The following is a 72,089-nucleotide window of genomic DNA, read 5'->3' as shown; positions in this document are numbered from 1 at the left end:
CTACCTGACTGCAATTATCCAAAGTACCAGGTGGATTCTTGGGGAAAAGGGATCCCCAATATATCTGGGAACGTATCTGGAGATCGGAGAACACATGGAATAAAAACCAGGAATAGCAGAGGACTGGAACCACTGCAACAAAAATGATGAGGCCTCTGTACAGTAGCTTAGCACAGTGGTTCTCTGTCTTCAAGATACCCTAACAATCCAGGTTTTAAGGATATCCATGATTAATCACATATGATTTAATTGGTACCTTAGTCAATTATACCATCTGTGCACAAATAAGGATATCTTTAAAACCTGCTCTATCAGTGAATGTTGAGAACTAAGGGCCCGATTCCCACCTGTTTGCTAGGACGCGTGCGCATGTAGACTGCCAATGTTTGCATTGTGCGCATGCATACGCAACGCAGTGCGAGTGCGCAAACTAGTTTGAGCGATTGGGAAGTGTATGCTCACTGCACATAGACTGCCCGGCAGAATGAGGGACAAGAGAAGCCATTTGTAGGTGGTGACAGGGGCTGGCCGCTAGATATGGGGGAGTGGAGGTGTGAATGTAGGCGCGCCTGAGCATCTTAATGCAGTATCAGAGGTGTACATAATAACAGGCAGCGTCATAGGACACGTCCCTTGGTTCAAATTTACACTGAAGTGCTCGCAGTGCTTGTGGTAGGGTCAGGGTTGCCAACCTTTAATATTCTCTTCCCGGGAGAAGCCCGGGTAAGAGAAGCAGCAGGCGGCTGACGGGGTCGGGGCTTGACGATTTGCGTCATTAAGCCCCACCCCCTCACGGTAAAATTGCAGTGATTGGGCACAATTTACATAGGGGGCGGGGCCAAATGCTGTGATTCATGCAGAATCACAGCTTAAGCCCCGCCCCCTTCACGGAGACCCGCGATCGCCGCGGGTATTCTCCTAATTCTACCCACTTCACTAGGAAGTGGGCAGAATGCGGGAGAAATGCCTACTCTTCCGGGGGTGCGGGGGGTTACTCGAAAAATCGGGAGCCTCCCGCGAAAACCGGGAGGGTAGGCATGTATGGGTAGGGTATGGTCAACCGCAAGCGCTGCAAATCCATCCGATGTACCGATGGTTGCATGCACATCCAGGAGGTGACGTGCGCAAGTTGGCGTCTTAAGACAGGCTGGTGAGTATCTACATACACAAAGTGATCGCATGCCATGACATTGTGGGCATATAAATGCCTTTCTGGGGTGTGTACTCAATTTGCATATGCTAGGTGCGTGCAAACGCATCTAGCGAGCGAGTCTGAATCAAGCCCTGAATTTGGGAATGACTGGCTTAGAGGATGAACCTCTGTCACACAAACCTACCATAGGCAACTGTATCTGAGTAACTGCTCTGTCAATATATATATATTATAAAGAAATAGAAAAGGAAGCACCTACCAGTGTCAGAAAATTAGATCAACACACAAGTGAAGCAAACTGGTGATTAATTCACTACTTATCTGGTAAGAAGTTCTTCGGTCTTATGACCAATGAGAAGAATATATAGAAAAAAAACAAAAGAAAAACCAACATAGTGTGTACCATACCACACTGTATATTATTCTCTATAACCCAAAGAAAACTCTAATGGACCCTTTTAGGGAACATTCCCAGATGGTGACACAGTCAGGGGTCACAGTAAGTTTTACACTAATATATATATAATATATATATATAATATATATATATATATATGGGCAGCACAGATGGTGTAGTGGTTAGCGTTACTGCCTCATATCACTGAGGTCGTGGGTTCAAATCCTACCATGGCCCTAACTGTGCGGAGTTTAAATATTCTCCCTGTGCTTGCGTGGGTTTCTTCCGGGTACTCCAGTTTCCTCCCACACTCCAAAAATATACTGGTAGGTTAATTGGCTCCCAACAAATATTAACCCTAGTGTGTGAGCGTGTGTTAGGGAATATAGATTGTAAGCTCCACTGGGGCAGGGACTGATGTGAATGGCCAAATATTCTCTATAAAGCGCTGCTGAATATGTGTGCACTATATAAATAACTGATAATAAATAAATTATATTTATTATTTATCAGTTATTTATATACAGTATATGTTGTGATAGAAGCACTGGTAAAGTGGTCAATGGCAGGTACATTTGTCCTAGGTTTTTGGCCTATGTGTTCTAAAAAACCCCAGGAGAAAAGCCTGTTTTGTTAGCAGACCAGAGTATTGGCTTTTGGAAAATCCGGTTTGGGTCCTGGGGGTGCGGATGTGAGGAGAGGGAGGGCTCCATCCACAGGCCACTCCAGGTTTTGGGGCTTTCAGGCTGGCAACAGGCTCATTAGGGCTGGGTTTGTTTGTGGCTGAGTGTCTCACACCTGGGAGAGCAGGCAGACTAGCCTGTTCAGAGATACTTGGTGATAATCCTTGTAAGTACTGTGCATGTGTTTTGTTGATGGTGAGGGCAATAGGCCCTACCATTATTATAGAGGGAATCTGCTGTGTAGCTAGTGCCCAGCTGGGCTAGGACTTATGTTTATGTTTTGTTTATGTTTATATTCATTTGGCACAATAAAGGCTGGTGCCAACCAGTTTGTACGAGAACCTCAGACTTGTGACCTGTGTCTACGGCTGCAGTGTGTGTAAAGAGGGAGTCCATCTACCCCAGGAGTGGGACCCCTAACCCAACTGTGTCACTATACACACACACACACACACACACACACACACACACACACACACACACATATATATATATATATATATATATATATATATATATATATATATAAAATGTGATCTGTGGTCTGGCACTCACACCTGTATGCTATTACAGTGAATGCTGGGGTGTTATACTTAGAGTTCCCAATATCATGTGGGTAACCCAATAATAACCAAAAGGTAACTCTATGGGTTGTGGAGATTAAGGCACTCTCCAGACTTGTTTATTCACAATAATACATAAGCTATATTAGCATGCATAGAAATAGTTGCCAATGTTTTGGTCCACATTAGAAGCTTTATTAAGGCATAGTATAATAAGAGATACATATAGCTGTAATATAAAAAGAAACAAGCAAAAATCAGAAAAAAATAGGGTTACAGGAAATACAGATATGTCTCCCAGGCCATTAATCTGGTTTGTAATACTAAAAATCCTCCCTACATGTTACAATATTAAATGTATATGCAGGAGTGGACATATAGACTCATTAATATCAAGAAACAGGATATGGACAGAATGATGTTATCAATAAAATTGCTAATCAACATAAAAGTAAAAAGGCTCATTATAGGTAGGAGGCTATATGTGCAAACCCTCCAACATAACCTGTTCCATAAGGTGCACTATGCTCTGCTCATGGACTTCCTTCCATAGTTGCTAAGTCCACTTATAACGAGCGGAATTGGGCCTGTTTTTTTGTGTGCATTGCAGAGGCACCCCTGGAGGTAAGTAAATGTGTGTGTGCATTGCAGAGGCACCCTGGAGGTAAGTAAGTGTGTGTGTGTTGCAGAGGCACCTCTGGAGGTAAGTAAATGTGTGTGTGCTTTGCCGAGGCACCTCTGGAGGTAAGTAAATGTGTGTGTGCATTGCTGAGGCACCCATGGAGGTAAGTAAGTGTGTGTGTGCATTGCAGAGGTACCCCTGGAGGTAACTAAGTGTGTGTGCATTGCTGAGGCAGCCATGGAGGTAAGTAAATGAGTGTGTGCATTGCAGAGGCGCCCCTGGAGGTAAGTAAGTGTGTGTGTGCATTGCCGAGGCACCTCTGGAGGTAAGTAAATGTGTGTGCATTGCAGAGGCGCCCCTGGAGGTAAGTAAATGTGTGTGTGCATTGCTGAGGCACCCATGGAGGTAAGTAAGTGAGTGTGTGCATTGCCGAGGCACCTCTGGAGGAAAGTAAATGTGTGTGTGCATTGCAGAGGCACCCCTGGAGGTAAGTAAGTGTGTGTGTGCATTGCCGAGGCACCTCTGGAGGTATGTAAATGTGTGTGTGCATTGCAGAGGTACGCTTGGAGGTAAGTAAGTGTGTGTGCATTGCTGAGGCACCCATGGAGGTAACTAAATGTGTGTGTGCATTGCAGAGGCGCCCCTGGAGGTAAGTAAATGTGTGTGCATTGCTGAGGCACCCATGGAGGTAAGTAAATGTGTGTGTGCATTGCAGAGGCACCCCTGGAGGTAAGTAAGTGTGTGGGTGCATTGCCGAGGCACCTCTGGAGGTAAGTAAATGTGTGTGCATTGCAGAGGTACCCTGGAGGTAAGTAAGTGTGTGTGCATTGCTGAGGCGCCCCTGGAGGTAAGTAAGTGTGTGTGTGCATTGCCGAGGCACCTCTGGAGGTAAGTAAGTGTGTGTGCATTGCTGAGGCACCCATGGAGGTAAGTAAGTGTGTGTGCATTGCTGAGGCGCCCATGGAGCTAAGTAAATGTGTGTGCATTGCAGAGGCACCCCTGGAGGTAAGTAAGTGTGTGTGTGCATTGCCGAGGCACCTCTGGAGGTAAGTAAGTGTGTGTGCATTGCAGAGGTACCCCTGGAGGTAAGTAAGTGTATGTGTGCATTGCAGAGGTACCCCTGGAGGTAAGTAAGTGTATGTTTGCATTGCAGAGGTACCCCTGTAGGTAAGTAAGTGTGTGTGCATTGCAGAGGTACCCCTGGAGGTAAGTAAATGTGTGTGTGCATTGCTGAGGCACCTCTGGAGGTAAGTAAATGTGTGTGTGCATTGCTGAGGCACCCATGGAGGTAAGTAAATGTGTGTGTGCATTGCCGAGGCACCCCTGGAGGTAAGTAAATGTGAGTGTGCATTGCCGAGGCACCTCTGGAGGTAAGTAAATGTGTGTGTGCATTTTTGCGGCACCCGTGGAGGTAAGTAAATGTGAGTGTGCATTGCTGAGGCGCCCCTGGAGGTAAGTAAGAGTGTGAGTGCATTGCCGAGGCACCCCTGGAGGTAAGTAAGTGTGTGTGTGTGCATTGCGGAGGCACCCCTGGAGGTAGGTAAGTGTGTGTGCATTGCAGAGGCACCCCTGGAGGTAAGTAAGTGTGTGTGCATTGCAAAGGCACCCCTTGAGGCAAGTAAGTGTGTGTGTGCATTGCAGAGGCATCCCTGGAGGTAGGTAAATGTGCGTGTGCATTGCAGAGGCACCCCTGGAGGTAGGTAAGTGTGTGTGTGCATTGCAGAGGCACCCCTGGAGGTAAGTAAGTGTATGTGTGCATTGCAGAGGCACCCCTGGAGGTAAGTAAATGTGTGTGTGCATTGCAGAGGCACCCCTGGAGGAAAGTAAATGTGTGTGTGCATTGAAGATGCACCCCTGGAAGTAGGTAAATGTGTGTGTGCATTGCAGAGGCACCCCTGGAGGTAAGTAAGTGTGTGTGCATTGCAGAGGCACCCCTGGAGGTAAGTAAGTGTGTGTGTGCATTGCAGAGGCACCCCTGGAGGTAGGTAAGTGTGTGTGCATTGCAGAGGCACCCCTGGAGGTAAGTGTGTGTGTGCATTGCAGAGGCACCCCTGGTGGTAAGTAAGTGTGTGTGCATTGCTGAGGCACCCCTGGAGGTAAGTGAATGTGTGTGTGCATTGCTGAGGCACCCCTGGAGGTAAGTAAATGTGTGTGTGCATTGCTGAGGCACCCCTGGAGGTAAGTAAATGTGTATGTGCATTGCAGAGGCACCCCTGGAGGTAAGTAAATGTGTGTGCATTGCAGAGGCACCCTGGAGGTAAGTAAATGTGTGTGTGCATTGCCGAGGCACCTCTGGAGGTAAGTAAGTGTGTGTGCATTGTAGAGGCACCCCTGGAGGTAAGTAAGTGTGTATGTGCATTGCAGAGGCACGCCTGGAGGTAAGTAAGTGTGTGTGCATTGCAGAGGCACCCCTGGAGGTAAGTAAATGTGTGTGTGCATTGCAGAGGCACCCCTGGAGGTAAGTAAATGTGTGTGCATTGCAGAGGCACCCCTGGAGGTAAGTAAATGTGTGTGTGCATTGCCGAGGCACCTCTGAAGGTAAGTGTGTGTGTGCATTGCAGAGGCACCCCTGGAGGTAAGTAACTGTGTGTGTTCATTGCAGAGGCACCCCTGGAGGTAAGTAAAAGTGTGTGTTCATTACAGAGGCACCCCTGGAGGTAAGTAAATGTGTGTGCATTGCAGAGGCACCCCTGGAGGTAAGTAACTGTGTGTGTTCATTGCAGAGGCATCCTTGGAGGTAAGTAACTATGTGTGTGCATTGCAGAGGCACCCCTGGAGGTAGGAAAGTGTGTGTGTGCATTGCAGAGGCACCCCTGGAGGTAAGTAAGTGTGTGTGTGCATTGCAGAGGCACCCCTGGAGGTAAGTAAGTGTGTGTGTGCATTGCAGAGGCACCCCTGGAGGTAAGTAAGTGTGTGTGCATTGCAGAGGCACCCCTGGAGGGAAGAAAGTGTGTGTGCATTGCAGAGGCACCCCTGGAGGAAGGTAAGTGTGTGTGCATTGCAGAGGCACCCCTGGAGGTAGGTAAATGTGTGTGTGCATTGCAGAGGCACCCCTGGAGGTAAGTAAGTGTGTGTGCATTGCTGAGGTACCCCTGGAGGTAAGTAAGTGTGTGTGTGCATTGCAGAGGCACCCCTGGAGGTAGGTAAGTGTGTGTGCATTGCAGAGGCATCCCTGGAGGTAAGTGTGTGTGTGCATTGCAGAGGCACCCCTGGAGGTAAGAAAGTGTGTGTGCATTGCAGAGGCACCCCTGGAGGTAAGTAAGTGTGTGTGTGCATTGCAGAGGCACCCCTGGAGGTAAGTGTGTGTGGGCATTGCAGAGGCACCCCTGGAGGTAAGTGTGTGTGTGCATTGCAGAGGCACCCCTGGAGGTAAGTAAATCTGTGTGCATTGCAGAGGCACCCCTTTAGGTAAGTAACTGTGTGTGTTCATTGCAGAGGCACCCTGGGAGGTAGGTAAGTGTGTGTGCATTGCAGAGGCACCCCTGGAGGTAGGTAAATGTGTGTGTGCATTGCAGAGGCACCCCTGGAGGTAAGTAAGTGTGTGTGCATTGCAGAGGCACCCCTGGAGGTAAGTAAGTGTGTGTGTGCATTGCAGAGGCACCCCTGGAGGTAGGTAAGTGTGTGTGCATTGCAGAGGCACCCCTGGAGGTAAGTGTGTGTGTGCATTGCAGAGGCATCCCTGGAGGTAAGAAAGTGTGTGTGCATTGCAGAGGCACCCCTGGAGGTAAGTAAGTGTGTGTCTGCATTGCAGAGGCACCCCTGGAGGTAAGTAAGTGTGTGTGTGCATTGCAGAGGCACCCCTGGAGGTAATTAAATGTGTGTGTGCATTGCCGAGGCACCTCTGGAGGTAAGTAAATGTGTGTGTGCATTGCAGAGGCACCCTGGAGGTAAGTAAGTGTGTGTGTGTTGCCGAGGCACCTCTGGAGGTAAGTAAATGTGTGTGTGCTTTGCCGAGGCACCTCTGGAGGTAAGTAAATGTGTGTGTGCATTGCTGAGGCACCCATGGAGGTAAGTAAGTGTGTGTGTGCATTGCAGAGGTACCCCAGGAGGTAGGAAAGTGTGTGTGTGCATTGCAGAGGCACCCCTGGAGGTAAGTAAGTGTGTGTGTGCATTGCAGAGGCACCCCTGGAGGTAAGTAAGTGTGTGTGCATTGCAGAGGCACCCCTGGAGGGAAGTAAGTGTGTGTGCATTGCAGAGGCACCCCTGGAGGAAGGTAAGTGTGTGTGCATTGCAGAGGCACCCCTGGAGGTAGGTAAATGTGTGTGTGCATTGCAGAGGCACCCCTGGAGGTAAGTAAGTGTGTGTGCATTGCAGAGGTACCCCTGGAGGTAAGTAAGTGTGTGTGCATTGCAGAGGCACCCCTGGAGGTAAGTGTGTGTGTGCATTGCAGAGGCACCCCTGGAGGTAAGAAAGTGTGTGTGCATTGCAGAGGCACCCATGGAGGTAAGTAAGTGTGTGTGTGCATTGCAGAGGCACCCCTGGAGGTAAGTGTGTGTGTGCATTGCAGAGGCACCCCTGGAGGTAAGTGTGTGTGTGCATTGCAGAGGCACCCCTGGAGGTAAGTAAATCTGTGTGCATTGCAGAGGCACCCCTTTAGGTAAGTAACTGTGTGTGTTCATTGCAGAAGCACCCCGGGAGGTAGGTAAGTGTGTGTGCATTGCAGAGGCACCCCTGGAGGTAAGTAAATGTGTGTGTGCATTGCAGAGGCACCCCTGGAGGTAAGTAGGTGTGTGTGCATTGCAGAGGCACCCCTGGAGGTAAGTAAGTGTGTGTGTGCATTGCAGAGGCACCCCTGGAGGTAGGTAAGTGTGGGTGCATTGCAGAGGCACCCCTGGAGGTAAGTGTGTGTGTGCATTGCAGAGGCACCCCTGGAGGTAAGAAAGTGTGTGTGCATTGCAGAGGCACCCCTGGAGGTAAGTAAGTGTGTGTGTGCATTGCAGAGGCACCCCTGGAGGTAAGTAAGTGTGTGTGTGCATTGCAGAGGCACCCCTGGAGGTAAGTGTGTGTGTGCATTGCAGAGGCACCCCTGGAGGTAAGTAAATGTGTGTGCATTGCAGAGGCACCCCTTTAGGTAAGTAACTGTGTGTGTTCATTGCAGAGGCACCCCGGGAGGTAGGTAAGTGTGTGTGCATTGCAGAGGCACCTCTGGAGGTAGGTAAATGTGTGTGTGCATTGCAGAGGCAATCCTGGAGGTAAGTAACTGTGTGTGTGCATTGCAGAGGCACCCCTGGAGGTAAGTAAGTGTGTGTGCATTGCAGAGGCACCCCTGGATGTAAGTAATTGTGTGTGCATTGCAGAGGCACCCCTGGAGGTAAGTAAGTGTGTGTGTGCATTGCAGAGGCACCCCTGGAGGTAAGTAAGTGTGTGTGTGCATTGCTGAGGCACCCCTGGAGGTAAGTAAGTGTGTGTGCATTGCAGAGGCACCCCTGGAGGTAAGTAAGTGTGTGTGTGCATTGCAGAGGCACCTCTGGAGGTAAGAAAGTGTGTGTGTGCATTGCAGAGGCACCCGTGGAGGAAAGTAAATGTGTGTGCATTGCAGAGGCACCCCTTTAGGTAAGTAACTGTGTGTGTTCATTGCAGAGGCACCTCTGGAGGTAAGTAAGTGTGTGTGCATTGCAGAGGTACCCCTGGAGGTAAGTAAGTGTGTGTGTGCATTGCAGAGGCACCCCTGGAGGTAGGTAAGTGTGTGTGCATTGCAGACGCACCCCTGGAGGTAAGTGTGTGTGTGCATTGCAGAGGCACCCCTGGAGGTAAGAAACTGAGTGTGCATTGCAGAGGCACCCCTGGAGGTAAGTAAGTGTGTGTGTGCATTGCAGAGGCACCCCTGGAGGTAAGTGTGTGTGTGCATTGCAGAGGCACCCCTGGAGGTAAGTGTGTGTGTGCATTGCAGAGGCACCCCTGGAGGTAAGTAAATCTGTGTGCATTGCAGAGGCACCCCTTTAGGTAAGTAACTGTGTGTGTTCATTGCAGAGGCACCCCGGGAGGTAGGTAAGTGTGTGTGCATTGCAGAGGCACCCCTGGAGGTAGGTAAATGTGTGTGTGCATTGCAGAGGCACCCCTGGAGGTAAGTAAGTGTGTGTGCATTGCAGAGGCACCCCTGGAGGTAAGTAAGTGTGTGTGTGCATTGCAGAGGCACCCCTGGAGGTAGGTAAGTGTGTGTGCATTGCAGAGGCACCCCTGGAGGTAAGTGTGTGTGTGCATTGCAGAGGCACCCTGGAGGTAAGTAAGTGTGTGTGTGTTGCCGAGGCACCTCTGTAGGTAAGTAAATGTGTGTGTGCTTTGCCGAGGCACCTCTGGAGGTAAGTAAATGTGTGTGTGCATTGCTGAGGCACCCATGGAGGTAAGTAAGTGTGTGTGTGCATTGCAGAGGTACCCCTGGAGGTAACTAAGTGTGTGTGCATTGCTGAGGCAGCCATGGAGGTAAGTAAATGAGTGTGTGCATTGCAGAGGCGCCCCTGGAGGTAAGTAAGTGTGTGTGTGCATTGCCAAGGCACCTCTGGAGGTAAGTAAATGTGTGTGCATTGCAGAGGCGCCCCTGGAGGTAAGTAAATGTGTGTGTGCATTGCTGAGGCACCCATGGAGGTAAGTAAGTGAGTGTGTGCATTGCCGAGGCACCTCTGGAGGTAAGTAAATGTGTGTGTGCATTGCAGAGGCACCCCTGGAGGTAAGTGAGTGTGTGTGTGCATTGCTGAGGCACCTCTGGAGGTATGTAAATGTGTGTGTGCATTGCAGAGGTACCCTTGGAGGTAAGTAAGTGTGTGTGCATTGCTGAGGCACCCATGGAGGTAACTAAATGTGTGTGTGCATTGCAGAGGCGCCCCTGGAGGTAAGTAAATGTGTGTGTGCATTGCTGAGGCACCCATGGAGTTAAGTAAATGTGTGTGTGCATTGCAGAGGCACCCCTTGTGGTAAGTAAGTGTGTGGGTGCATTGCCGAGGCACCTCTGGAGGTAAGTAAATGTGTGTGCATTGCAGAGGTACCCCTGGAGGTAAGTAAGTGTGTGTGCATTGCTGAGGCGCCCCTGGAGGTAAGTAAGTGTGTGTGTGCATTGCCGAGGCACCTCTGGAGGTAAGTAAGTGTGTGTGCATTGCTGAGGCACCCATGGAGGTAAGTAAGTGTGTGTGCATTGCTGAGGCGCCCATGGAGCTAAGTAAATGTGTGTGCCTTGCAGAGGCACCCCTGGAGGTAAGTAAGTGTGTGTGTGCATTGCCGAGGCACCTCTGGAGGTAAGTAAGTGTGTGTGCATTGCAGAGGTACCCCTGGAGGTAAGTAAGTGTATGTGTGCATTGCAGAGGTACCCCTGGAGGTAAGTATGTGTATGTTTGCATTGCAGAGGTACCCCTGTAGGTAAGTAAGTGTGTGTGCATTGCAGAGGTACCCCTGGAGGTAAGTAAATGTGTGTGTGCATTGCTGAGGCACCTCTGGAGGTAAGTAAATGTGTGTGTGCATTGCTGAGGCACCCATGGAGGTAAGTAAATGTGTGTGTGCATTGCCGAGGCGCCCCTGGAGGTAAGTAAATGTGAGTGTGCATTGCCGAGGCACCTCTGGAGGTAAGTAAATGTGTGTGTGCATTTTTGAGGCACCCGTGGAGGTAAGTAAATGTGTGTGTGCATTGGTGAGGCGCCCCTGGAGGTAAGTAAGAGTGTGAGTGCATTGCCGAGGCACCCCTGGAGGTAAGTAAGTGTGTGTGTGTGCATTGCGGAGGCACCCCTGGAGGTAGGTAAGTGTGTGTGTGCATTGCAGAGGCATCCCTGGAGGTAAGTAAGTTTGTGTGCATTGCAGAGGCACCCCTGGAGGCAAGTAAGTGTGTGTGTGCATTGCAGAGGCATCCCTGGAGGTAGGTAAATGTGCGTATGCATTGCAGAGGCACCACTGGAGGTAGGTAAGTGTGTGTGTGCATTGCAGAGGCACCCCTGGAGGTAAGTAAGTGTATGTGTGCATTGCAGAGGCACCCCTGGAGGTAAGAAAATGTGTGTGTGCATTGCAGAGGCACCCCTGGAGGAAAGCAAATGTGTGTGTGCATTGCTGAGGCACCTCTGGATGTAAGTAAATGTGTGTGTGCATTGCAGATGCACCCCTGGAAGTAGGTAAGTGTGTGTGTGCATTGCAGAGGCACCCCTGGTGGTAAGTAAGTGTGTGTGCATTGCAGAGGCACCCCTGGAGGTAAGTAAATGTGTGTGTGCATTGCTGAGGCACCCCTGGAGGTAAGTAAATGTGTATGTGCATTGCAGAGGCACCCCTGGAGGTAAGTAAATGTGTGTGCATTGCAGAGGCACCCCTGGAGGTAAGTAAATGTGTGTGTGCATTGCTGAGGCACCCCTGGAGGTAAGTAAATGTGTATGTGCATTGCAGCGGCACCCCTGGAGGTAAGTAAATGTGTGTGCATTGCAGAGGCACCCCTGGAGGTAAGTAAGTGTGTGTGCATTGCAGAGGCACGCCTGGAGGTAAGTAAGTGTGTATGTGCATTGCAGAGGCACCCCTGGAGGTAAGTAAATGTGTGTGCATTGCAGAGGCACCCCTGGAGGTAAGTAAGTGTGTGTGCATTGCAGAGGCACCCCTGGAGGTAAGTGTGTGTGCATTGCTGAGGCACCCATGGAGGTAACTAAATGTGTGTGTGCATTGCAGAGGCGCCCCTGGAGGTAAGTAAATGTGTGTGTGCATTGCTGAGGCACCCATGGAGGTAAGTAAGTGTGTGGGTGCATTGCCGAGGCACCTCTGGAGGTAAGTAAATGTGTGTGCATTGCAGAGGTACCCCTGGAGGTAAGTAAGTGTGTGTGCATTGCTGAGGCGCCCCTGGAGGTAAGTAAGTGTGTGTGTGCATTGCCGAGGCACCTCTGGAGGTAAGTAAGTGTGTGTGCATTGCTGAGGCACCCATGGAGGTAAGTAAGTGTGTGTGCATTGCTGAGGCGCCCATGGAGCTAAGTAAATGTGTGTGCATTGCAGAGGCACCCCTGGAGGTAAGTAAGTGTGTGTGTGCATTGCCGAGGCACCTCTGGAGGTAAGTAAGTGTGTGTGCATTGCAGAGGTACCCCTGGAGGTAAGTAAGTGTATGTGTGCATTGCAGAGGTACCCCTGGAGGTAAGTATGTGTATGTTTGCATTGCAGAGGTACCCCTGTAGGTAAGTAAGTGTGTGTGCATTGCAGAGGTACCCCTGGAGGTAAGTAAATGTGTGTGTGCATTGCAGACGCACCCCTGGAGGTAAGTAAGTGTGTGTGCATTGCAGAGGCACCCCTGGAGGTAAGTAAATGTGTATGTGCATTGCAGAGGCACCCCTGGAGGTAAGTAAATGTGTGTGCATTGCAGAGGCACCCCTGGAGGTAAGTAAGTGTGTGTGCATTGCAGAGGCACCCCTGGAGGTAAGTAAGTGTGTATGTGCATTGCAGAGGCACCCCTGGAGGTAAGTAAGTGTGTATGTGCATTGCAGATGCACCCCTGGAGGTAAGTAAGTGTGTGTGCATTGCAGAGGCACCGCTGGAGGTAAGTAAATGTGTGTATGCATTGCAGAGGCACCTCTGAAGGTAAGTGTGTGTGTGCATTGCAGAGGCACCCCTGGAGGTAAGTAACTGTGTGTGTTCATTGCAGAGGCACCCCTGGAGGTAAGTAAAAGTGTGTGTTCATTGCAGAGGCACCCCTGGAGGTAAGTAAATGTGTGTGCATTGCAGAGGCACCCCTGGAGGTAAGTAACTGTGTGTGTTCATTGCAGAGGCATCCTTGGAGGTAAGTAACTATGTGTGTGCATTGCAGAGGCACCCCTGGAGGTAAGTAAGTGTGTGCATTGCAGAGGCACCCCAGGAGGTAGGAAAGTGTGTGTGTGCATTGCAGAGGCACCCCTGCAGGTAAGTAAGTGTGTGTGTGCATTGCAGAGGCACCCCTGGTGGTAAGTAAGTGTGTGTGCATTGCAGAGGCACCCCTGGAGGGAAGTAAGTGTGTGTGCATTGCAGAGGCACCCCTGGAGGAAGGTAAGTGTGTGTGCATTGCAGAGGCACCCCTGGAGGTAGGTAAATGTGTGTGTGCATTGCAGATGCACCCCTGGAGGTAAGTAAGTGTGTGTGCATTGCAGAGGTACCCCTGGAGGTAAGTAAGTGTGTGTGTGCATTGCAGAGGCAACCCTGGAGGTAGGTAAGTGTGTGTGCATTGCAGAGGCACCCCTGGAGGTAAGTGTGTGTGTGCATTGCAGAGGCACCCCTGGAGGTAAGAAAGTGTGTGTGCATTGCAGAGGCACCCATGGAAGTAAGTAAGTGTGTGTGTGCATTGCAGAGGCACCCCTGGAGGTAAGTGTGTGTGTGCATTGCAGAGGCACCCCTGGAGGTAAGTGTGTGTGTGCATTGCAGAGGCACCCCTGGAGGTAAGTAAATCTGTGTGCATTGCAGAGGCACCCCTTTAGGTAAGTAACTGTGTGTGTTCATTGCAGAGGCACCCCGGGAGGTAGGTAAGTGTGTGTGCATTGCAGAGGCACCCCTGGAGGTAGGTTAAATGTGTGTGTGCATTGCAGAGGCACCCCTGGAGTTAAGTAGGTGTGTGTGCATTGCAGAGGCACCCCTGGAGGTAAGTAAGTGTGTGTGTGCATTGCAGAGGCACCCCTGGAGGTAGGAAAGTGTGGGTGCATTGCAGAGGCAATTCTGGAGGTAAGTGTGTGTGTGCATTGCAGAGGCACCCCTGGAGGTAAGAAAGTGTGTGTGCATTGCAGAGGCACCCCTGGAGGTAACTAAGTGTGTGTGTGCATTGCAGAGGCACCCCTGGAGGTAAGTAAGTGTGTGTGTGCATTGCAGAGGCACCCCTGGAGGTAAGTGTGTGTGTGCATTGCAGAGGCACCCCTGGAGGTAAGTAAATGTGTGTGCATTGCAGAGGCACCCCTTTAGGTAAGTAACTGTGTGTGTTCATTGCAGAGGCACCCCGGGAGGTAGGTAAGTGTGTGTGCATTGCAGAGGCACCTCTGGAGGTAGGTAAATGTGTGTGTGCATTGCAGAGGCAATCCTGGAGGTAAGTAACTGTGTGTGTTCATTGCAGAGGCACCCCTGGAGGTAAGTAAGTGTGTGTGTGCATTGCAGAGGCACCCCTGGACGTAAGTAAGTGTGTGTGCATTGCAGAGGCACCCCTGGATGTAATTAGTGTGTGTGCATTGCAGAGGCACCCCTGGAGGTAAGTAAGTGTGTGTGCATTGCAGAGGCACCCCTGGAGGTAAGTAAGTGTGTGCATTGCAGAGGCACCCCTGGAGGTAAGTAAGTGTGTGTGTGCATTGCAGAGGCACCCCTGGAGGTAGGTAAGTGTGTGTGCATTGCAGAGGCACCCCTGGAGGTAAGTAAGTGTGTGTGTGCATTGCAGAGGCACCCCTGGAGGTAAGTAAGTGTGTGTGCATTGCAGAGGCACCCCTGGAGGTAAGTAAGTGTGTGTGCATTGCAGAGGCACCCCTGGATGTAAGTAATTGTGTGTGCATTGCAGAGGCACCCCTGGAGGTAAGTAAGTGTGTGTGTGCATTGCTGAGGCACCCCTGGAGGTAAGTAAGTGTGTGTGCATTGCAGAGGCACCCCTGGAGGTAAGTAAGTGTGTGTGTGCATTGCAGAGGCACCCCTGGAGGTAAGAAAGTGTGTGTGTGCATTGCAGAGGCACCCGTGGAGGAAAGTAAATGTGTGTGCATTGCAGAGGCACCCCTTTAGGTAAGTAACTGTGTGTGTTCATTGCAGAGGCACCTCTGGAGGTAAGTAAGTGTGTGTGTGCATTGCAGAGGCACCCCTGGAGGTAAGTAACTGTGTGTGTGCATTACAGAGGCACCCCTGGAGGTAAGTAAGTGTGTGTGTGCATTGCAGAGGCACCCCTGGAGGTAAGTAAGTGTGTGTGCATTGCAGAGGCACCCCTGGAGGTAAGTAAATGTGTGTGTGCATTGCAGAGGCTCCCCTGGAGGTAAGTAAATGTGTGTGTGCATTGCAGAGGCACCCCTGGAGGTAAGTAACTGTGTGTGTTCATTGCAGAGGCACCCCTGGAGGTAAGTAACTATGTGTGTGCATTGCAGAGGCACCCCTGGAGGTAAGTAAGTGTGTGTGTGCATTGCAGAGGCACCCCTGGAGGTAAGTAACTGTGTATGTTCATTGCAGAGGCACCCCTGGAGGTAAGTAACTATGTGTGTGCATTGCAGAGGCACCCCTGGAGGTAAGTAAGTGTGTGCATTGCAGAGGCACCCCTGGAGGTAGGTAAGTGTGTGTGTGCATTGCAGAGGCACCCCTGGAGGTAAGTAAGTGTGTGTGTGCATTGCAGAGGCACCCCTGGAGGTAAGTAAGTGTGGGTGTTTTGCAGAGGCACCCCTGGAGGTAAGTAAGTGTGTGTGCAGTGCAGAGGCACCACTGGAGGTAAGTGTGTGTGCATTGCAGAGGCACCCCTGGAGGTAAGTAAGTGTATGTGTGCATTGCAGAGGCACCCCTGGAGGTAAGTAAGTGTGTGTGTGCATTGCATAGGCACCCCTGGAGGTAAGTAAGTGTGTGAGAATTGCAGAGGCACCCCTGGAGGTAAGTGTGTGTGCATTGCAGAGGCACCCCTGGAGGTAAGTGTGTGTGTGCATTGCAGAGGCACCCCTGGAGGCAAGTAAGTGTGTGTGCATTGCAGAGGCACCCCTGGAGGTAAGTGTGGGTTTTTTGCACTGGTAGTGACTGAGGTACATGAGGGGGGAGGTTGTGCCTGGGGAATAGAGAGCAGTAGTCACAGGACAGGGTGAAGTTGGAGGGGGCAGGTAAGAAGGAGAGGTAACTAGATGATAGAAATGAGGCAGGTACATGGGGGCGAGTTAAAATGACAGAGGCTGTTATAGTGAGGGGATAATGGAATTAGGGGCCTATTCATCAACACTAAATTAACGTTTTTAAGGACATTTTTCTTAAATACCGTTATTTTAGTATTCATAAAGCAACTTAGCACAGGAAATATCACTGATATCTCCTTGCTAAGTCCCCCTGTGTTAATTTCCAGACTCCTCATACATTAGTATGGGTACATTAGTACATTAGTATGGGGACATTAGTACATTAGTATGGGGATATTAGTACATTAGTACAGGGACATTAGTACATTAGTATGGGGATATTAGTACATTAGTATGGGGACATTAGTACATTAGTATGGGGACATTAGTACATTAGTATGGGTACATTAGTACATTAGTATGTGGACATTAGTACATTAGTATGGGGATATTAGTACATTAGTACATTAGTACATTAGTATGGGGATATTAGTACATTAGTACATTAGTATGGGGACATTAGTACATTAGCATGGGGATATTAGTACATTAGTATGGGGATATTAGTACATTAGTATGGGGACATTAGTACATTAGTATGGGGATAGTAGTACATTAGTATGGGGATATTAGTACATTAGTACATTAATACATTAGTATGGGGACATTAATACATTAGTATGGGGATATTAGTACATTAGTATGGGGATATTAGTACATTAGTATGGGGATAGTAGTACATTAGTATGGGGATAGTAGTACATTTGTATGGGGATATTAGTACATTAGTACATTAATACATTAGTATGGGGACATTAGTACATTAGTTTGGGGATATGGAAATTATGGTATTCATCAAATTCTGAAATTCAGAATTTGATGGAGGTACTATCCACCACTGTGAGGTGGTGAATAGCAGAACAGACTTACCTGCTTCCAGCTGTGCAAGTTCCCCGGCATCTTCCTTCGGCGGTCTGGTGCGTCCTCTGGCTCCGGAGGCTGGTCGCAAACTGTATTCTCCCAGAACACAATAAAGATTAGAGGAAAAAAAACACTTTATTTTCTCTGATCTGTACTGTGGTGTGCTGGGAGACCATGTGACAGACCAGCAGGATGGAGCCGGAGGATGCTGCGCGGTCAGGTAAGTGCGGGATGGGGGGAGGTGAGCGGGGGGGGCAGGTGAGCGGAGGGGGGACACAAACTTACCACATGTGTAGGCAGTGCTGCGCATGCGCTGGCTTTATGAATGTAACAATGCATGCGCAGCACGGTTTCCAGATGCGGTAAGTTAGTATAGAGAGGGATAACTATTTCCTGAGAAGCTGCCATCACAAAAATGACAGAAACCGGAATAGATATAGGGAGGAGGAATGATGAATCCTCTGGTAATTAGGTAGAACTCCATGTGAGCTCTAAACCTAATTACCTCCTGGGAAAGTTTAGTAATGATGAATAGGCCCCTGAGAGAGGTGACAGGAATAAAGGAGAGGGGTGAGTGCAGAGAAGAGTCCGGTAAAGGAGAGGGGGGTACACACTAGTCGGTTATGTCGCCTTATCCTGCTGACTGAGCTGACATATCGTCCACATCGGCCAGTGTGTAACCACTCCCGTGGGTCATCCATCGGGGACATTCCTTTGGCCTGCATGTAGGGCCGATGGAATGACCCAGATGCCAACGCCGGTATAGTGGATGGAGCCGGTGCCCGAAATATCGGACATTTGGTCAACACAACGTGCAGTATGAATCGACAGCCTGATATATATTGCGTGATCGGGCGTCGCATCGCTGGGTACACACATTGGCAAGTGTGTTCCCAGCTGAAGACTGCCAAGGGAATGAGGTATGAAAAGAGGGAGGAGGTATAAATATGGAGGCTGGTGTAGAGGGAGAAAGGAAATATAGGCAGATAAGGCTGTGCATACACGAACAAATATATGTTATAGAAGAGGGGAAATAAAGGATGCTAGGCAGGTAGAGAGTGAGGGCAAAGAAACCCCCACAAATTGGGCTTTTAGGCTTGTTTTATATTTCAGAGTTGGCAAAACTGCTTCCTTCTTAATGTATGACAGCAGACACCTGAGGGGAAACACCTGTCTCATCTATTACCTAGCTCAGCACAGGTGACTGTAATCATATATGAGGTGGGAAGTGCAGGAGCAGAGCATTGTGTACCTAATGTATGACTGCAGACACCTGAGGGGAAACACCTGTCTCATCTATTACCTAGCTCAGCACAGGTGACTGTAATCATACATGAGGTGGGAAGTACAGGAGCAGAGCATTGTGTACCTAATGTATGAATGCAGACACCTGAGGGGAAACACCTGTCTCATCTATTACCTAGCTCAGCACAGGTGACTGCAATCATATATGAGGTGGGAAGTGCAGGAGCAGAGCATTGTGTACCTAATGTATGAATGCAGACACCTGAGGGGAAACACCTGTCTCATCTATTACCTAGCTCAGCACAGGTGACTGCAATCATATATGAGGTGGGAAGTGCAGGAGCAGAGCATTGTGTACCTAATGTATGACTGCAGCCACCTGAGGGGAAACACCTGTCTCATCTATTACCTAGCTCAGCACAGGTGACTGTAATCATACATGAGGTGGGAAGTGCAGGAGCAGAGCATTGTGTACCTAATGTATGAATGCAGACACCTGAGGGGAAGCACCTGTCTCATCTATTACCTAGCTCAGCACAGGTGACTGCAATCATACATGAGGTGGGAAGTACAGGAGCAGAGCATTGTGTACCTAATGTATGAATGCAGACACCTGAGGGGAAACACCTGTCTCATCTATTACCTAGCTCAGCACAGGTGACTGCAATCATATATGAGGTGGGAAGTGCAGGAGCAGAGCATTGTGTACCTAATGTATGACTGCAGCCACCTGAGGGGAAGCACCTGTCTCATCTATTACCTAGCTCATCACAGGTGACTGCAATCATACATGAGGTGGGAAGTGCAGGAGCAGAGCATTGTGTACCTAATGTATGAATGCAGACACCTGAGGGGAAACACCTGTCTCATCTATTACCTAGCTCAGCACAGGTGACTGCAATCATACATGAGGTGGGAAGTGCAGGAGCAGAGCAATGTGTACCTAATGTATGACTGCAGACACCTGAGGGGAAACACCTGTCTCATCTATTACCTAGCTCAGCACAGGTGACTGTAATCATACATGAGGTGGGAAGTGCAGGAGCAGAGCATTGTGTACCTAATGTATGAATGCAGACACCTGAGGGGAAACACCTGTCTCATCTATTACCTAGCTCAGCACAGGTGACTGCAATCATACATGAGGTGGGAAGTGCAGGAGCAGAGCATTGTGTACCTAATGTATGACTGCAGACACCTGAGGGGAAACACCTGTCTCATCTATTACCTAGCTCAGCACAGGTGACTGTAATCATACATGAGGTGGGAAGTGCAGGAGCAGAGCATTGTGTACCTAATGTATGACTGCAGACACCTGAGGGGAAACACCTGTCTCATCTATTACCTAGCTCTGCACAGGTGACTGTAATCATACATGAGGTGGGAAGTGCAGGAGCAGAGCATTGTGTACCTAATGTATGACAGCAGACACCTGAGGGGAAACACCTGTCTCATCTATTACCTAGCTCAGCACAGGTGTCTGTAATCATACATGGGGATGGAAGTGCAGGAGCAGAGCATTGTGTACCTAATGTATGACAGCAGATACCTGAGGGGAAACACCTGTCTCATCTATTACCTAGCTCAGCACAGGTGTCTGTAATCATACATGGGGATGGAAGTGCAGGAGCAGAGCATTGTGTACCTGATGTATGACTGCAGACACCTGAGGGGAAACACCTGTCTCATCTATTACCTAGCTCAGCACAGGTGACTGCAATCATACATGAGGTGGGAAGTGCAGGAGCAGAGCATTGTGTACCTAATGTATGACTGCAGACACCTGAGGGGAAACACCTGTCTCATCTATTACCTAGCTCAGCACAGGTGACTGTAATCATACATGAGGTGGGAAGTCCAGGAGTAGAGCATTGTGTACCTAATGTATGATGGCAGCCACCTGAGGGGAAACACCTGTCTCATCTATTACCTAGCTCAGCACAGGTGACTGTAATCATACATGAGGTGGGAAGTGCAGGAGCAGAGCATTGTGTACCTAATGTATGACTGCAGCCACCTGAGGGGAAACACCTGTCTCATCTATTACCTAGCTCATCACAGGTGACAGTAATCATACATGAGGTGGGAAGTGCAGGAGCAGAGCATTGTGTACCTAATGTATGACAGCAGACACCTGAGGGGAAACACCTGTCTCATCTATTACCTAGCTCAGCACAGGTGACTGTAATCATATATGAGGTGGGAAGTGCAGGAGCAGAGCATTGTGTACCTAATGTATGACTGCAGACACCTGAGGGGAAACACCTGTCTCATCTATTACCTAGCTCAGCACAGGTGTCTGCAGTCATACATGAGGTGGGAAGTGCAGGAGCAGAGCATTGTGTACCTAATGTATGACAGCAGACACCTGAGGGGAAACACCTGTCTCATCTATTACAAAGCTCAGCACAGGTGACTGCAATCATACATGAGGTGGGAAGTCCAGGAGCAGAGCATTGTGTACCTAATGTATGACTGCAGCCACCTGAGGGGAAACACCTGTCTCATCTATTACAAAGCTCAGTACAGGTGACTGCAATCATACATGAGGTGGGAAGTACAGGAGCAGAGCATTGTGTACCTGATGTATGACTGCAGACACCTGAGGGGAAACACCTGTCTCATCTATTACCTAGCTCAGCACAGGTGACTGCAATCATACATGAGGTGGGAAGTGCAGGAGCAGAGCATTGTGTACCTAATGTATGACTGCAGCCACCTGAGGGGAAACACCTGTCTCATCTCTTACCTAGCTCATCACAGGTGACTGTAATCATACATGAGGTGGGAAGTGCAGGAGCAGAGCATTGTGTACCTAATGTATGACTGCAGACACCTGAGGGGAAACACCTGTCTCATCTATTACCTAGCTCAGCACAGGTGACTGTAATCATACATGAGGTGGGAAGTCCAGGAGTAGAGCATTGTGTACCTAATGTATGATGGCAGCCACCTGAGGGGAAACACCTGTCTCATCTATTACCTAGCTCAGCACAGGTGACTGTAATCATACATGAGGTGGGAAGTGCAGGAGCAGAGCATTGTGTACCTAATGTATGACTGCAGCCACCTGAGGGGAAACACCTGTCTCATCTATTACCTAGCTCATCACAGGTGACAGTAATCATACATGAGGTGGGAAGTGCAGGAGCAGAGCATTGTGTACCTAATTTATGACTGCAGCCACCTGAGGGGAAACACCTGTCTCATCTATTACCTAGCTCAGCACAGGTGACTGTAATCATACATGAGGTGGGAAGTGCAGGAGCAGAGCATTGTGTACCTAATGTATGACTGCTGCCACCTGAGGGGAAACACCTGTCTCATCTATTACCTAGCTCATCACAGGTGACTGCAATCATACATGAGGATGGAAGTCCAGGAGCAGAGCATTGTGTACCTAATGTATGACTGCAGCCACCTGAGGGGAAACACCTGTCTCATCTATTACCTAGCTCAGCACAGGTGACTGTAATCATACATGAGGTGGGAAGTCCAGGAGTAGAGCATTGTGTACCTAATGTATGATGGCAGCCACCTGAGGGGAAACACCTGTCTCATCTATTACCTAGCTCAGCACAGGTGTCTGTAATCATACATGGGGAGGGAAGTAAAGGAGAAGAGCATTGTGTACCTAATGTATGACTGCTGCCACCTGAGGGGAAACACCTGTCTCATCTATTACCTAGCTCATCACAGGTGACTGCAATCATACATGAGGAGGGAAGTCCAGGAGCAGAGCAATGTGTACCTAATGTGTGACTGCAGCCACCTGAGGGGAAACACCTGTCTCATCTATTACCTAGCTCAGCACAGGTGACTGCAGTCATACATGGGGAGGGAAGTACAGGAGCAGAGCATTGTGTACCTAATGTATGACTGCAGCCACCTGAGGGAAAACACCTGTCTCATCTATTACCTAGCTCATCACAGGTGACTGCAATCATACATGAGGTGGGAAGTGCAGGAGCAGAGCATTGTGTACATAATGTATGTCTGCTGCCACCTGAGGGGAAACACCTGTCTCATCTATTACCTAACTCATCACAGGTGACTGCAATCATACTTGAGGTGGGAAGTGCAGGAGCAGAGCATTGTGTACCTAATGTATGACTGCTGCCACCTGAGGGGAAACACCTGTCTCATCTATTACCTAGCTCATCACAGGTGTCTGTAATCATACATGAGGTGGGAAGTACAGGAGCAGAGCATTGTGTACCTAATGTATGACTGCAGCCACCTGAGGGGAAACACCTGTCTCATCTATTACCTAGCTCATCACAGGTGTCTGTAATCATACATGAGGTGGGAAGTGCAGGAGCAGAGAATTGTGTACCTAATGTATGACTGCAGACACCTGAGGGGAAACACCTGTCTCATCTATTACCTAGCTCAGCACAGGTGACTGCAATCATACATGAGGTGGGAAGTCCAGGAGTAGAGCATTGTGTACCTAATGTATGACTGCAGCCACCTGAGGGGAAACACCTGTCTCATCTATTACCTAGCTCAGCACAGGTGTCTGTAATCATACATGGGGAGGGAAGTACAGGAGCAGAGCATTGTGTACCTAATGTATGACTGCTGCCACCTGAGGGGAAACACCTGTCTCATCTATTACCTAGCTCATCACAGGTGACTGCAATCATACATGAGGAGGGAAGTCCAGGAGCAGAGCATTGTGTACCTAATGTATGACTGCTGCCACCTGAGGGGAAACACCTGTCTCATCTATTACCTAGCTCAGCACAGGTGTCTGTAATCATACATGGGGAGGGAAGTACAGGAGAAGAGCATTGTGTACCTAATGTATGACTGCAGCCACCTGAGGAGAAACACCTGTCTCATCTATTACCTAGCTCATCACAGGTGACTGCAATCATACATGAGGAGGGAAGTCCAGGAGCAGAGCATTGTGTACCTAATGTATGACTGCAGCCACCTGAGGGGAAACACCTGTCTCATCTATTACCTAGCTCAGCACAGGTGTCTGCAGTCATACATGAGTTGGGAAGTGCAGGAGCAGAGCATTGTGTACCTAATGTATGACTGCAGCCACCTGAGGGGAAACACCTGTCTCATCTATTACCTAGCTCATCACAGGTGACTGCAATCATACATGAGGAGGGAAGTCCAGGAGCAGAGCATTGTGTACCTAATGTATGACTGCAGACACCTGAGGGGAAACACCTGTCTCATCTATTACCTAGCTCAGCACAGGTGTCTGTAATCATACATGAGGTGGGAAGTGCAGGAGCAGAGCATTGTGTACCTAATGAATGACTGCTGCCACCTGAGGGGAAACACCTGTCTCATCTATTAACTAGCTCAGCACAGGTGTCTGTAATCATACATGGGGAGGGAAGTACAGGAGCAGAGCATTGTGTACCTAATGTATGACTGCAGACACCTGAGGGGAAACACCTGTCTCATCTATTACCTAGCTCAGCACAGGTGACTGCAATCATACATGAGGTGGGAAGTGCAGGAGCAGAGCATTGTGTACCTAATGTATGACTGCTGCCACCTGAGGGGAAACACCTGTCTCATCTATTACCTAGCTCAGCACAGGTGACTGTAATCATACATGAGGAGGGAAGTCCAGGAGCAGAGCATTGTGTACCTAATGTATGACTGCAGACACCTGAGGGGAAACACCTGTCTCATCTATTACCTAGCTCAGCACAGGTGTCTGTAATCATACATGGGGAGGGAAGTACAGGAGCAGAGCATTGTGTACCTAATGTATGACTGCTGCCACCTGAGGGGAAACACCTGTCTCATCTATTACCTAGCTCATCACAGGTGACTGCAATCATACATGAGGTGGGAAGTGCAGGAGCAGAGAATTGTGTACCTAATGTATGACTGCAGCCACCTGAGGGGAAACACCTGTCTCTTCTATTACCTAGCTCAGCACAGGTGACTGTAATCATACATGAGGTGGGAAGTCCAGGAGCAGAGCATTGTGTACCTAATGTATGACTGCAGCCACCTGAGGGGAAACACCTGTCTCATCTATTACCTAGCTCAGCACAGGTGACTGTAATCATACATGAGGTGGGAAGTCCAGGAGCAGAGCATTGTGTACCTAATGTATGACTACAGACACCTGAGGGGAAACACCTGTCTCATCTATTACCTAGCTCAGCACAGGTGACTGTAATCATACATGAGGTGGGAAGTCCAGGAGCAGAGCATTGTGTACCTAATGTATGACTGCAGACACCTGAGGGGAAACACCTGTCTCATCTATTACCTAGCTCAGCACTGGTGACTGCAATCATACATGAGGTGGGAAGTGCAGGAGCAGAGCATTGTGTACCTAATGTATGACTGCAGACACCTGAGGGGAAACACCTGTCTCATCTATTACCTAGCTCAGCACAGGTGTCTGTAATCATACATGGGGAGGGAAGTACAGGAGCAGAGCATTGTGTACCTAATGTATGACTGCTGCCACCTGAGGGGAAACACCTGTCTCATCTATTACCTAGCTCATCACAGGTGACAGTAATCATACATGAGGTGGGAAGTGCAGGAGCAGAGCATTGTGTACCTAATGTATGACTGCTGCCACCTGAGGGGAAACACCTGTCTCATGTATTACCTAGCTCAGCACAGGTGACTGCAATCATACATGAGGTGGGAAGTGCAGGAGCAGAGCATTGTGTACCTAATGTATGACTGCAGCCACCTGAGGGGAAACACCTGTCTCATCTATTACCTAGCTCAGCACAGGTGACTGCAATCATACATGAGGTGGGAAGTGCAGGAGCAGAGCATTGTGTACCTAATGTATGACTGCAGCCACCTGAGGGGAAACACCTGTCTCATCTATTACCTAGCTCAGCACAGGTGACTGTAATCATACATGGGGAGGGAAGTGCAGGAGCAGAGCAATGTGTACCTAATGTATGACTGCAGACACCTGAGGGGAAACACCTGTCTCTTCTATTACCTAGCTCAGCACAGGTGACTGTAATCATACATGAGGTGGGAAGTGCAGGAGCAGAGCATTGTGTACCTAATGTATGACTGCTGCCACCTGAGGGGAAACACCTGTCTCATCTATTACCTAGCTCAGCACAGGTGACTGTAATCATACATGAGGTGGGAAGTGCAGGAGCAGAGCATTGTGTACCTGATGTATGACTGCAGCCACCTGAGGGGAAACACCTGTCTCATCTATTACCTAGCTCAGCACAGGTGACTGCAATCATACATGGGGAGGGAAGTACAGGAGCAGAGCAATGTGTACCTAATGTATGACTGCAGCCACCTGAGGGGAAACACCTGTCTCATCTATTACCTAGCTCAGCACAGGTGACTGTAATCATACATGAGGTGGGAAGTCCAGGAGCAGAGCATTGTGTACCTAATGTATGACTGCAGACACCTGAGGGGAAACACCTGTCTCATCTATTACCTAGCTCAGCACAGGTGACTGCAATCATACATGAGGTGGGAAGTGCAGGAGCAGAGCAATGTGTACCTAATGTATGACTGCAGACACCTGAGGGGAAACACCTGTCTCATCTATTACCTAGCTCAGCACAGGTGACTGTAATCATACATGAGGTGGGAAGTCCAGGAGCAGAGCATTGTGTACCTAATGTATGACTGCAGACACCTGAGGGGAAACACCTGTCTCATCTATTACCTAGCTCAGCACAGGTGACTGCAATCATACCTGAGGTGGGAAGTGCAGGAGCAGAGCAATGTGTACCTAATGTATGACTGCAGACACCTGAGGGGAAACACCTGTCTCATCTATTACCTAGCTCAGCACAGGTGACTGTAATCATACATGAGGTGGGAAGTGCAGGAGCAGAGCATTGTGTACCTAATGTATGATGGCAGCCACCTGAGGGGAAACACCTGTCTCATCTATTACCTAGCTCAGCACAGGTGACTGCAATCATACATGAGGTGGGAAGTGTAGAAGCAGAGCATTGTGTACCTAATGTATGACTGCAGACACCTGAGGGGAAACACCTGTCTCATCTATTACCTAGCTCAGCACAGGTGTCTGTAATCATACATGGGGAGGGAAGTACAGGAGCAGAGCATTGTGTACCTAATGTATGACTGCTGCCACCTGAGGGGAAACACCTGTCTCATCTATTACCTAGCTCATCACAGGTGACTGCAATCATACATGAGGAGGGAAGTCCAGGAGCAGAGCATTGTGTACCTAATGTATGACTGCAGACACCTGAGGGGAAACACCTGTCTCATCTACTACCTAGCTCAGCACAGGTGACTGTAATCATACATGAGGTGGGAAGTGCAGGAGCAGAGCATTGTGTACCTAATGTATGACTGCAGACACCTGATGGGAAACACCTGTCTCATCTATTACCTAGCTCAGCACAGGTGTCTGTAATCATACATGGGGAGGGAAGTACAGGAGCAGAGCATTGTGTACCTAATGTATGACTGCTGCCACCTGAGGGGAAACACCTGTCTCATCTATTACCTAGCTCATCACAAGTGACTGCAATCATACTTGAATTGGGAAGTGCAGGAGCAGAGCATTGTGTACCTAATGTATGACTGCAGCCACCTGAGGGGAAACACCTGTCTCATCTATTACCTAGCTCATCACAGGTGACTGCAATCATACATGAGGAGGGAAGTCCAGGAGCAGAGCATTGTGTACCTAATGTATGACTGCAGCCACCTGAGGGGAAACACCTGTCTCATCTATTACCTAGCTCAGCACAGGTGACTGTAATCATACATGAGGAGGGAAGTGCAGGAGCAAAGCATTGTGTACCTAATGTGTGACTGCTGCCACCTGAGGGGAAACACCTGTCTCATCTATTACCTAGCTCAGCACAGGTGACTGCAATCATACATGAGGTGGGAAGTGCAGGAGTAGAGCATTGTGTACCTAATGTATGACTGCAGCCACCTGAGGGGAAACACCTGTCTCATCTATTACCTAGCTCAGCACAGGTGTCTGCAGTCATACATGAGGTGGGAAGTCCAGGAGCAGAGCATTGTGTACCTAATGTATGACTACAGACACCTGAGGGGAAACACCTGTCTCATCTATTACCTAGCTCAGCACAGGTGACTGTAATCATACATGAGGTGGGAAGTCCAGGAGCAGAGCATTGTGTACCTAATGTATGACTGCAGACACCTGAGGGGAAACACCTGTCTCATCTATTACCTAGCTCAGCACTGGTGACTGCAATCATACATGAGGTGGGAAGTGCAGGAGCAGAGCATTGTGTACCTAATGTATGACTGCAGACACCTGAGGGGAAACACCTGTCTCATCTATTACCTAGCTCAGCACAGGTGTCTGTAATCATACATGGGGAGGGAAGTACAGGAGCAGAGCATTGTGTACCTAATGTATGACTGCTGCCACCTGAGGGGAAACACCTGTCTCATCTATTACCTAGCTCATCACAGGTGACAGTAATCATACATGAGGTGGGAAGTGCAGGAGCAGAGCATTGTGTACCTAATGTATGACTGCTGCCACCTGAGGGGAAACACCTGTCTCATGTATTACCTAGCTCAGCACAGGTGACTGCAATCATACATGAGGTGGGAAGTGCAGGAGCAGAGCATTGTGTACCTAATGTATGACTGCAGCCACCTGAGGGGAAACACCTGTCTCATCTATTACCTAGCTCAGCACAGGTGACTGCAATCATACATGAGGTGGGAAGTGCAGGAGCAGAGCATTGTGTACCTAATGTATGACTGCAGCCACCTGAGGGGAAACACCTGTCTCATCTATTACCTAGCTCAGCACAGGTGACTGTAATCATACATGGGGAGGGAAGTGCAGGAGCAGAGCAATGTGTACCTAATGTATGACTGCAGACACCTGAGGGGAAACACCTGTCTCTTCTATTACCTAGCTCAGCACAGGTGACTGTAATCATACATGAGGTGGGAAGTGCAGGAGCAGAGCATTGTGTACCTAATGTATGACTGCTGCCACCTGAGGGGAAACACCTGTCTCATCTATTACCTAGCTCAGCACAGGTGACTGTAATCATACATGAGGTGGGAAGTGCAGGAGCAGAGCATTGTGTACCTGATGTATGACTGCAGCCACCTGAGGGGAAACACCTGTCTCATCTATTACCTAGCTCAGCACAGGTGACTGCAATCATACATGGGGAGGGAAGTACAGGAGCAGAGCAATGTGTACCTAATGTATGACTGCAGCCACCTGAGGGGAAACACCTGTCTCATCTATTACCTAGCTCAGCACAGGTGACTGTAATCATACATGAGGTGGGAAGTCCAGGAGCAGAGCATTGTGTACCTAATGTATGACTGCAGACACCTGAGGGGAAACACCTGTCTCATCTATTACCTAGCTCAGCACAGGTGACTGCAATCATACATGAGGTGGGAAGTGCAGGAGCAGAGCAATGTGTACCTAATGTATGACTGCAGACACCTGAGGGGAAACACCTGTCTCATCTATTACCTAGCTCAGCACAGGTGACTGTAATCATACATGAGGTGGGAAGTCCAGGAGCAGAGCATTGTGTACCTAATGTATGACTGCAGACACCTGAGGGGAAACACCTGTCTCATCTATTACCTAGCTCAGCACAGGTGACTGCAATCATACCTGAGGTGGGAAGTGCAGGAGCAGAGCAATGTGTACCTAATGTATGACTGCAGACACCTGAGGGGAAACACCTGTCTCATCTATTACCTAGCTCAGCACAGGTGACTGTAATCATACATGAGGTGGGAAGTGCAGGAGCAGAGCATTGTGTACCTAATGTATGATGGCAGCCACCTGAGGGGAAACACCTGTCTCATCTATTACCTAGCTCAGCACAGGTGACTGCAATCATACATGAGGTGGGAAGTGTAGGAGCAGAGCATTGTGTACCTAATGTATGACTGCAGACACCTGAGGGGAAACACCTGTCTCATCTATTACCTAGCTCAGCACAGGTGTCTGTAATCATACATGGGGAGGGAAGTACAGGAGCAGAGCATTGTGTACCTAATGTATGACTGCTGCCACCTGAGGGGAAACACCTGTCTCATCTATTACCTAGCTCATCACAGGTGACTGCAATCATACATGAGGAGGGAAGTCCAGGAGCAGAGCATTGTGTACCTAATGTATGACTGCAGACACCTGAGGGGAAACACCTGTCTCATCTACTACCTAGCTCAGCACAGGTGACTGTAATCATACATGAGGTGGGAAGTGCAGGAGCAGAGCATTGTGTACCTAATGTATGACTGCAGACACCTGATGGGAAACACCTGTCTCATCTATTACCTAGCTCAGCACAGGTGTCTGTAATCATACATGGGGAGGGAAGTACAGGAGCAGAGCATTGTGTACCTAATGTATGACTGCTGCCACCTGAGGGGAAACACCTGTCTCATCTATTACCTAGCTCATCACAAGTGACTGCAATCATACTTGAATTGGGAAGTGCAGGAGCAGAGCATTGTGTACCTAATGTATGACTGCAGCCACCTGAGGGGAAACACCTGTCTCATCTATTACCTAGCTCATCACAGGTGACTGCAATCATACATGAGGAGGGAAGTCCAGGAGCAGAGCATTGTGTACCTAATGTATGACTGCAGCCACCTGAGGGGAAACACCTGTCTCATCTATTACCTAGCTCAGCACAGGTGACTGTAATCATACATGAGGAGGGAAGTGCAGGAGCAAAGCATTGTGTACCTAATGTATGACTGCTGCCACCTGAGGGGAAACACCTGTCTCATCTATTACCTAGCTCAGCACAGGTGACTGCAATCATACATGAGGTGGGAAGTGCAGGAGCAGAGCAATGTGTACCTAATGTATGACTGCAGCCACCTGAGGGGAAACACCTGTCTCATCTATTACCTAGCTCATCACAGGTGACTGCAATCATACATGAGGAGGGAAGTCCAGGAGCAGAGCATTGTGTACCTAATGTATGACTGCTGCCACCTGAGGGGAAACACCTGTCTCATCTATTACCTAGCTCAGCACAGGTGACTGTAATCATACATGAGGTGGGAAGTCCAGGAGCAGAGCATTGTGTACCTAATGTATGACTGCAGACACCTGAGGGGAAACACCTGTCTCATCTATTACCTAGCTCAGCACTGGTGACTGCAATCATACATGAGGTGGGTAGTGCAGGAGCAGAGCAATGTGTACCTAATGTATGACTGCAGACACCTGAGGGGAAACACCTGTCTCATCTATTACCTAGCTCAGCACAGGTGACTGTAATCATACATGAGGTGGGAAGTGCAGGAGCAGAGCATTGTGTACCTAATGTATGACTGCAGCCACCTGAGGGGAAACACCTGTCTCATCTATTACCTAGCTCATCACAGGTGACAGTAATCATACATGAGGTGGGAAGTGCAGGAGCAGAGCATTGTGTACCTAATGTATGACTGCTGCCACCTGAGGGGAAACACCTGTCTCATCTATTACCTAGCTCAGCACAGGTGACTGCAATCATACATGAGGTGGGAAGTGCAGGAGCAGAGCATTGTGTACCTAATGTATGACTGCAGCCACCTGAGGGGAAACACCTGTCTCATCTATTACCTAGCTCAGCACAGGTGACTGCAATCATACATGAGGTGGGAAGTGCAGGAGCAGAGCATTGTGTACCTAATGTATGACTGCAGCCACCTGAGGGGAAACACCTGTCTCATCTATTACCTAGCTCAGCACAGGTGACTGTAATCATACATGGGGAGGGAAGTGCAGGAGCAGAGCAATGTGTACCTAATGTATGACTGCAGACACCTGAGGGGAAACACCTGTCTCATCTATTACCTAGCTCAGCACAGGTGACTGCAATCATATATGAGGTGGGAAGTGCAGGAGCAGAGCATTGTGTACCTAATGTATGACTGCAGACACCTGAGGGGAAACACCTGTCTCATCTATTACCTAGCTCAGCACAGGTGACTGCAATCATATATGAGGTGGGAAGTGCAGGTGCAGAGCATTGTGTACCTAATGTATGACTGCAGACACCTTAGGGGAAATACCTGTCTCTTCTATTACCTAGCTCAGCACAGGTGACTGTAATCATACATGAGGTGGGAAGTGCAGGAGCAGAGCATTGTGTACCTAATGTATGACTGCTGCAACCTGAGGGGAAACACCTGTCTCATCTATTACCTAGCTCAGCACAGGTGACTGTAATCATACATGAGGTGGGAAGTGCAGGAGCAGAGCATTGTGTACCTGATGTATGACTGCAGCCACCTGAGGGGAAACACCTGTCTCATCTATTACCTAGCTCAGCACAGGTGACTGCAATCATACATGGGGAGGGAAGTACAGGAGCAGAGCATTGTGTACCTAATGTATGACTGCAGCCACCTGAGGGGAAACACCTGTCTCATCTATTACCTAGCTCAGCACAGGTGACTGTAATCATACATGAGGTGGGAAGTCCAGGAGCAGAGCATTGTGTACCTAATGTATGACTGCAGACACCTGAGGGGAAACACCTGTCTCATCTATTACCTAGCTCAGCACAGGTGACTGCAATCATACATGAGGTGGGAAGTGCAGGAGCAGAGCAATGTGTACCTAATGTATGACTGCAGACACCTGAGGGGAAACACCTGTCTCATCTATTACCTAGCTCAGCACAGGTGACTGTAATCATACATGAGGTGGGAAGTCCAGGAGCAGAGCATTGTGTACCTAATGTATGACTGCAGACACCTGAGGGGAAACACCTGTCTCATCTATTACCTAGCTCAGCACAGGTGACTGCAATCATACATGAGGTGGGAAGTGCAGGAGCAGAGCAATGTGTACCTAATGTATGACTGCAGACACCTGAGGGGAAACACCTGTCTCATCTATTACCTAGCTCAGCACAGGTGACTGTAATCATACATGAGGTGGGAAGTGCAGGAGCAGAGCATTGTGTACCTAATGTATGATGGCAGCCACCTGAGGGGAAACACCTGTCTCATCTATTACCTAGCTCAGCACAGGTGACTGCAATCATACATGAGGTGGGAAGTGTAGGAGCAGAGCATTGTGTACCTAATGTATGACTGCAGACACCTGAGGGGAAACACCTGTCTCATCTATTACCTAGCTCAGCACAGGTGTCTGTAATCATACATGGGGAGGGAAGTACAGGAGCAGAGCATTGTGTACCTAATGTATGACTGCTGCCACCTGAGGGGAAACACCTGTCTCATCTATTACCTAGCTCATCACAGGTGACTGCAATCATACATGAGGAGGGAAGTCCAGGAGCAGAGCATTGTGTACCTAATGTATGACTGCAGACACCTGAGGGGAAACACCTGTCTCATCTACTACCTAGCTCAGCACAGGTGACTGTAATCATACATGAGGTGGGAAGTGCAGGAGCAGAGCATTGTGTACCTAATGTATGACTGCAGACACCTGAGGGGAAACACCTGTCTCATCTACTACCTAGCTCAGCACAGGTGACTGTAATCATACATGAGGAGGGAAGTCCAGGAGCAGAGCATTGTGTACCTAATGTATGACTGCAGACACCTGAGGGGAAACACCTGTCTCATCTACTACCTAGCTCAGCACAGGTGACTGTAATCATACATGGGGAGGGAAGTACAGGAGCAGAGCATTGTGTACCTAATGTATGACTGCTGCCACCTGAGGGGAAACACCTGTCTCATCTATTACCTAGCTCATCACAAGTGACTGCAATCATACTTGAATTGGGAAGTGCAGGAGCAGAGCATTGTGTACCTAATGTATGACTGCAGCCACCTGAGGGGAAACACCTGTCTCATCTATTACCTAGCTCATCACAGGTGACTGCAATCATACATGAGGAGGGAAGTCCAGGAGCAGAGCATTGTGTACCTAATGTATGACTGCAGCCACCTGAGGGGAAACACCTGTCTCATCTATTACCTAGCTCAGCACAGGTGACTGTAATCATACATGAGGAGGGAAGTGCAGGAGCAGAGCATTGTGTACCTAATGTATGACTGCAGCCACCTGAGGGGAAACACCTGTCTCATCTATTACCTAGCTCAGCACAGGTGACTGTAATCATACATGAGGTGGGAAGTGCAGGAGCAGAGCAATGTGTACCTAATGTATGACTGCAGCCACCTGAGGGGAAACACCTGTCTCATCTATTACCTAGCTCATCACAGGTGACTGCAATCATACATGAGGAGGGAAGTCCAGGAGCAGAGCATTGTGTACCTAATGTATGAATGCAGACACCTGAGGGGAAACACCTGTCTCATCTATTACCTAGCTCAGCACAGGTGACTGTAATCATACATGAGGTGGGAAGTCCAGGAGCAGAGCATTGTGTACCTAATGTATGACTGCAGACACCTGAGGGGAAACACCTGTCTCATCTATTACCTAGCTCAGCACAGGTGTCTGCAGTCATACATGAGGTGGGAAGTGCAGGAGCAGAGCATTGTGTACCTAATGTATGACTGCAGACACCTGAGGGGAAACACCTGTCTCTTCTATTACCTAGCTCAGCACAGGTGTCTGTAATCATACATGGGGAGGGAAGTACAGGAGAAGAGCATTGTGTACCTAATATATGACTGCTGCCACCTGAGGGGAAACACCTGTCTCATCTATTACCTAGCTCATCACAGGTGACAGCAATCATACATGAGGAGGGAAGTGCAGGAGCAGAGCATTGTGTACCTAATGTGTGACTGCTGCCACCTGAGGGGAAACACCTGTCTCATCTATTACCTAGCTCAGCACAGGTGACTGTAATCATACATGGGGAGGGAAGTGCAGGAGCAGAGCATTGTGTACCTAATGTATGACTGCAGCCACCTGAGGGGAAACACCTGTCTCATCTATTACCTAGCTCAGCACAGGTGACTGTAATCATACATGGGGAGGGAAGTGCAGGAGCAGAGCATTGTGTACCTAATGTATGACTGCAGACACCTGAGGGGAAACACCTGTCTCATCTATTACCTAGCTCACCACAGGTGACTGCAATCATACATGGGGAGGGAAGTACAGGAGAAGAGCATTGTGTACCTAATGTATGACTGCTGCCACCTGAGGGGAAACACCTGTCTCATCTATTACCTAGCTCATCACAGGTGACTGCAATCATACATGAGGATGGAAGTCCAGGAGCAGAGCATTGTGTACCTAATGTATGACTGCAGACACCTGAGGGGAAACACCTGTCTCATCTATTACCTAGCTCAGCACAGGTGACTGTAATCATACATGAGGTGGGAAGTCCAGGAGTAGAGCATTGTGTACCTAATGTATGACTGCAGCCACCTGAGGGGAAACACCTGTCTCATCTATTACCTAGCTCAGCACAGGTGTCTGCAATCATACATGAGGTGGGAAGTGCAGGAGCAGAGCATTGTGTACCTAATGTATGACTGCAGCCACCTGAGGGGAAACACCTGTCTCATCTATTACCTAGCTCAGCACAGGTGACTGTAATCATACATGAGGTGGGAAGTCCAGGAGTAGAGCATTGTGTACCTAATGTATGACTGCAGCCACCTGAGGGGAAACACCTGTCTCATCTATTACCTAGCTCAGCACAGGTGTCTGCAGTCATACATGAGGTGGGAAGTGCAGGAGCAGAGCATTGTGTACCTAATGTATGACTGCAGCCACCTGAGGGGAAACACCTGTCTCATCTATTACCTAGCTCAGCACAGGTGTCTGCAGTCATACATGAGGTGGGAAGTACAGGAGCAGAGCATTGTGTACCTAATGTATGATGGCAGCCACCTGAGGGGAAACACCTGTCTCATCTATTACCTAGCTCAGCACAGGTGTCTGTAATCATACATGGGGAGGGAAGTACAGGAGAAGAGCATTGTGTACCTAATATATGACTGCTGCCACCTGAGGGTAAACACCTGTCTCATCTATTACCTAGCTCATCACAGGTGACAGCAATCATACATGAGGAGGGAAGTGCAGGAGCAGAGCATTGTGTACCTAATGTATGTCTGCAGCCACCTGAGGGGAAACACCTGTCTCATCTATTACCTAGCTCAGCACAGGTGACTGTAATCATACATGAGGTGGGAAGTGCAGGAGCAGAGCATTGTGTACCTAATGTATGACTGCAGACACCTGAGGGGAAACACCTGTCTCATCTATTACCTAGCTCACCACAGGTGACTGCAATCATACATGGGGAGGGAAGTACAGGAGAAGAGCATTGTGTACCTAATATATGACTGCTGCAACCTGAGGGGAAACACCTGTCTCATCTATTACCTAGCTCATCACAGGTGACTGTAATCATACATGAGGTGGGAAGTGCAGGAGCAGAGCATTGTGTACCTAATGTATGACTGCAGCCACCTGAGGGGAAACACCTGTCTCATCTATTACCTAGCTCAGCACAGGTGACTGTAATCATACATGGGGAGGGAAGTACAGGAGAAGAGCATTGTGTACCTAATGTATGACTGCTACCACCTGAGGGGAAACACCTGTCTCATCTATTACCTAGCTCATCACAGGTGACTGCAATCATACATGAGGATGGAAGTCCAGGAGCAGAGCATTGTGTACCTAATGTATGACTGCAGACACCTGAGGGGAAACACCTGTCTCATCTATTACCTAGCTCAGCACAGGTGACTGTAATCATACATGAGGTGGGAAGTCCAGGAGTAGAGCATTGTGTACCTAATGTATGACTGCAGCCACCTGAGGGGAAACACCTGTCTCATCTATTACCTAGCTCAGCACAGGTGACTGTAATCATACATGAGGTGGGAAGTGCAGGAGCAGAGCATTGTGTACCTAATGTATGACTGCTGCCACCTGAGGGGAAACACCTGTCTCGTCTATTACCTAGCTCAGCACAGGTGACTGCAATCATACATGAGGTGGGAAGTGCAGGAGCAGAGCAATGTGTACCTAATCTATGACTGCAGACACCTGAGGGGAAACACCTGTCTCATCTATTACCTAGCTCAGCACAGGTGACTGTAATCATACATGGGGAGGGAAGTACAGGAGCAGAGCATTGTGTACCTAATGTATGACTGCAGCCACCTGAGGGGAAACACCTGTCTCATCTATTACCTAGCTCAGCACAGGTGTCTGTAATCATACATGGGGAGGGAAGTACAGGAGCAGAGCATTGTGTACCTAATGTATGACTGCAGCCACCTGAGGGGAAACACCTGTCTCATCTATTACCTAGCTCATCACAGGTGACTGCAATCATACATGAGGAGGGAAGTCCAGGAGCAGAGCATTGTGTACCTAATGTATGACTGCAGCCACCTGAGGGGAAACACCTGTCTCATCTATTACCTATCTCAGCACAGGTGACTGTAATCATACATGAGGTGGGAAGTGCAGGAGCAGAGCATTGTGTACCTAATGTATGACTGCAGACACCTGAGGGGAAACACCTGTCTCTTCTATTACCTAGCTCAGCACAGGTGTCTGTAATCATACATGGGGAGGGAAGTACAGGAGAAAAGCATTGTGTACCTAATATATGACTGCTGCCACCTGAGGGGAAACACCTGTCTCATCTATTACCTAGCTCAGCACAGGTGTCTGTAATCATACATGGGGAGGGAAGTACAGGAGAAGAGCATTGTGTACCTAATATATGACTGCTGCCACCTGAGGGGAAACACCTGTCTCATCTATTACCTAGCTCATCACAGGTGACTGCAATCATACATGAGGATGGAAGTCCAGGAGCAGAGCATTGTGTACCTAATGTATGACTGCAGCCACCTGAGGGGAAACACCTGTCTCATCTATTACCTAGCTCAGCACAGGTGTCTGTAATCATACATGAGGTGGGAAGTCCAGGAGTAGAGCATTGTGTACCTAATGTATGACTGCAGCCACCTGAGGGGAAACACCTGTCTCATCTATTACCTAGCTCAGCACAGGTGTCTGTAATCATACATGGGGAGGGAAGTACAGGAGCAGAGCATTGTGTACCTAATGTATGACTGCTGCCACCTGAGGGGAAACACCTGTCTCATCTATTACCTAGCTCATCACAGGTGACTGCAATCATACATGAGGATGGAAGTCCAGGAGCAGAGCATTGTGTACCTAATGTATGACTGCAGCCACCTGAGGGGAAACACCTGTCTCATCTATTACCTAGCTCAGCACAGGTGACTGTAATCATACATGAGGTGGGAAGTCCAGGAGTAGAGCATTGTGTACCTAATGTATGACTGCAGCCACCTGAGGGGAAACACCTGTCTCATCTATTACCTAGCTCAGCACAGGTGTCTGTAATCATATATGGGGAGGGAAGTACAGGAGCAGAGCATTGTGTACCTAATGTATGACTGCAGACACCTGAGGGGAAACACCTGTCTCATCTATTACCTAGCTCATCACAGGTGACTGCAATCATACATGAGGTGGGAAGTGCAGGAGCAGAGCATTGTGTACCTAATGTATGACTGCAGACACCTGAGGGGAAACACCTGTCTCATCTATTACCTAGCTCATCACAGGTGACTGCAATCATACATGAGGAGGGAAGTCCAGGAGCAGAGCATTGTATACCTAATGTATGACTGCAGCCACCTGAGGGGAAACACCTGTCTCATCTACAACCTAGCTCAGCACAGGTGACTGTAATCATACATGAGGTGGGAAGTGCAGGAGCAGAGCATTGTGTACCTAATGTATGACTGCAGACACCTGAGGGGAAACACCTGTCTCATCTATTACCTAGCTCAGCACAGGTGTCTGTAATCATACATGGGGAGGGAAGTACAGGAGCAGAGCATTGTGTACCTAATGTATGACTGCAGCCACCTGAGGGGAAACACCTTTCTCATCTATTACCTAGCTCAGCACAGGTGACTGCAATCATACATGAGGAGGGAAGTCCAGGAGCAGAGCATTGTGTACCTAATGTATGACTGCAGACACCTGAGGGGAAACACCTGTCTCATCTATTACCTAGCTCTGCACCGGTGACTGCAATCATACATGAGGTGGGAAGTGCAGGAGCAGAGCATTGTGTACCTAATGTATGACTGCAGCCACCTGAGGGGAAACACCTGTCGCATCTATTACCTAGCTCAGCACAGGTGACTGCAATCATACATGAGGTGGGAAGTGCAGGAGCAGAGCATTGTGTACCTAATGCATGAATGCAGACACCTGAGGGGAAACACCTGTCTCATCTATTACCTAGCTCAGCACAGGTGACTGCAATCATACATGAGGTGGGAAGTGCAGGAGCAGAGCATTGTGTACCTAATGTGTGACTGCTGCCACCTGAGGGGAAACACCTGTCTCATCTATTACCTAGCTCAGCACAGGTGACTGCAATCATACATGAGGTGGGAAGTGCAGGAGTAGAGCATTGTGTACCTAATGTATGACTGCAGCCACCTGAGGGGAAACACCTGTCTCATCTATTACCTAGCTCAGCACAGGTGTCTGCAGTCATACATGAGGTGGGAAGTGCAGGAGCAGAGCATTGTGTACCTAATGTATGACTGCAGCCACCTGAGGGGAAACACCTGTCTCATCTCTTACCTAGCTCATCACAGGTGACTGCAATCATACATGAGGAGGGAAGTCCAGGAGCAGAGCATTGTGTACCTAATGTATGACTGCAGCCAGCTGAGGGGAAACACCTGTCTCATCTATTACCTAGCTCATCACAGGTGACTGCAATCATACATGAGGAGGGAAGTCCAGGAGCAGAGCATTGTGTACCTAATGTATGACTGCTGCCACCTGAGGGGAAACACCTGTCTCATCTATTACCTAGCTCATCACAGGTGACTGCAATCATACATGAGGAGGGAAGTCCAGGAGCAGAGCATTGTGTACCTAATGTATGACTGCTGCCACCTGAGGGGAAACACCTGTCTCATCTATTACCTAGCTCAGCAGAGGTGACTGTAATCATACATGAGTTGGGAAGTGCAGGAGCAGAGCATTGTGTACCTAATGTATGACTGCAGACACCTGAGGGGAAACACCTGTCTCTTCTATTACCTAGCTCAGCACAGGTGTCTGCAATCATACATGGGGAGGGAAGTGCAGGAGCAGAGCATTGTGTACCTAATGTATGACTGCAGACACCTGAGGGGAAACACCTGTCTCATCTATTACCTAGCTCATCACAGGTGACTGCAATCATACATGAGGAGGGAAGTCCAGGAGCAGAGCATTGTGTACCTAATGTATGACTGCTGCCACCTGAGGGGAAACACCTGTCTCATCTATTACCTAGCTCATCACAGGTGACTGCAATCATACATGAGGAGGGAAGTCCAGGAGCAGAGCATTGTGTACCTAATGTATGACTGCTGCCACCTGAGGGGAAACACCTGTCTCATCTATTACCTAGCTCAGCAGAGGTGACTGTAATCATACATGAGGTGGGAAGTGCAGGAGCAGAGCATTGTGTACCTAATGTATGACTGCAGACACCTGAGGGGAAACACCTGTCTCTTCTATTACCTAGCTCAGCACAGGTGTCTGCAATCATACATGGGGAGGGAAGTACAGGAGAAGAGCATTGTGTACCTAATGTATGACTGCTGCCACCTGAGGGGAAACACCTGTCTCATCTATTACCTAGCTCATCACAGGTGACTGCAATCATACATGAGGATGGAAGTCCAGGAGCAGAGCATTGTGTACCTAATGTATGACTGCTGCCACCTGAGGGGAAACACCTGTCTCATCTATTACCTAGCTCAACACAGGTGACTGTAATCATACATGGGGAGGGAAGTACAGGAGCAGAGCATTGTGTACCTAATGTATGACTGCAGACACCTGAGGGGAAACACCTGTCTCATCTATTACCTAGCTCAGCACAGGTGACTGCAATCATACATGAGGTGGGAAGTGCAGGAGCAGAGCATTGTGTACCTAATGTGTGACTGCTGCCACCTGAGGGGAAACACCTGTCTCATCTATTACCTAGCTCAGCACAGGTGACTGCAATCATACATGAGGTGGGAAGTGCAGGAGTAGAGCATTGTGTACCTAATGTATGACTGCAGCCACCTGAGGGGAAACACCTGTCTCATCTATTACCTAGCTCAGCACAGGTGTCTGCAGTCATACATGAGGTGGGAAGTGCAGGAGCAGAGCATTGTGTACCTAATGTATGACTGCAGCCACCTGAGGGGAAACACCTGTCTCATCTCTTACCTAGCTCATCACAGGTGACTGCAATCATACATGAGGAGGGAAGTCCAGGAGCAGAGCATTGTGTACCTAATGTATGACTGCAGCCAGCTGAGGGGAAACACCTGTCTCATCTATTACCTAGCTCATCACAGGTGACTGCAATCATACATGAGGAGGGAAGTCCAGGAGCAGAGCATTGTGTACCTAATGTATGACTGCTGCCACCTGAGGGGAAACACCTGTCTCATCTATTACCTAGCTCATCACAGGTGACTGCAATCATACATGAGGAGGGAAGTCCAGGAGCAGAGCATTGTGTACCTAATGTATGACTGCTGCCACCTGAGGGGAAACACCTGTCTCATCTATTACCTAGCTCAGCAGAGGTGACTGTAATCATACATGAGGTGGGAAGTGCAGGAGCAGAGCATTGTGTACCTAATGTATGACTGCAGACACCTGAGGGGAAACACCTGTCTCTTCTATTACCTAGCTCAGCACAGGTGTCTGCAATCATACATGGGGAGGGAAGTACAGGAGAAGAGCATTGTGTACCTAATGTATGACTGCTGCCACCTGAGGGGAAACACCTGTCTCATCTATTACCTAGCTCATCACAGGTGACTGCAATCATACATGAGGATGGAAGTCCAGGAGCAGAGCATTGTGTACCTAATGTATGACTGCTGCCACCTGAGGGGAAACACCTGTCTCATCTATTACCTAGCTCAACACAGGTGACTGTAATCATACATGGGGAGGGAAGTACAGGAGCAGAGCATTGTGTACCTAATGTATGACTGCAGACACCTGAGGGGAAACACCTGTCTCATCTATTACCTAGCTCATCACAGGTGACTGCAATCATACATGAGGAGGGAAGTCCTGGAGCAGAGCATTGTGTACCTGATGGAATGGGTCATGTTGGAGGGATGGCTTATGCAAAGTTTACTGAAACATGGACATAGACACTTTGCATAGTAAACAAACATTAGCAAATAAAGCAGCTACATGAGCAAAATGTACTTAAACATGGACATGTACCTGGTGAACAAACATTAGTATATAGAACAATTACATGTGCAGAGTGCACCAAGGAATAAGCAGTAAATAATGAAAACAAAAATACTAAACCTTCTATCGGATGAGGTGTTGTCATGTGTGCAAACCACTTATCATACTAACATAAAATAAAGACACTGAGACGTGGATTTGGCAGATAACTTGATGGCGATTTATTGGAGAAATTAATATTATTTATTAATTCTTAAATTAATTAAGGATGTATGGTGGCAAAGAAAGGACGGCCAGAAATCAGCCAGATCTGCTATGCCCACATACAAACAACAAAAGGCATAGCAGGCGTAGATCGCCCAGAGTGCATACACATAACCATGTAAATCATGTCAACAACAAAAGGTAACGCTCTCCCCCATCTTGACTTCCCACCCGTTTAGGTGGTGATACTGCCCCCCGTTAGGTTGGTACAGCCAACTACCAGTCAACGAAGGGAGCGCCCTTAAATCATAATTGCACCCGGACTGGCGACCTGCCGTTCTTTCCCGCCACAGCAAGGTTCAGCTTATAGAACCGCCGCACCGCCACCATACCAAGTACTACCCCAATAACACCAACTCCTCAAAAAGATCCCCAATAAACAATGACAAACCCTCCTCTGTTAAATGAACTCCATCAGGTCTATACATATAACTAAATCGAAATTGAATGTTCTTATGGTAAATGACACGGCCATAATTGGCCATCACAAATTTGGCAACTGCGAAATTAAGTTTCTTCCTAGCTTCGTCATTAGCAGGAAAACTCCTAACCCCACGCCAGACCTGTCGAGGTACAATGCAAGACCAAATTAATTTACACAAGGGCCAGGCCGATAGCACCCTCGCCAAATCGTTGACAATATCAACTTGTAATTCTACAGTGGACCTCTGCCCTAAGTCGTTGCCTCCTAAATAAGCCACCAAAATACATGGCCTACCAAAAAGCCTTGCATACTCTAACAGTTTAGTACAAAAGGAATGCCATCTCATACCTCTGGAACCTATCCAACGGACCCTAGCTGAATATTCAAAAATTGGAGCTTGATCTGAACTCAAACCTAGCAGCCCAGAAAATATATGAGTGGCCTATAACCCAAATGTCCTGCGTGTCAAAGAGCAATCCTAAAGGTGGAGGAAAGCAGTAAATAAAAAATTAGTAATTGTCATAAAACAATAAAATTTTATGGTGTATTAGTGGGATCTGATAGAACATAAGTGAGTATCTGCCAAAAAGAAAAAAATTTCTATTGGTCGCCGACTTTACTATTTGAAGTGGCTGAGACAAACAGAAGACACAAAGGGGAAGAATGGGTGGGGGGGAATTGGGAAAAAACAGGTGAACTCGGCAAGAGGTAAAATAAAAACCTGCTGAGGGATGGACTATGGCCTAATTAAATAATTGAGAATAGCCGAATTGAATCCGTCAGTTCAGGTAAAAATTGTAAAATCCCTCAAGACTCCCATTGCCAGCAATGGCGAGTAGCTAATCCCGAGTAGGACGGACAGGGGTAACAGACAAGACAGGACAGTACATGAGACAAGACAAAAACCAGGCAAGCATAAAATATAAATGTAACCGGAACAGACTGTGAAATGACTTTAAACAAAGGGCCTTCACGCCTAGGTCGAATGTAACCTTTATAACTATCCGATTTCCAACGTCCTAGGGCCTTAATTTCTGATGCCGAGAAACCCGCAGCTGCCGCCGAAGTTGCGGCTCCGATCAGAAACAAGTGTGTACCAAAATCTTGAGGCAGGAGGCCTAAAACTGATACACACCTCTTCAAAAACCAACCAAACTGGTATTTGGTAAGCGGAGTCCTGTCCATATGCATGAGTCATGAACCAGGAACATCCGGCCGCAATAACTCATACCGCATAGCTAGTGCCATGGGGCAGATCTGTTCATCCCTAGATGGACCCAACGAGATCCACCTACCCCTACCAGTCTGGTTGGTCTTCGACCGCCGAATCCTACAGAGAACAGACCTCTCACTGACCAGGATATCCGAGAGGAGCATGGTGGCATCAACCCGTTTGGATGATGCCACCAGCTCCGATACCCTCAAGGTGCCGTGAAAAGCCTCCGAAAACACCACTTGAATCAGGACCGCCTCATACGCAGTAAGAGCCACTCCGAGAACCGCCCCTAATACTGCCGGAAGCAGATGAGCGTCCACAGGTCTCCTACGGTCAGCTACTGGCCGGGAGACCCGTGCCCAACCCTTTAAAGCCTTCACAATCAGAAAACTTTTAGTAAAGTCAGGTTGGCCCTTCAATTTACAATAAAATGCAATGCCTCCCAAAGAGCGCGCAACAGAAGCCCTGGATCTGCCAGCCAAACGGAGACTCCAAATAAAAGAAAGCATCGAACGATGTTGACTCTTACCTGCCTGTGTGCTGCTACGGGAATAATCTTCCCATTCATTCCATGCCTGCCGATATGCTCGCAACGTGGAGGGGGCTAGAGACTGTTCTGCTAAGCCCTCCATGCCGGCTCGATCACCTGCCAAACATAAGAGGGGCAAAGCACAACGTCAGCACCAGGGGCCACAGATCGGGACCTAGCCCACTGGAAACGTGATAACGCATCGTCTATCTCATTCTCCACCCCTGGAACGTGTCTTGCCTTAAACATGATGTTACAGCGCAAACATGTGAGCACAGCTGCGCTAGCAAGCGCAAAACCAGCAGGGAAGCCGCATGTTGCTGATTGTATCGCATGGACCACTCCCAGGTTGTCACACCTGATAATGATGCTGTGATTGCGTAACCATTCCCCCCAGATTTCCAAGGAAACCATTATGGGAAAGAGTTTGAGAAGGAGTAAGTCCTTAGTCAAACCCTTTCCCACCCATTCTTCCAGCCAATGGCCAATGCACCAGGAGCCATCAAGGTAACATCCAAACCCAGTGGTGCCTGCTGCGTCGGTGAACAGCTGCAGCTGCAAATTGTCAGCAGCTGGAGACATCCACAACCGAACGCCATTAAAATCCCGAAGAAACGAGACCCAGACAGAGAGGTCCTGCTTAATCTCTGAGGATAAACGTAGCAAATGTCTCGGTTAGTGACACCTGCCATGGCCCTTTCCAATTTACGTGAAAAAGCTCTGCCCATTGGAATTACTTTACAGGCCCTGGAGGAATTGCGCCTGCCGCAGGGTAATTCTACTGGAAGCCGTGCATTCCGCTATGGCATTACGCAACTTGACAGGCTTATCGAAAGGAATGCGACAAGAACCCGCCGAGGTACAGATCTCGATACCCAGGAATGACAAGGGGAAGGGCCCTCCGTTTTGTCCACAGCAACGGGAACTCCAAATGAAAAAACAGCGCTCGTAAAGAAAACAAAAGATAACTGCATCTGCCTGAACCGGAAGGGCCGACACACAGAAAGTCATCGAGATAGTGGGCTATCCCATGACTACCGCAAAAATTAAATAAATAAATTCCGCGCACCAGTGTAGGAAGGTGCTAAAATGCTCGAAAAACGCACAGGACACAGAACACCCCATAGGCAAGCATTTGTCTATGCAATATCCGTTGTCCAAGCTAAAAACCCATAAACTGGAATGACTCTGGGTGCAAAGGAAGTAGACGAAAAGCTGACTCAACATCTATCTTAGCCATCAGTGCGCCCGGACCATAACACCTAATGACGTCCAAAGCATCGTCAAAAGACTGGTACACCACCAAGGAAACCTCAACTGGTATGGCATAATTTACTGATGAGCCTGGCGGATAAGACAGATGTTGCATGAGCCTGTATTTTCCTGGAATTTTCTTGGGAACCACTCCCACCGGGGAATTCACAAGATCCCTAATGGGGGGTCTGCAAAAGGCCCTGCAATGCGCCTGACGCTAACCTCGCCAGCCACTTTTTCCCTAAGAATGTGAGGCAATTCAAAGGCAGACTTCAAATTTCTAGGCGAATATGTGTCGACATCCCTGCAAATAGGTAAACGAAAACCAAAACTGAAGCCTTTTAACGAAAAATTCTACGTCCTGCAGAACCGGGTACCAACTCAACCATTTTGCTATCGCTGTGACACGGACAGGGGACGGAGCTTTACTTAGCACTTGTGCCTTTTACTGGCTGTGCAGGCTGCTGCTGGGCACCCCCCTTGAAACACTTGGCAACTGGGTGATTGCCACCACATCGCAAGCAGAGGTGACGAAAACGACATTTTCGTCCCTGCGTACAGGTAGAATTATTAAAGGCGAAGCATTTTCCCCAGACGCCTGCTGTTAGCCCTGATGAACTGAACTAGCTGCTTTGCTCGCGTTGTACCCCTCATAGGCAGGACACGAAGGCTGCGTGACCTCCAGCAATGTATATTTGTGGAAGTAGGAGCATAGCTGAGAATGGAGCTTCCCGGTGATAGCTGCTTGGGGCAGTGATTGCAATAATAAGCTGTGCACCCTGTAGAAATTCACTGTAGCACATGTATTCTGTCTATTTTGTAAGTTAAATGCTCAGAATACAGTATATCATACATGCCTACCCTACCGGTTTTCGCGGGAGGCTCCCGATTTTTCGGGTAACCCCCCGCACCCCCGGAAGGGTAGGCATTTCTCCCGCTTCTGCCCACTTCCTAGTGAAGTGGGCAGAATTAGGAGAATACCCACGGCAATTGCGGGTCTCCGTGAAGGGGGCGGGGCTTAAGCTGTGATTCTGCATGAATCACAGCATTTGGCCCCGCCCCCTATGTAAATTGTGCCCAATCGCGGCAATTTTACCACGAGGGGGCGGGGCTTAATGACGCGAATCGGCAAGCCCCGCCCCCATTGGCCCCCTGCTGCATCTCTTACCCGGGCTTCTCCCGGGAAGAGAATGTTAAAGGTAGGCAACCCTGCAGTATATAATACAATCTCCTCTATTAACTGATAATATGATTCAAAGGAGATAAAAGCTAGATCTAAGGTGCTATAGATAAATAAAGCAGTGTCAAAGCCATTACCCCTTACTGTCATATAACGCATCACTAAAGCATTCTATTCCCCCAATGATACCTCAATGCCCAGCATAATACTGACACTGTTTGCTGCAACTGTTTTCTACCATTAAGAGCCATAATCAGCACTTAGACCATCTATAAAAGACATCATACGAATGTACTGAATGATATAATTCTGGCATATACAGGACCAGCAGACACAGTAAGTAATTATATGTAGAAGTAGAGCCATCCTGTCTGAGCTGAATCTTTTTATTTCATGTGCCGGCTCCTTTACAGATCATATGAGCAAGTTGGGGAATCTGGGAGAGGGCAGAAAAAGAAACCATGCTCTGTCCTGGACACAGATGCACAGATTGGTCCCCCTATGTACTGGATGGTGTATTATCCAGTATTAATAATTGATCCAATAGGTGATCCATATCAGTGCACCCCGTACAGTGCATGTTTTCCAGATCTAGTTGGTGCACAACAATATTCATTACTGGCTTTTTAACTTTTTCTACTGGCTGACACATTTAAAAGATCAACAGGGACTGTAGTGCTAGTTATTTCATTTGTGACACTGAGGGGATCCTAAAAAACATGCAACTTTAGTATTATATGCTATTTCTATTGTAGTCATCATGGTGTGGGCTGAGGGGGGGTTCAGGTAAGGCACTCATAAACCCCTCCTGCATTTGCCTATGGTGCTGGCCATTGCAGCCACAAAGATAATATTGACCAGGGGCATTAAGGACTAAAGGGAAGCACCCCTCCCCCGCACTGGCACACCTTCCACAAAGCTGCTGCAGCCTGAGGGGGGATAGAACTATCAATAGGGGAACCACACCTGCAGCTCCTAATAACATGGGGGCACTGTGGAGCCAGGGACCAGGGTCTGGGGAGGCTCATTACTAGGCAGGACATAGCTACACCCACCCCCAACAGAACAAGAAATCAGAAAAGACAGTGATTGAGGACAGAAAGGAAAAGTAAAAGCAATGATATGAAGTAAATGAAAAGAGACTAAATACAATAAGGAAAAGGAGGAGAGAAGAAGAGAAGAAGGAGAAGCACTAAGAGAGTTTTATTAAGGAAAATGACAACTGACACAATGCACTTCCCTGTCCTGGAGGAATCTGGAACAAAGAGGCTTTGGCCACACTTCTAGCCCCTTATATAATGTTCCTGTTACACACCCGCCCCTTCTTGCCATAGGCTAACTCCCACAAGTCATTTGCATACATGCCGGCCCCCATCCTAGAGGTTTAAAACACCTCTTTTCTTATGCAATCTTTCGGTTTCTCATCTTACCTAAAGAGCAGACACATGCTGTTATGTTTATGCTGGGACATGTGATATATATATATATGAACAGTGAGATAGGACCAGGTGTCCCCCTCTGTTTGTAAAAACTGGGTGTATAGTAATAATACCGATCACACAAGCATTGGAAGTATGTGGCAAGTGTGGTAACTTGTTAAAGGCTCATAGCCACTATGGATCTCATTCAGAGTCGGTTGTAAGCGACTGAGAAATTGAAAGAGGAAGCAATCGCACGGCCGGTCGGTCACAACCAAAGTGACGCCCATATGTGAACAATGCACCTCCTCTAGCTAACGAGTGATAGCAGCTAGCGATCGAGTCAATCGTTGTCAGTCGCTGTATGTTAATTTTCTTCTGATGGTTGCGGCCGCTTGTGTTGTGTTGATGCCGCCATGTCATGTTTCCATGCTCTATCCATCAGCTTGTTAATAGCTTGTTGACAATTATGTAATTAGTATTCTAAAGTGATGTTGGCTTTTTTTTCCTCCCTTTCAATTGGTTTTAAAACATTATTGTTCAAATGTCATTTAGTTCATGCTGATGTTTTTCTGATAGTGCGTTTGTTAATAAAAAAGATTTTAAACCCAGATTTTGGATTAATAATGTTGTGTTGTTAAATGCATGTTAAAATTAACATTATGAATGTAAATTTGTTTAATTTGCCCTGTTTATTTTGCATTCGCACATAAAGGGCTAGAGTCAATCAGAAATGCTAATATTAATTTTCAGTTTTGGTCACATGAATAATGCTTTGTCCAATGGAAGTTAGTATATGTAAATTTGTTTTCATTTTTAGCCAATCATTTTTCATGTTACCCATTTATATTTGTTGTTTTCTGTAAAACCTGCCATTGCCATCATGAGAGCCACAGCATTTACTCGCCAAGAACTTTTAGGTCTGGTAGATGTTATGGACAGGTGCCAGGCCATTCTGGCTCCCCCATAACTAATTTGTTGAAAAAAAAAGGCCTACGCGGTGGTCCGACGGCAGCTGCGCTCTGTGGGATTTAGGTGCAATATCGCGCAATTAGAGTGCCGCTGGTCGGACCTCCGGCGGCGTTCGCTCCACCTGTTGTTGAATCTGTGGGCACAAATATGCCGTCGTAAGTTTGCTTTGCGTTGTTTTGTTAGTATATTTTTCAATGTTTTTTTTTATATTTTTTAATAAATAAATAATCTATAATGTATGTTGTTCCTATTGTTCAGTTTGTGGAAACTACTTTCATTAAATGTCATTTTGGACTATTTTTAGAGAATGCACTGGTTTTTTTTGCCCAAAAATGTTTGCTAAATATGTGTTGTTTGAAATGTTATTACTTCAAACTAATTTAGAACTGTCATTTTTCACTTCTTAGTACTTCAGCGTAGACTGAGAAGGACATGGTGTAGCAGCCGCAATGGTCAGGCATATACCCCTCCCCTTCCCAACCCATCTCTCCCTCCCCACCCCCATACTCCCCAAGTAACCCTCCATCTCTGGCCCAAAACTCACAAAGTAATCCTCCCTCCCCTGCCCGCTCATACCAAATATCCTCTCCCGACCCTGAATCTTCATCACAAATCACCACACCAGATGCAGATTTTGGGACCCCTTCAATGATGGAGGAGCAGGCATCTCCTACCCATGGACGGATTTATGGTATTTATTTTTTGGTTACATTTTTAAAATATATGTCTTAATAGATACAGGATGTTTGTGTGTAGTTCTACATGTTTTTTCTTGTATGTAGTAATGTTTCAAATGTGGCTTCTTATTTTTATTTTTAAATATCTTATGTTGTTATGCTTGCACTGTTTTTTTGATAATGTTTATTATTTATTTTAAGGCCTTGTTGCCTGTGGTGAGTATTTTTTTCTGTTTGGTTTTGTGGTATCTATTCTCGGTAACATTTCTAGTTCAAAAATGGCTTTAAGGGTACTTAACCGTTAACCCTTTCTTTTTTTTTAAATAAAAATTATGACACAACATTTAAGCAACACCAACATCATATGTTCTACAATATTCCCTGTGGTATCCTCTAAATAGTAGTCTGTACTTTATGTCATACAATGTTTATGGGCCCTAAAATGTCTATTTAAAAATATTTTGCATTAAAAAAATGACATGTTTTTAGGCAATGTTTATATGTTCATACAAACACACTTTTTTTTTTCATTTTGGATAATGATGTGAATAAAAAATAAAATATATGCCACAGGACAACACAAGATTTGGGTAACTTATAGTGTTTGAAACATTAGCAAATATTACCAGATTATTATTTATTATTTTTATAACAACATAGATTGGTGTTGCCTCAGTTATGTTCTCCTTTAATAGGAGACCTTCATTTTTTGTTTGTTGTGATTTTATTTATTCAAATTTTTTGTGTTTACATTTTTTTGGGGGCACAAAAAACAAACATTAATTCAGTTTAAAAAAATACATGGCCTGATTTATATCATTTGCTAGGCCTAAAAATGTGCCTACCTTTTTTTCTTTGTTATTTTTTGGTGTATCCATCAACTTCATTGTGTCCCACACAATTTGTAGGACATATAATAAACTTAAACTTTGCAATGTTTGTCAATCATATTATTTGGTTTAGTAATTTTATATTTTTTTCAACTCTACAGATCCCAGGATGCTGTTTTGGTTCCACAGGGAGGAGCTGGTTGTGCTGCAGGACAGTTTGCACAATGTCCAAACCAGCATAGGCCACATTATTGGTGCATTGGACCTTGCTGGGGTTTATTTTTTTTTTCGTTTCTGTGCTATTTGTAATAAATTTTGTTATTTAAAAAATTTTTCATACATTTTTTAAAAATATAACTGTCTAATCCTGGTGTAGAAATGGGTTTTGGTAAAAATGTTAACAAAAACACGTAGTTTTGCTAATTCAGTTTTACACATACTTTTCTTTGGAACATTAGTTTGGTCTGTATTTTTGATTAAAAAATAGTGATGGAGCAATTTAATTTTAACCATATTTTAGCCAATATTGTAAGCCAACGACAATAATAGTGCATAATAAATTTTATAAAAATTGACCACAAAAATACATCAGGGTATTATTTGGACATTCAATTACATATTTTTAGAAACCTTGTTTCATGTTGTGGAAGTTTTTAGATTCTGTTTAAAACTGTACATTTGTGTAAACAAAACTGTAGCAGAAAAGACATTAGGGTCCTATAAAACAAACATTTCACATGCCACACAAATGTTTCCCTAACATTGTTAATGTGTAGAGCATAATATTGCCTTTTTAAAAAAAAGAATAACTTGAATTTGGTTTAATAAAAGTGTATTTATTGTTTCTCAAAACAGCAAGAAACAACATTATGAAGTTACAGAAAAACACAAACATTAGGTGTACAAAATGCAAAAGATATAATCATGAACTGTCCCAAATGGAGAATCACATGGTTGATCAATCGAGCAAAAGGATTATCATTTATCCAAGCACAGACAAGGGCATTCCCAATGTGTTGTTTTAGATTTTTCATTGCTTTAATTGTGGTAGGGTGTAGGGAAAAAAAAAAAGATTAGAAACATGTATAAAACTACAAACTACAACAAGTCTAAACACAAAAACAATGAGGCTTATGAAAGTAAATTTTTACATATTACAAAAAAATTGGGAAAAACATACCTGAAAAAGCAAGCTACAACATCTTTGCATCTGGCCCCCCCAGACAGTCTCACACCACCTACCTCATGGGGCCCATCCTCAGACAAGGCATCCTCTGGCTGCATGGGTACTCGATTCCTTATGGCGATGTTATGAAATATCCCACTCAGGACCACAATACACGAAACCATAACCGGTGAATATATTAGGTTGCCACCAGAGTGGTGGAGACATCTGAATCGACCCTTCAAAAGACCAATACAGCACTCCACCACCTGCCTGGTGGCAGTAAATGTGGCATTAAATCAGGTTTGTGGGCCTGGTGTTGGGGCCATAAAAGGAGTCAGCAGCCAGGGCATGCAAGGATATCCACTGACACCTGTAGCGAAGGAGATAACTTTAGAAAAATCAAAATATAATACTTACATTCACTTTTAACACAAATAACACATACTGAAGTTTCACTTACCCAGAAGCCATGCATCACCAGCTTGCAGTGTGGCTAATTTAGGCCAAATCCCTGAATGTTGGATCACATATGCATCATGTGAGCTGCCTGGAAATTTTGTATTCAGGGAGAGAATCTGGAGGGAGGCATCACATAGCACCATCACTTTCATGGAATGGAAATTTTTATGATTGCGATATATATGTTCCTTTCATGCTGGAGGCTGAAGTGCTTTGTGAGTGCCATCCGCTACCCCTATGACATGTGGAAAGCCTGCAATCTCCAAAAACTGCTGCTTTACCACAACAAGGGCTTCCTGATCTAAGGGCATACTAATAAATTGAGCAATATGCTTAAAAAAGGCATCAAAGGATCCTGGAGAATGATGGCTGGGAGATGCCAGCCACCAGACCCACAGTGGTCTGGAAGGACCCTGAGGCACAGAAATGTAACACCGATACCAACTGTGTCAGTGGTGATATTGATGTAGGAATGTGAATTTGGCTTTGTAGATCACTCTTTATTATTGAAAGAGTTTCTAGGATAATGGTGGATGGTAGGCAGTAAATCATTAACACCTCATCATCTGGCATTCCGAAAAGGGTGACCCGTGTTCAAAATATCTGGGGCCTTGAACGCCTCCTATGCCTACGACGAGGAGGAAGAGGACCAGGTAGGTTAGGGTGTGGAAGCATGGCGAGGATTAGCTCACCAACGTCTCTCTGAAATGTGTGTTCATAGAAATTAGTAGGAGTGATGAGACAAACAAACAAATAAAAAAATAACTTAACTTAGTCAGAATGAAGCTGATTCTTACAGGGTTGGGTAGGGCCATCTTTCCAAAACCTACATGTGTTGAATGTAAGAAACCAAAAAATTAAAAAAACATCAGTATATCAATGAAATGCATTAAATGATGTAGGTGCAAAATACATAGGCCAAATAATAATTAACAAACAAACAACATGTGTTAACTGTTTTTTTGGTGTTAAAAGACAAAAATAAATAAAATAAAAAAACAGATACACTTACCTGGGTCCACAATAAAGTGGGCTTGTAAATTCCTGTAAACACCAAAAACCAAACTCCAAAACCACATTTGGGAAAAAAAGTTTAAAAAGAAAAAAAAAATTAAAACATGTAATGGACTGATGCCAACAGTACTCTGGTACAATTACCTAGGACCACAATAAAGTGGGCTGGAAAAATCCTTAAAAATACAAAAAAAAAAAAAGATTTCCATGTTAAAAATCTTAATGTACAAAAAAATATTTAAAAAAAGGCCCACAATGGACTGTTGTTTGCATGACTCTGATACACTTACCTGGCTCTCAAGCCAACGATATTTTGTGCAAAAAATCCTCCAAACTCCAATAAACAAACAAACACCAACCACCAACAACGCACAAGTAATGGTCCATTTAGGTGGAGCTTAAATAGGGATGTTAAACACGCGAAAATTGATTAATGAAGGAAAGGTGTGCATTTTGCGTAGTGAAACATGGATGGACGCAACATGGATGCATGCACAACCAATCCAATGATGCGCTCACATCTCATTAAACCACACAATTAATGTTAGGTGTGCATTTTGCATAGTGAAACATGGATGGACGCAACATGGATGCACGCACAACCAATCCAATGATGCGCTCACATGAATAAAGATTACTCCAAAACACACTAGTACTCATGCTTTCTCAAACTTTAACATAGAGCCAGAGGAGCATGGAAGCCAGAGTCCAGCATTAATTTATTTGCCTATAATGACCAATTACAAAATTTCTAAAAGAAACCCCAAAAAATGCAACAGATTTTTACTAACAAAAAACATGTTGTAGGTGGACAACAACAAGAAATGAGGACTGAGGAGGAGCCAGGCCCAAGCCAGAAAAGGACACAAAATACTCCCTTTCGAGGGTGGAGATGGAGGCATTGGTGACTATGTGCATGGACAATATTGTCCATGCACTCAGAATATGGGGGCTGGACAAAAGGACAGGATCTGGGAGGAGATTACCAGGGCTGTTAATCGCGTTGGGACGACGCCACAGATCCAATGATGTAGTGTGCAAAAGGTACTGATTTACTTGTGTGAATGTTGGTTTATAATTAAAGTGTAAAATGTAGCAGAAAATACAAAACTAAATTAACTCTAAACATTGACAGATGGATGAATTCAAAAATTGGCTGAAGAGGAAGCTAGGAAATAGAGCGGACCATGCCAGGGGGACAGGTTGTGGTCCCATCCCTGAGGAGCTCACCTTAACAGCTTTGGAGGAGCAGGCTCAGGGGTGTGTGGAGGAAGAGGAGTTAGTCGGCATGTCCAACATGGACACTGACATGGCTGACTTTGATGCTCCACATGGCAGAGAAGATATTTTTTTTTAATTAACCAAACACGCCCAAAGCAAAAACTTAAAAAAAAAAAATATCTCAGAAAAAATTGCTTAATAATTCTGTTAATTTACAGAACCTGAGGAGGAAGTGCCTGCTCCTGAGGTCTTGGGTGGGCCCAGCACATATGGAGGCTCTGCAGGGGATGAACCAATTTCTCCATCTGGGGACCCTGTGGAGCTCACTCCAGGGTCACCACCCGCCCCAGTAATTGTCTCTCCTCACCAAGTTGGTTGACCAAACTCAGTAGAATAATTCAGCTCTCCTGAGGATGGAGACCACTCTGGTGAGGATAGATGGCAGATTGTTGAGGGTGGCGGAGTCCCTGGAGACATCTGCTGCTGCCCTGATTCGGATGGCTGATGGCCAGGAGCAAGCAAACAAAATAGCCATGATGGAGCCAGTCTCCCTTCTTCCAAGGACCACACCAGCTCTGGCAGCCCAACAGCCCCCCAAAGTATGGTGAGCCCTATGCCTAGGCCAGAGCCAATACCATCCGGCTCTGACCAGGCTAGTCTGCGTGTTACATGCCAGTTGACTTTTCCGCAAAAGCCTCTTCAGCCAAGCCGTCCCAAATGCAGAAAATAGCCCTGGCTATCTGAACCTTCCCCTGTTGATGTCCAGTCCCCATATTTCTAGTCACCAATGCCTCCATCTCCGTCCTTTTTTTATTTTAAAAAAACTTTATTTTTTTATTTGTGTTTTTTTGTTTCAGTTTGTTTAGTTTTTGCATGCTGCCAAATGCAGAAAAATGTATTATATATATTCATGATAAAAAAAAAAAAAAAATATTGAACAAACTACTGAAATCGTGTCTGATTTAATAATGAAAAATATACATGGTTAATCAAGGTATTGAAAAAGCATAGGATTTGAAAAGACTGGTGCAGGCTAAATAATGCAAATTACACCAAAAATTAACAAGAAACTGCATAGAATAAGCCGTCCCCATGACATTTATTTATTCTTGTTATTTGCTAATGCTAACGCAGCTGAATCATTTACAAGCCAATTAGCAGTGTTATTAGCTTCAACAAACGATTATTAGCTGCTTGCATTGTGCGGCTCAAAATAGAAACATCAATCCTAACAACAGTAACATTCGATAGTATCGATTGTACTCTGGGGCTTGCGAGAGCACGTACCCAACCTCAAGCTGGATGATCAGCCAGGCCTCTAACCTGCTCGCAGGGTGATGTTTTACTACTTCCGGCCTTCTTTGTTGGTCATAGCAGGTAATTTATGTACGCCCCTAAAACGCCCTCAAAACGCTGAGGTACGCCCGTCAACACCTACAAACGGCCTTTCATGTCAATCAACTCTCGGAAGCCACTTCCTGCTCATAAGCCATATGATCTACAGCATTTTGGATTGCAAAGCCTCGTACGTACATGTGCACAACTAACCGTGCGCATGCGTGGTTTGGAAACATCGGATGCGTACGACTGAAAGGATGCTTACGACCGACTCTGAATGAGGTCCTATGTCTTTAGGTAAGATCATACTCTGCCCTCCCCGAGAGAAACCTGGGGAGAGGCAGCAGTCGGGCAGTGATGGGGCTGGACCAAACGCGTCACTAGGCCCCGCCCTCTCATGGCAAAACCCCTGCAAATCGCGCCTATTTTAAATGGTGGGCAGGGCCAAATGACGTGATTATATAGAATCACGTCATTAAGACCCACCCCCCAATGACAAACCGTGGATCTCAGGTAAGTAGGTAGTGGGCAGGATGTGGGAGAAGTGCCTACACTGCCGGGAGTGCAGGGGGTTACCTGAAAAAACGGGACTTTTGGGAGTGTAGGCATTTATGGGTAAGATGTATTTTTGTTTTAATTATTTACTGCTTATTCCTTGGTGCACTCTGCACATGTACTTGTTCTATATGCTGATGTTTGCTTACTATGCAGTGTGTATGTCCATGTTTCTCCTTCATCCACTAGGGGACACTAGTACAGTGGGGTATATATGTGGGTTAACCGGGAGCTGGCACTTTAAGAATTTATAACAATAACCTTGCCTAGGCAAGTAAAGAAAACTCCTTTGTGGGGCACTCTTAAGAGTGCCCCAGAAAGGAGTTTTCTTTACTTGCCTAGGCAAGGTTATTGTTGTAATGAGGGCCCTGCTTCGGACTCAGGATATTACTCTGTCCCTTATCTGGAAAATCTTCTCCTCAAAGTTCCTTCAGTAACTATATTATTACTAGACATATGGATTACTCACAGTCTTCTTTTACAACATGGTTGGATCCTAAAATTCCCAAAAAACTAATCTGCAGCCTACTCAGCGCTTGCCATTTCTGGGAATGATTTTGGACATGCTGAAGCAGAAGGTGTTCCTTTCTCAAGAAAAGGTCACCTCCATTCAACACATGTTGCTGCTGATACTGCAACATCGTTGAGTGTCAGTGCACCTGTGTATTGGACAGCTGGAGACGATGGTTGTGACCTTTGAGTCCATCTGGTTTGGGAGGTTCCATGCCTGGCCATTCCAATTGGACCGCTATCTGTTGTCGGGGTCTCATTTTTTCTGTCATCTTCATCAGTGAGTTACAATTGTCACTCAGGACTCAAACATCTCTCCTTGGGTGGCTGATTTCCTCTTGCCTGTTAGCAATGCCTGTTAGCAATGGCTGTGGCATATATAAACAGCAGGGTGGCACCAGAAGTCGGGCTGCCATGAGGGAAGTAAGCCGCATTCTTCCCTGGACAGCAATTTTCATTACAGGAGTATAAAACTGGGAGAACGACTACCTCAGCCGACAGGACATTCATCCGCTCAACCCTTAGGTGTTTCAGCAACTGCTTCAGTGGTGGAGTCTTCCTCGGGTAGACCTCATAGCGTCAAGGTTAATCCATCAACTGCCGCTTTACTGCTCGTGAATGAGAGGCCCACAGGCGTGGGCAGTGGACACTTTAACAACTCCTTGGCAGTTTTCAGTTTATTTTTCTGTTTCCTCCAATCCTACTTTTTCCTCGTCTTCTTCAGAGGACCAAAAGAGTAAAGGCCATGGTGCTATTGGTGACCCCAGATTGGCCCAGATGGGTGTGGTATTCCAACCTATGTCTTCTACTGACAGGTGACCCGTGACCTCTTCCTGTGCAAGAGGTTATTACACTGGGTCTGCTTATCCATCAGGACTTAAGAAAGATTTGTTTAATGGTGGGGCTGTTGAAAGGGCTATCTTAAGAAGAAAGTAAATCCTTCACTTGGGATTCCTACTATGCTTCGGGCTAGAAAAGAAGTCACTTCAAAACACAATTACCGTATTTGGAAGGCTTATGTCTTTTGGTGTGAATGCCGAGGTTTCGCCTCCATCTGAATTCAGGGTGTCAAGGCTTCTTTTTCTGAAGGACGGTTTTTCAGCGGGCCTTCACCTGGGATCTCTGAAGGTTCAGGTGTTGGTTCTGTCCATTTTCTTTCAGAAGAAACTAGTATTATTTGCCGGATGTTCAGACCTTCCTACAAGGAGTCATAAGGATACATACTCCATTTGTTCCTCCAACAGCCCCATGGGACTTGGATTTGGTTATTTTATTTCTCCAGCCTTTCCTTTTTGAGCCTTTACAGACTGTGGAGTTTAAAAATGTTTTCTTGGAAGGTGGTTCTCCTTTTTGGGCATTGCCTCTACTCGGCATGGGTTAGCGTTTGGGGCTCTTCCCTGCAGTCCTCCTTACCTCATTTTTCATGAGGATAGGACTGAACACTGTATGCAGATGTCTTTTTGCCTAGGGTGGTGTCTGCATTCCACATAAACCAACCAAGTGTGGTTCCAGTGTGGAACTAAGATTCTGCAGCATCCAGACCCTTAGATGTCGTCAGAGCTATTAGGACCTGTGTGGATAGGACAGCATCTCTCAAGAAGTTGGATTCGCTTTTTGTTCAATATGATATGGCTCGTCCTGGCTCGCCAGTTTTAGAGCAAACTATTTCACACTGGATTTGTCTAACTATCACACAGGCCTATCTGGCCACCTGTAAACAGCCTCCTGCTTCTATTACAGAGCTTTCTATGTGCTCAGTGGGGCCTTCATGGGTGGTTGCCCACAGGGTTTCTGTAACTCACCTTTGTCGGGCAGCCACTTGGTCAGGCTGGCATACTTTGGTAAGGTTTTACCGTTTTGACACTTTTGCAGCCTCTGCTTTGCAGTATGGCCATACTGCTTTGCAGGGTTCTCAGCGCTCTCCTGCCTGGGATGGGAGCTCTGGGATGTCCCCACTTTGCTTAGACTCCAGTGTCCCCTAGTGGATGAAGGAGAAAACAGGATTTTGGTACTTATCGATAAATCCCTTTCTCTGATTCCACAGGGGACACTGGACGCCCATCCTGCGCTGTTTCTACCTGAATGGTTTATTGTTTTTCCAGGATTCTGACAGTTGTTTCTTCAGCGTATGCTTGGCAGGGTATGCTTGGCAGGGTATGCTTGGCAGGGTATGCTTGGTTATGTACGTTCTTGTCTGTTCATGTATGGTTTAGCTGCCCTTCTCCACTGCACTATTTCCAGCACTCCTCAGGCACAGTTTTTTAAGACTGACCTGTAGGGGGGTATACAGGAGGAGGAGCTAGCTACCTTTCTAAATTCCTAAAGTGCCAGCTCCCGGTTAACCCACATCTATACCCCACTGTACATAAACTCCAGTGGAATCGGAGAAAGGGATTTATCGGTAAGTACCGAAATCCTGTTTTTAGTACACTTTGCACATGTAGCCTCCTACCAATAATAAGCCTTTTTATTTCTACGTTGATTAGCAATTTTATTGATAACATAGTACTATTATTGATAACATAATACTGTCCACACCCTGTTTCTTTATATTAATGAGTCTATATGTCCACCCCCGTATATACATAACTACTACCTTTAATATTGTAACATGTAAAGAGGATTTTTAGTATTAGCAACCAGATTAAGGGCCTGGGAGACATATCTGTATTTCCTGTATTTTCTGATTTTTGTTTGTTTCTTTTTATATTACAGCTATATGTATCTCTTATTATACTATGCCTTAATAAAGGTTCTAATGTGGACCGAAACATTGGCAACTATTTCTATGCATGCTAATAAAACTTATGTATTATTGTGAAAAATCAAGTCTGGAGAGTGCCTTAATCTCCACAACCCATGGAGTTACCTTTTGGTTATATAGTTATATATATGTGTGTGTATATATATATATATATATATATATATATATATATATATGTAACTAGCAGATTCTTTAGAGCGCCTGAAACTTGTGGTTTACCATAAAAACATATATATGTGTGTTCTAAAAGTAGTAATAATATATATGAATATCAAATAAGACATAAAACAAGGGGGGCACCCCCAAAAAATATATGGGGTGTCAGCTCAATCCAATAGAAATGAGGGGTGGTAAACCCCTTAGAAAATTGTGAAACTAGCAGAACTGGATCAGAGCGCCAGAAAGTGCCACAGAGTGTGAAAGACAGAATATAGGTTTTAAAGTGCTGTAGTGCAAAAAATGACCTAATTAAAAGAATAATATAGCACCAACCAGAAGGTATACATAAAAACAATGCAGTTTATTTATAAAAGTAATTGTAAAAAACGGGAACATATATAATATACAGATTGTGTAATAACAAATAACGAAATCAGACAATAAAATAATAAAAGAAGCATGGATAAGAGCTTATAAATTATTATAAATTTTAAAACAAAGTATCTTATCTTAATCCAAGGAGAAGTGTGGCAATGTGGTAAGGCTCCCTACCTTGTTACTGCTACACTTCATTGGACTGAATAGACTCTCATACACTGAACATTCAAGCACCTAAGAGGGATTCCTAGAGAGTATTAGGGGGTCCCTGGAGGAGAACATACTACGGACTATTTATTCAGCATTATCTGGTACGCAGCCTCTACTTATAATTATTATATCATTTGCAAAAATATACTACACTATATATACTCTCTCTCCCATGAGCTTATACAAGCTCCCCCTAAGGTGATCAAGTTGATGACATCCCATCTAAACTTATCCAGTGTGGACTACTCATCCCTGGAACACAGATAAGCTTAAAAGTGTTTATTTTTGGTACGCACAGTTATTCTTACAGGCACTCAGTACTATTCTTTTAAATACTACACTATCAGGCGCATGTCTTCTTAAACCTCTTTTCCTTATATATATATATATATATGTAATATATATATATATATATATATATATATATATGTATTCCATAATCCCTTCAAGCTCAGAAAAAGTCAGAGAATTGCTTTCATAGGTATAGTGCGATTAAAGGCACCTCTGCTTTGTTGCACACCAGCCAAAAGATTCCACCTAATAAATCATAGAACAAAAAACAAGGGATCACTAGTTAAGCCCCATATTATCGAGGCACATAAATATAAAGCACATATACTGTAGCTTATCTTATTGTGTAGAGCATCATGGTTCCACCAGAATCATCCAAACAACAACAGGTCATGATGATATTATTATGTGGTTGGATAGATATAGCGTACATGGGGCCGCAATATGCAAGAGCATGATGAGTGTCTCTGCCACGTATTGGAAAGAAGATGGGCTATCAACTTAAAGCTCAACCCAGACAAGTGCAGATTCAGAGTGGCTGAAGTTCAGTGCATGGGTCACCTCCTAATGGACCAAGGTGTTAAACCTGACCGTTCCGTCATCCAGCACATGCCCCTGCTGGTGGGCAAACTTAGTTTCCAATGCTTCTTAGGGATGACTAACTACCTGTCAAAATTCATCCCCAATTATAGTGAGATCACTGCAACCCTGCAGCATCTTTTGCACCAAGATACAGTATGGTGTTATTTGGAACCACACCATGCAACAATGTCAAGACTTAAGTGCATATTCACCAGCCATCCTGCTCTGCAATACTTCAATGTACACCTACCGGTAGTGTTCTCAGCTGATGCATCACAGCATGGGTTGGGTGCAGTTTGCATCCAGAAGAATAGACTAATTGCTTTTCATTCCAGGGCCCTGATGGAAACAGAGTCACGTTACACGCAGATCGAAAAAGATCTGCTAGCCTTGGTGTTTGCTTGTCACAAATTCCATGATTTCATCTACGGACGACCAGTCACTATCAAAATTGACCACCAACTGCTCATCACCATCATGAGATGCACAATGCATCTGCCCACATTCAAAGGATGATGCTCAAATTACAGAGATACTACCTAGACTTCATCTACAAGCGTGACAAAGAAATGTTCATGCCTAATGCCCTCTCCAGAGCATTCCTCCCTCATTCTGCTCCTCTACAGGTTGAAGATGACTATGATATGATGTCCATGGAATTCCTATCCTCTTCCCATATGGAGGAGCTGTGAAGAGAATCTTTGGTGGATGATTTATGTCAAATTCTCTCTCAGGTTGTCCTGCAAGGCTGGCCCCAGTCCTCCAGGGAGCTTTACCAAGACTTACACCCATTCTTTGCAATGTGAGATGAGTTATCTCTGTCAGACGGGATCATTTTGCAAGGTCAGAGATTTGTTATACTTTACCTTACACATTGCAAAAGTACTACACCACACAACTGCACCAAGGACACCTTGGTCAGAGGCCACCAAGTACAGGGCCAGGGAAATGTTCTATTGGTCCACCATGTTTCATGATATTGAGAGGGAGGTCTCTGTTTGTGGCCCATGCATGGCCCTTCACGTACACCAACCTAAAGAGTCTCTGCATCCACATGACATCCCAGATCTTACGTGGTCTGTTACTGCTGCTGATGTTTTTGTATGGAAGGGTAAGGAGTACTTGGTTCTCATAGTCTCTTACTCAGGATGATTTAAGATCAATCATTTACCCACTTTTACCAGCCCCACCATCATTACCAAGCTCAAAGGACACTTTGCCTTAAATGGACTTGTCACAAGCCGCCACGTTGCAAATGCAGGATGAGGCGAATGCTGGGTGATCATTCGCTGAACTCTTCCTACCAGATTTTCATCAGCCCTGGCCCGATCTTGATTGGCTCCTGTTGCTATTTCCTGATAATGTGAAGGCTGCTCTGATGCCGGTGATAGCGTTTTTGTGTTTCCGTTTCTGGCCTTGTCTCCTGTTATCCAGTCGAGCTCCAGTTCTCCTGTCAATATTGTTATACTGCCATTTCTGTCATCCAGGCAGCACAATTTGCATACCATCTACCTACCGTTTGTGTCATCTAGGTGGCACGGTCTGCATACCTGTCCTCTGCCATTTTTGTCATCCATGTGGCACAGACAGCATACTGTGTGCAAGAGTGTGCAGTCCTGCGTAAGCTGCTTTTGTCAAATAGGCGGAATAGGCCGCACTCTACTGTATGCTGCTTGTGTCAACCTGGCGGCACAGGCTGTACTCCAGTTAAAGCGGCTATGGCAGAGGGAAGTCTTAGGTCTTTGAAACAGGAGAACAGAGCAGCTGAGGACTATAGTATGGAGTTCCGTAAATGGGTGGTCAATGCTGGTTGGAATGACCCGGCATTACAAAGCCAGAATTGTTAGAGCAAATAAAAGATATTCTAGTCCAGTATCCTTCTTCAAGTTCTTTGAACAATCTCATGAATTTGGCTATTCGCATCGAAAGAGTGAGGCTTCCATCTTTTCGAAAATTGATCTCAGAGGTGCATATAACCTCATTCGCATCATAGAGGGGGATGAGAGGAACAGGGCATTTAACACCATTTCAGAACATTTTGAATATCTTGTAATGCCATTCGGCATCTCCAACACCACAGCCATCTTTCAAGATTTCATTAATGAGGTGATAAGGGATTTCTAGGGAGTCTTTGCAGTGGTCTATTTAGATGATATCCTTATCTATTCTAAGTCCATGGAGGAACATCGTAGACATGTGGTCAGGACTCTGACTATTTCTGTACATAAAGATAAACTACACTTGCCAAAGTTTCACTGTGGTCATTTGAGGATCTTTCCTGGCTGCTGGCGTTCATCACATGCAGTATACAGAGAGTTAAAGTGATCTTCTGTTTCAGGGGCATCGTCAGGTTGTTGGATTCTTTGTTGCTTACTCTTCCAAACCTGATTCTGTATTGATCACATATTTTGAACTTCCTATGGGTCCCTGACCTCTGGTATAAAGTCAGTTACTAAACTCTGCCTCATTGTCTGTGCAACGTTACTATTAGGTCTTTCTTGGACTCCTGGTTAAAGTTCTGCTGCAGGTTATCAGCCACACTGCTGGGCTCAGTGCTGCCATTGTCTGTTCCACTGTTATTTTGCTCAAGTACTGCTATTTGTTCTACGCTGCACTATTGGCTTGAAGTTACTACTATTGACTCAAACGCCCGTTGGGGTCATCTCTAACAAACAGCTGTCTACTCCACCGTTACAGTCAAAGCCATATTGGAACCCCGTTACATCTCAGGGCTCAACCCTGTTCTGGATTTCATCACGTTTCAGGGCTCAACCCTGCTCTGGATTTCATCACGTCTCGGGGCTCAACCCTGTTCCAGATTTCATCATGTCTCAGGGCTCAACTCTGTCCCGGACCTCCATTTCTACCTTGAGGCCCAGGTCTCATGTTGGACTCGGGGTATCACCCTCACACCTGTTCATTGTGCACTACGAACTTTGTTCTCACAGAGTCTCACCCCTGCATCTGTTAGTGTATGTTATGAACTTTGTGTCACTGGGATTTTATGTTTGAACTTTGCCATATAGTTTTGTCCTTGAATAAATTCTATTTACTTTTATCATTTCGTGCCAGTGCCATTTCATGAGAAGGTCATTCCTTAAACCACCTCAGTTTGTACTGCCTACCAAGCCTGACTCTTCTCAGGCGTCTCAAGCATCTGTAGCCATGACAGTTTGCACAGACCTTAAAATGAACTTTGATCTGGAACAGGCTTCTGGGGTACAGGTGCTCCAGGGTTTGACTGCTCAACTCGAGGTACAGGAAAATATGCAGGTTCAAGTTTTGCAATGTTTGCAGGATCTCTCTACTCGTTTGGATAAATGTAAGATACCGAATCCACCTGTGGGTGCTCCTTTTACTTCTGCTTCTCATTTACAACTTCCGACTCCAACTTCATATGACGGTAATCCAAAAACCTGTAGAGGATTTCTCAATCAATGTGACATTCATTTTGAGTTATTGCCACAAATCTTTTCCACAAATCATATTAAAGTGGCTTATATAATGTCATTATTGTCTGGTACTGCTTTTGAATGGGCCTCCCCATTATGGGAGAGAATTATGTATTAATGTCTAAATACCAAGCCTTTGTTTGTACTTTTAAAAGGATATTTGACGAACTTGGAAGATCGGTGGCCGTGTCAGTGGACATTTTGCAAGTTAAACAAGGAACACCACCGGTTGGTCAGTATGTGGTTTGTTTTCAAACTATAGCTGCAGAACTTAAGTGGAACAATGAGGTATTAAGAGCAGCTTATTGGAATGGTATTTCTGAGAGACTTAAAGATGAGTTAGTGACTCAGGACCTTCCTGAGAATTTGGATGAGCTAATTTCTCTAACTATTAAAATTGATTTACGGATGCGGGAACGAGGGGTTCAGAAGAGTCATACTGAGCATGCTAAAATTTTTCTCTCCCAATCTCACTCCTCTCATGGTATAACTGATGAACCTATGCAAATTAATAAATCCAGGTTATGTGAGGTGGAGAAACAACGTAGGAGACGTTCTAACTTGTGTTTGTACTGTGCTTCTCCTGAACACTTTCTGGCTAAATGTCCAATAAGGCCGGGAAACGGTCACCCTTAGTTGATGGAGGGGAAGTCAAACTAGGGGTTCTCTCAAAAAAATTTCCCCAAAAAGGATTGTTTCATTTATGACTTTGGTTCTTTGTGCTAAATGTTTTCTGTCTTGGTAGATTCTTTAGCAGCTGGCAATTTTATTTCATTTTCATTAGTTCAACAACTGCAGATACCTGTTGTCAAGTTGTCTAGTGCTCTCTCCCTCTCTGCAGTGAATGGGACTAAAATTACTACTGGATATATTACGCATCAAACAAAGTCTGTGAAATTGAGGGTTGGAGCTTTGCATGAAGAAAGTTTAGAGTTGTTGCTGTTACCTACTTCTATGTATGATATAGTTCTTGGATTACCATGGTTAACTCTCCATAACCCTCATATTGATTGGACTTGTTCTCAAATTCTTTCTGGGAGTCCAAAATGCAAACTAAATTGTTTGATTCCTGTTGTACGATTAGCTGAAGTAAAAGTGGATATTCCATCTCTCTCCCACAGCCTTATCATGAATTTGCTGATGTCTTTTCTCAACAGGCGGCAGATGTGCTTCCACCGCATCGTCCTTGGTATTGTCCCATTGAACTAATTCCTGGCAAAGTACCACCCAGAGGTCGAGTATACCCTCTCTCTGTTCGTGAAACTCAAGCCATGTCGGAGTATGTACAGAGAATCTGAAGAAGGGGTTTATCAGGCCTTCTTCATCTCCTGCAGGGAGCGGGATTATTTTTTGTAAAAAAAAAAGATGAAGGACTCCGTCCATGTATCAACTTTCATGGTCTAAATGAGATCACGGTAAAAATTAAATATCTTTTACCTCTTATCACTGAGCTTTTTGACAGGGTTAATGTATCTCGACTTTTCACCAAGCTTGATTTACGGGGAGCTTATAATTTGATCAAAAATAGAGAAGGAGATGAGTGGAAAACTGCGTTTAATATGCTAGATAGTCATTATGAGAAACTTGTTATGCCTTTTGGCTTATGTAATGCTCCCGCAGTGTTCCAGGAGTTTGTGAATGAATTTTTCCAAGATATACTTTATCAGTTTAATATTGTCTATCTTGATGACATTTTAATTTTTTCTAGGAATCTTTCTGATCATTGTACTCATGTTAAAGAAGTACTAAGTCGTCTCTGGACTAATAAGCTTTATAGTAAGATCTGTAAATGTGTCTTTGAGGTCCCAGTTATACCCTTTTTGGGGTATATTATCTCTGGCTCCAAATTTCAGATGGACCCTGAGAAGCTAAAAGCTATTCAAGATTGGGTTTTGCCCACTTCATTAAAGTCTATTCAGAGATTTTTAGGCTTTGCCAATTATTATAGAAAATTTATTAGAGCATTTTCAACAACTGTGGCCCCAATTACTGCCATGGCTAAAAAGGGGTTAATCCTACAGCATGGTCCCCAGAGGCACTGAGTGCCTTTCAGACTCTCAAAGATGTATTTTCTGCGGCTCCAATTTTGGTTCAACCTGATGTTGAGAAACCGTTTATCTTGGAAGTGGATGGGTCCGCTTATGGAGTTGGTGCTATTTTGTCCCAAGTGTCCGCAGATGGGAAAACAGTATCTTGTGGTTTCTTTACGTGAAAATTTTCTAGTGCTGAGAGTAATTATTCCATCAGGGACCAAGAACTATTAGCTATTATATTAGCTTTAGAGGAATGGAGATATTTGCTGGAAGGTGCAAAGCATCCGCTTACTATTTTTACAGATCATAAAAATGACAGCTCATTGCTTTTTTTCCCGTTTTGATTTTGTCCTCAGATACTGTCCTGGTTCACTGAATAAGAAGGCAGATGCACTTTCTCACCCAATGTTGGAATAGAAAGAACAAAATTAAAATCAAAGGTACCCTATAATAAATCCTCTGGCCTTTTCTTCAACTTCCATTTCTCCTGATCCTCCTCCTTGAAGGATATTGGTGGCACCTGAGTTACAAGGTAAACTTCTTTCTTGGGCTCATAATTCATGTTTCTCTGGACATCCAGGGGTTGATAAAATGTATTCATTCCTCCAACGTTCATATTTGTGGCCCTCTACAAAAAAAGATGTTTGAGAGTTTATACATTCTTGTCCCAAATGTGTGCAACATAAGTCACCTCGGCAGTCTCCTGTGGGTCCTCTCAATCCATTACCCACTCCTACCCAACCATGGACCCACCTTTCCATGGATTTTATTACAGATATTCCTGAATCCAGGGGGTGTATGGTTATTTGGGTAATAGTGGATCGTTTTACTAAAATGGCCCATTTTTGTCCATTGGCACGAATTCCATCAGCCTCCAAACTAGCACAAATTTTCATCAAACAGATATTCCGTCTTCACAGACTTTCTTCTGAAATAGTGTCTGATCGTGGTGTTCAGTTTGTTGCTCGTTTTAGGAGGGCTTTATGTGCATCATTATAAATTAAATTGTAATTTTCTTCTGCATATCATCATCAGTCGAATGGACAAACCAAAAGAGTGAACCAGGATTTGGAGACTTTTCTGAGAATGTATCTTTCCTCTTCTCAAGATGACTGGATGGATTTTTACCCTGGGCTGAGTTTGCTCATAATTTTCATTATTCGTCTGCTACAGGTGCAAGTCCATTTTTTGACAATTATGGCCAGCAGCCTCGAATTCCTGAGCTTCAATCAGTACCTACAGTGGATGTTCCAGCAGCCAAGGCTACTCTTCAAACATTTTTCTGGAATTTGGAGACAGGTACATAAGTGTCTTAGGAAAGCCTCTCATAAATATTAAATTTTTGCTGACAGAAAAAGTTCAGCTGTTCCTAAATATTCTGTCGGTGATTGTGTCTGGTTGTCCACTAGAAATTTGCGACTTAAAGTGCCTACTATGAAATTTGCTCCCTGGTACATTGGGCCTTTTTGCATTAAAAAAATAATCAATCCAATGGTGTGTAAGTTACAGTTACCTCCAACTATTCGTGTAGCTAATTCCTTTCATATTTCTTTGCTTAGACCATTGATTTTTAATTAGTTTCATGACAGCTTGCCTAAAATACCTCCCATAACAACTTCTTGAGGAGTGGAGTTTGAGATTGATAAGATTCTGGATTCACGTAAGCATCAAAATCAGTTGCAATACTTGGTAGATTGGAAGGGTTACGGTCCGGAAGAGAGGTCGTGGATTAAAGCTTCTGATGTCCATGCTCCTAAGTTGATACTTCATTTTCATGCTAAATTTCCTTTTAAGCATGGTGGGTGTTTGAAGACCGACCCAAAAAGGGGGGGAGTACTGTCAGGACTCTGACTATATCTGTACATAAAGATAAACTACACTTGCCAAAGTTTCACTGCGGTCGTTGGAGGATCTTTCCTGGCTGCTGGCGTTCATCACATGCAATATACAGAGAGTTAAAGTGATCTTCTGTTTCAGGGGCATCGTCAGGTTGTTGGATTCTTTGTTGCTTACTCTTCCAAACCTGATTCTGTCTGGGTCACGTTTTGAGCTTCCTATGGGTCCCTGACCTCTGGTATAAAGTCAGTTACTAAACTCTGCCTCATTGTCTGTGCAACGTTACTAGGACTCCTGCCAGATCCTCGCTGTGCCTGGTGTATGCTCATATCCTGGTTCAAGTTCTGCTACAGGTTATCAACCTCACTGCTGGGCTCAGCACTGCCATAGTCTGTTCCACTGTTATTCTACTCAAGTACTGCTATTTGTTCTCTGCTGCACTATTGGCTTAAAGTTACTACTATTGACTCAAACTGCCATTGGGGTCATCTCTAACAAACAGTTAACTGCACCATTACAGTCAAAGACAAATTAGAACCCCGTTACATCTCAGGGCTCAACCCTGTTCCGGATTTCATCATTTCTCAGGGCTCAACCATGTTCCGGACCTCCATCATGTCTCAGGGCTCAACCCCATCCCGGACCTCCATTTCTACCTTGAGGCCCAGGTCTCATGTCGGACTCGGGGTATCACCCTCACACCTGTTCATTGTGCACTACGAACTTTGTACTCACTTAGGACCTCATTCAGAGTCGGTCGTTGCGGCCGCACGGTCGTACGCATCTGATGTTTTTCTTTCTGCGCCTGCGCACAGCTAGCAGTGCGCATGTGCGTACGAGCTCTACCGATGAAAAATATTGTCAGTTGTAGGGCTTCCGACACGGAAGTGGATTGCTAAAGTTGATTGACAGGTAAGACCATTTGTGGGAGTATACGGGGGTGGTGGTCTGCAAACGAAGGTGTTCTTCAGCGTTTCCAGGCGTTTTAGGGGAGTGCATAAATGACCTGCTTCGTACGACCAAGAATTGCGGATGCATGAAAACGTCACTCTACGAACAGGATGATCGTCCAGGCTAAGGTAGGCAAGAAGCATCCGTAAGCCACAACAGTACAATCGTTAATCCGATGTTACTTGCGATGTTTCTAATTGGAACCACACAAACCAAGCAGCTAAGATTGCTGCATTGTAACTATTAACACTGGTAATTACCTTGTAACTCATTTCACTTGCGTGTGCATTAGGGAATTCGTAACACAAATATTGATTTGTGCTTTTTAAACATTGTTTGGGGAAAACAGTTTGGAAAACATCTTGCATTGTGTTTTGCGTAGCAGCCTTTTCAGATACCATACTTTTTAAACCTTGTATACATTGATATAGTTAAAGAGAGACATTTTTGTTGAAAATAATTTTTGTTTTATTTGTAAATTGTTTTTCAGCACAAGTAAAATATTAATTGTGACCGCAACATTTGCATATAATTAAAATAAAAATATAACCAAAAAAATATTTTTTTTTGTTTTAAAAATAAAAAAAGAGCTTGAGATTTTGGTGAAAAGAAATATGGGGACTGGACAACAGGTGAGGGAGGAGATGTCCATGGCTACTTTCATCGTTTGGGCCGGCTCGGAGGAAGAGGAAAGCTACGGACAGCCGTCTGGCTTTCCTCTGGCCTAGGCATAGGGCTCACCATACTTGCGGGGGTGGCTGTTGGGCTGCCATAGGTGGTGGTCCTGGGAGGAAGGGAGTCTCGCTCCATCATGGCAGGTGGGTTGGCCTGCTCCTGGGTATTGGCCAAATGATCTAGGGCCCCAGCAATGGTCTCCAGGGCCACCGCCACGCTCACCAGAGTGGTCTCCATCCTCAGAAGAACACACCTGATCTCCTGAGTTTGGGAGACCAACCTGGTGAGGAGAGGCACTGCTCGGTCTGATGGTAGCCCTGGAGTAGACTCCACAGGGTCCCCAGATGGAGTACTTGGATCCTCCCCTGCAGAGTCCCCATCTGTGCTGGACCCAGACCTGACCTCAGGAGCAGGCACTACCTCCTCTGAGTCTGGAATATAAAAAAAATTTTTTTATTTCTTTTAAAAAAAAAAAACGCATAGACGTTTGAGCTTTATTATTTTTGTCTAACAAATTAGAAATTACCTTCTTGCACATGTGGAGCGTTGAAGTCGGCCATGTCAGTGTCCATACTGGACACGCCGACTATCTCCTCTTCCATCACACATCCCTGAGCCAATGTCTCCAACCTCGTCAAAGCCAGCTCCTCAGAGATGGGACCACCACCTGCCTCGCAGCATGGTCCACCCCACTCCGTAGCTTCCTCTTCAGTTGGTACTTGAAATCCGTCCATCTGTCAATTTGAATTTAGAAATTTTAAGGGTTAGTTTATTTAAATTAGATCAAGCTTTTGACTTCAGTACACTCACAATATCATTTTCTTACCATTTTTTAACAACTTTCATGGTTCTGTAGGTTGTCCCCACAGCATTAACAGCCCTGGATATCTCCTCCCAAATCCTGTCTTTGGCTCCAGCCCCCATATTTCGTGGGGCATTGAAAAGGTTCTCCATTGTCATGGTCACCAATGTCTCAAGCTCGATCCGTGAAAACGGAGGGTTTCTTGCCATTGGCCTGCTTGGGCCCACCTCCTCCTCCTCTACTGGTGGAATTGGATTCCCAGCACCTACAACATTGTTGAAATTAGAAAAAAAATGTAAATGTTGTTGGTGCAAATATGAACTGTTCTTATGTTGTTGAAAAAATGTGATTCGCACTTACCTGCCTCAGTTGGCCTCTGCTCACCATGCTCCTCGCTTGACATTTTGCTAACCTGTGAGAGAGCATGAAGAATACTGCTTGTGCAGACATTTTAAGAGATGTGAGCGCATCCCTGGATTGGTTACTCGTGCATCCTTATTTGCCTAACTACAAATGCACACCTTCCCTGCATTCCGTAATCACTGCGTGGGTTGTGCTAGATGTGAGCGCATCCCTGGATTGGTTACCCTTGCATCCTTATTTGCCTAACTACAAATGCACACCTTTCCTGCATTCCGTAATCACTGCGTGGGTTGTGCTAGATGTGAGCGCAACCCTGGATTGGTTACCCGTGCATCCTTATTTACCTTACTACAAATGCACACCTTTCCTGCATTCCGTAATCACTGCGTGGGTTGTGCTAGATGTGAGCGCATCCCTTGATTGGGTACCCGTGCATCCTTATTTCCCTAACTACAAATGCACACCTTTCCTGCATGTTTCAATAATTGGGGTTTGGTTTCTTTATTTAAGGCAAAGCCAAATGTTCCCTTACTTGTGGGTTGTTGTTGGAGTGTTTTGTGGTGCAGGAGGTGTTTGATAGTAGTTACATTGTTTGAAGTTGTTTGAGAGGTGCTTGTGTGAGTTGTTTGAGAGGTGCTTGTGTGAGTTGTTTGAGAGGTGCTTGTGTGAGTTGTTTGTGTGTTGTTGTTTTTTTATTTTGGTTGTGGGTTTTTTTTTTTTTTTGTTCATTTTTATTTTAATTTCCTTTATTTTTGTTGTTGTTTTTTGTGTTCCTTTCTTTTTGTTGTTATTTTTTTTGTGTTCCTTTCTTTTTGGTGTTGTTTTTTTTGTGTTCCTTTCTTTTTGGTGTTTGTTTTTTGTGTTCCTTTATTTTTGGTGGTTGTTTTTTGTGTTTGTTTCTTTTTTTTGTTTGGTTGTTTTTTGTGTTCCTTTATTTTTGGTGTTTGTTTTTTGTGTTCCTTTATTTTTGGTGGTTGATTTTTGTGTTCCTTCTTTTTGGTGGTTGTTTTTTTGTTTCTTTATTTTTGGTGTTTGTTTTTTGTGTTCCTTCTTTTTGGTGGTTGTTTTTATTGTTTCTTTATTTTTGG

The sequence above is a fragment of the Taudactylus pleione genome, unplaced genomic scaffold (assembly GCF_031769625.1).
Source record: "Taudactylus pleione unplaced genomic scaffold, aTauple2 ptg001200l, whole genome shotgun sequence".
Classification (NCBI taxonomy): domain Eukaryota; kingdom Metazoa; phylum Chordata; class Amphibia; order Anura; family Myobatrachidae; genus Taudactylus; species Taudactylus pleione.
The sequence above is the reverse complement of the archived record's forward strand: the minus strand, read 5'-3'. Positions refer to the sequence as shown.